We start from the raw sequence: 72,089 nt of genomic DNA, 5'->3' as shown, positions 1-72,089 counted from the left end.
TATTGTAACACCGCTGATGTTACGATCAAAGATAATTTTTGCCGCGATCAGATATCAGAATTATAGTCGGAGCCGTCTGTGTATGATTCAGTATCCAGACACAAAACCGTTTATTTGAACGGGCCGGGGGGTTCTGGTAAGACAACTCGTGAATTTGAATTATTTCGACAGAATTCATATATGACTGTGCTAACACCAACCCATAGACTTGCACGAGAAATGAAACAACGAGGAGTTAATTCTTGTACTTATCACAGCTTTTTCAAATACAGCGGCGGTATATGGACTCCTGACCGAATGGGAGAGAAATATATTCCCAGGATCATCATTTGTGATGAAATGTGCACAGTGCCGTTAGAAACATTAAAAACATTTTTCGATTGGCTGTTAACGAAAAATACTGTGGAGATAATGTGCGGCGATTATGGTCAACCACCTCCGTTTGTTGGGCCATCTCCACACGATTGGTTGAAGAATTTTGTTAAATATTACTCTGAGATAACTGATGATCAGAGATCTCTTGATGCAGAATTAAAGGAATTTAAAAAATTAATCAAGTTACAACCGAATAAAATTCAATGTATAATAATGCGCGAGGTGATTTCAGAAACTTCCTTGAGCGGCTTTTGAGAAACGTGGAAACCAAAGGATTTGATAGTGACAAGTAGAAAGATAGAGACACAGGTCAACAGCAGTTATTTCAGTTGCACAAGAAAATATTTCCAACGTTGCCAGTACCGTTGTGTTATAGACCAGCTGATACGCGACGGCAGAATATCGACGTTGACATACCAGGACAGACAGAGAAACAGAATCTTGTATTGAATGATATTGTCGCAGTTGATGTCAATGTTGTCGAGAATGCGTTATCGTTGGATAAATTTTTGTGGACGCTAGGATACGTGGTGACGATGAACTCATCTCAAGGATTAACTATCACTGATAAAGTCGTTTGGATCGTTGATGATCCTATTGAATGGTCAAACTTAGATTATCTAGCAGTGTCCAGAGTCAGAAAAATAAATCAGCTATGAAGGATTGTTTTGGACCAGTCAGTGATCAATGATGATGATATTGACAACGATATAATAAGAAACAAATTAGCTGGTTATAAACAAAGTGACAAAAAAAAAAATTAAACGCGATTTTGATCTTGACGTTGAATTTATTAACGCGCTGAAACAACAGCAGAATAATTACTGCGCAAGTTGTAATTGTATAATGCTGCGGCAGTATTCGAGTAATAATCCAAAAGAATTTACCGTTGATAGAAAAGATAACAGCAGCTCTCATACACGAGAAAATGTGTTGCTGACTTGTCTCGAATGTAATCGACGTAGAGGTGCTAGTTAAGTGATCTGGGCGATAATTGTGTATCCTCGGGAATTATTTGTCATTGCTTACGTGTAAATCCACGCTGAGGAGCAGTTGAATCCAGTCTGTAAATTGCGGGTCTACCAGTAGATCTTGTTACGTTAGATATCTTGTGTGTCGTGATGCTCCATATAGGACCAGTTTCTCTTTTTTTACCGCCTTCAGGTTCACCGGGTTTATATAAATATCTTACAGTCACATTACCCAGCACTGGCTGTTTTGAAAAATCACGTCGTTGTATTGTTATACGCGCACTTTTGACTGCATTAACGGGTTTCAACGCAGTTGTTCGAGTTATTTCATTATATAACGCAGATATCACACTTGGTAATGTTGCAATCCATTCGCGAGATCTCTTATCTTGAATGAATTCCTTCGCGTATTGATATCCAAATAACCGCTCAGCAAGTGTTCGATTAAATCGTTCAACAATTGCCTTATCACGGTGAATTGTAGTATGTCCTCGTCTGATGGTGACATTGTGTTGCTTCATCAACGATGATACTGCATCCTGAATTTCCTTGCCAGGATCAGCCTGTAACAGCTGTGGCCATCGTAAACCACCTCGTTGATAAATTCGTTTACAGGCAGAAGCAACCACAGCAGCTGTCTTTGTTGACAACGACTCTGCTTTTTTGTATCTACTTGCAACATCAACTACAGTTAACGCGTACTTGTATGTTATTTGACGTCTTTGGATTTTAACTGTATCATGTGGTAAAAATAAACTATCAGCCTGATGAACTTCATTAGGAACGCTGACATCAAAATGTGCAAAGTAAATTCGTTTAGGCGGTGGTAGATAAATTTGCCATATTGCTTGTCGTGTTAACCATTTGTCAGCAGTGGAACGTGTAACTTTTGCTGCTTCGGCGAGTTTACTAATCGCTGCGTTACCTTTCCAATATCCTCTTGGAGAATAATAAATCCATTCCATTATAATTAATTACCACCACTTAACGCTAATTTACCTTTCATTGCGGTTTTTATTAACCAACTAGCTAACCTTTCCTTGAAAGATTTAGAAGTGATGAAATTTAGCACATGAATTAATTTTCCATCCACGATATGTCTCTGCTGCAGATCTTTACTTTTATGACCTACATCATGAGCATGACAAGCTGGATCAATTTCATTTATCGGATATTCACCAGGTCTTGGTTGGTCTTGATTATCAAGTCTGATATCAAGTCGGTGTCCAGGACCGCAGTAATTATATCTTGGAAGATGTTTTTCTCCTGGATATTTAGCCCACGGAATTCCCGGTAACTTTGTAATTTTGCAGCAATATCAACTCCTCGTTTTTTTTTAAACCCGACTGTGCGGGAATAAATTTAATATTTTTTTGTACCGCATCGTTCACACTTACCTGTAACTGTCGACCTGTTATTTTTCATTGTGATAGTTGTTAGATCACCTGTGGGGGTACGTGTCCTGCATTTCACACAATATAGATCTATATTTTGTTTTATATATTTCTATAATATGGAAATCACTGACATTTCTGCAGCAAGGAAACGAGAACCAGTCATGCATCATGCCGCGCTACCAAATTCTGTTCGTATGATTATCATAGGACCACCTGGAAGTGGTAAGACGCAACTGTTACTTAATTTAATAATGAAGTGGATGAGGTGGGATCAGTTGTATTTGGTAGCACCATCAATTGATGATCAACGATGCTACGATGTACTAAAGAATTTTAATGAAAACGCAAAATCGTTAAATGAAAACAACGAGGATGCTATTGAATTTATAACTGATATTGATGAACCACCGATTGTTGATGATATTGATGGATTTGTTAACAATTTAGTAGTGTACGATGATGTAATGCTTGATAAACAATCAAACCCTGCTCGGATATTTTTCAGAGGCAGACATAAAAACACAGATGTGATTTATGTAACCCAGCTGTATACACAAATTCCTAAAGTGATCAGGGATAATTGTAATATTCTTGCTGTGTTTAACGGGGTCGATACACATACACTGAGAAATATTCATGAGACCTGGTAAAGCGGTGATATGGATACAAATAAGTTTAGAAACTTCTTTTCAGGAGTGCAATCTACTCCACACGGAGTTATAACAATAAATCTACATGATCCCAGAACAAGATATCTTGTGGGTCTTGATAAAATTTTTGGATAAATTTATAGCAGCAGTGAGGCTGGGCTCTCAACTTGACACCGACGCGATCGCTGATTTTCCTGAGATTTTTTCGCGATCAACGATAAACAGTAAGTCAAATTTGAGTCTATTAAGTTTGTTGACAGGGTTGTCTCAAGCCGGATACTGAGAAAAATCGCGATTTTGTGCGATTTTCCAGGAGGGCTTATTTTGCGAAACGGAGAGTGAACAATTTAGATGTTGTTCAGCCTCTCTGCTCCTGCTGTCAACGACGTAGCTTTTAAACAAACAATTAATGAAAGAAACTTATATACACGTCAACAAAGACGGATTTTGCGAAACTTCACCAAGGTTTCCAAGCAGATATCTGTTCGACATGCAAACACCCAGAGCTCAGATTGATGTAGATTTGAAAGAGTGAATATGATTATTCTAGCATCTGTTTTATCCTTCTTGATATTATAATTTAACATGAAATCAGTATCGTGAGTTAGTTTTAGAAAGTCAGAAACCGATTACGGTGATTTTGTTTCAGTTATCAATTTAAGGGAATATATTCAGCCTTCACTGAACGAATGGACGATGGACAGCAGTGTCTAATTTACTTAAATGTGCAGACACATTACTTGTTTGCAGTATTTCATCAATAGTTACATATGAAAACTTAACAAGGGACAAGCTGTGCGATGTAGTTTTATTATGGATTGAATCATATAAATTAATCCAAACATATGAAAGACAGCCAATACTACATCACATGTCAAACATCATTCACTTTATTTTACTTTTTGTGTGGAAATAAATGACCAGCTTTATTTCTTGTGACCAGTGTGTGTGTGCAAACAAATAACAACAATCATACCTAGCTTTTGGAATTCAGCAGTTCACTCCCTTTCGGTATATTGATGTACCCAATAAGAGAAATTCTGTAGGGTGGAATCAGATCCCAGGAGATGTCAAATGTTTAGCTTTCTCACAGAAATGGCATTGGCATTAGATATTTAGAGGGAGTTTGAACCTGTGAATATTATAAATGTATTACCTGTACATTTTTCTACATGTGCCACAGATGAATAACGTCAGTGGTAGCAGTCAGATAAACGTTATGAAGTTTTAATATTATTTAAAAAATGACGTTTCAGAAACTAGTAGCGCATGAAATTTTTTTTACAGTATCGGGACCACGAAGAATGTTTGTTTGTTTCTGCCCCTTTTCCTTCGACACCATTTCGCATCCGTGCATTAAACATTTACGCTACTGGTCCACATATATATCGAGCCTTGAGGTAGACCACAAATTATGCATGATTTGAGATGAGAAGAAAAGCAAAGAATGAGACCTGAACAAGACCTGACATTAAAACTGCAAAGCACATTTGAGAGATAGTATACAAAATAAAAGCATTTATAAAAAGTTTATCATCTGGTAAACTGTTAATAATTATGATTTGTATCTATGTTTTCCTTTACGTCTGTCCGATGAAGTATTAGCGTAGTACCAAATTGACATGACCTGTCGATACTGAGCTTTCAGTGATGTAGTTACTAAGCAGTTATCCAACGGAAGACACGTGAAAGAAAATAAAAATAACACCATTATACGCTTCACTTGTGTGTGTGTATGATTTGCATTTTTAACGTAGATTTAAGAATTTTTCAGTCATATCGCAACGATGTCTGCAGTGTGACAGTTTATAGTGATGTCTAGCACTGGGGCATGATGCCGCAGACCTGTAGCACGATGTCTCACCCAGTTATATTATCCTGACACCAGGCCGACCAGTCCTAACACTAACCTCTTAATGCTGATGGTCAAGCGAGGCAGCTGCTAGTACCATTTTTGTAAGTCTTTGGTATAACTCAGCTGGGGACGCTCTAAGCCGCATCACTTGCGTATAATTGCAAAAAAAGAATTACTGCTGAGGCCTCCTTAAATTTTCAATGTAAAAGCTCCCCTTTCCCGCACAATCACTTTGATCCAAACGTTGCATTTGTTTGATGATTTTTCCTAGAGATAACACAATATATTAGTATTTTCTGACACTACTGTTTGCATTAAGTACATTATGAGTGTCGTAATTATAGATGTTCAGACTCATATATATATATATATATATATATATATATATATATATATATATATATATATATATATATATATATATATATATATATAGATATATATATACACATACTCACACACAAGTAGTGTATGGGGGCGACATAGGGACAATGGGACTTTAATGTTAAACTAGGTGGGTTGTACCCTAGCCTAAATGGGAACTTAACATGGGGAGCACAGGAGTTGTACCCTAGCCTCAATAGAAATTTAACATGGGGAGCACATGAGTTGTACCCTAGCCTCAATTGGAATTTAACATGAGAAATTTTAACATGGGACTGTAGAGCCTCAAGGGAAATGGAACATGGGAATAGTGGGTCTGTCTAGGGACAATGAGAATTGAACATGGATGGGACTGTTTAGGGACAATGGGAATTGAACATGGGAGATGGAGATAACACAGACAATAGACAAACACTGATACAACACATTAAAAAGTTGGGGAGGCAAGAAAAGTCAATTATTCTCGAGGCCTATGAATGACCCTTACATTCACGTCACCTATAATTTACTATCCACACACGTGAAGCGACCAAAACATCACCAAAATCTACTATGCACACACACGAAGTAGTCAAATCAAACCCAGTAATCTACTATCCACACACGTGAAGCAGCAAAATCAAACCACAATCTACTATCCACACACGCGATGCAGTCAAATCAAACGCATAATCTACCATCCACACACGCGAAGCAGCAAAAACATAACCAAAATCTACTACTCACACACGCGAAGAAGCAAACTTAAACCCAAACTCTACTATCCACACACGGGAGAAGCAAAAAACATAACCATAATCTACTATCCACACACGCGAAGCATCAAAATCAAACCCATAATCTGCTATTCACACACGCGAAGCAGCAAAATCAAACCCATTTTCTACCATCCACACACGCGAAGCAGCAAAAACATAACCAAAATCTATTATTCACACACGCGAAGAAGCAAATTTAAACCCAAACACTACTATCCACACACGGGAGGAGCTAAAAACGTAACCATTTTCTACTATCCACACACTCGAAGCAGTAAAATCAAACCCAAACTCTACCATCCACACAGAAGGGAAGGTTAAAAAAACCACACACTCCACTATCCACACAAACGTACGTGAGTGCTAACAAAACCCAATAATCTACTATCCACACACGCGAAGCAGCAAAATGAAACCACAATCTACTATCTACACACACGATGAAGCCAAATCAAGTCCAAACTATACTATCCACACAGTCGGAGCAGCAAAATAAACCAAACCATAATCTACTATCCACACACGTGAAGCAGCGAAAAAACCCAAACCATAAAATACTATTCACACACGCGAAGAAGCCAAACAAACTCTTACTTTACTATCCACAAACCCCAATATCTACCATCCACACAGAAGGGAAGGTAAAAAAAACCACACATTCTACTGTCCACACAAACGTACGTGAGTGCTTAAAAAACCCAATAATCGACTATCCACACACGCGAAGCAGCAAAATCAAGCCACAATCTACTATCTACACACGCGATGAAGCCAAATCAAATCCAAACTATACTATCCACACACTCGGAGCAGCGAAATAAACCAAACCATAATCTACTATCCACACACGTGAAGCAGCGAGAAAACCAAACCATAAAATACTATTCACACACGCGAAGAAGCCAAACAAACTCTTACTTTACTATCCACAAACCCAAATATCTACCATCCACACAGAAGGGAAGGTAAAAAAGACCCACACATTCTACGGTCCACACAAACGTACGTGAGTGCTTTCAAAACCCAATAATCGACTATCCACACACGCGAAGCAGCAAAATCAAACCACAATCTACTATCTACACACGCATTGAAGCCAAATCAAACCCAAGCTCTACTATCCACTAACGCAAAGCAGCAAAAAAATAAAATAAAAACCCAAACCATAATCTACTATCCACAAACGTGAAGCAGCAAAAAAAAAAAACCAAACAAAACAAACTATGATGTACTATCCACACACGCGAAGAAGTCAAACAAACTCTTACTTTACTATCCACAAACCCCAAAATCTACACAGAAGTGAAGGTTGAAAAAACCACACACTCTACACAAACGTACGTGAGTGCTTACAAAACCCAATAACCTACTATCCACACACGCGGAGAAACCAAATCAAACCCCAGATCTACTATTACACACGCGAAGAAGCCAAAATTAAACACTCATCTATCATCCACACACTCTAAGAAGCCAAATTAAACCCCAAACTCTACTATCCGCACACGCGAAGCAGTAAAATCAAACCCAAACTCTACCATCCACACAGAAGGGAAGGTTAAAAAACCACACACTCTACTATCCACATAAACGTACCTGAGCGCTTACAAACACACACACACACACACACACATGATCACCTAAGTAAATGAGTAAGTGTTTATAATCACACTACTCCACACTCACCCCAATTCGCAAATGGAATAGTATCTCTTTTCTAGAGCTTTTGTTAGGCATGAAAAGGGCTGCTTTTTTTAACTTAAGAGGCACCTGACTAATGCTGGCATCTCCCAGGTCTGATACCGCATACGCATCGTCTGCTCCAATCCCCTTCCCAATTTACATTTGTGATTGGGAGTGCAGAGGCTTGATGAGTAGCCTCATCACCCAAATCTTCCGTTTCTTTGATAATGAAAACTTCCCTCTGTCTTCTTCTTCTATCCCGTAGTCTAGAATGCTGTCCTTGTCTAGGTCTCATCATAGGGTTAAACCTGATCCCTCTCTTCTTTTCCTCCTCTTTTTTCTTTCTTCTCTTCTCCTCCTCCTATTAAATTCTTCCTTCTTCTACAATGGCCTCCGCTGCCATCTCATTCAGGAGGCGCCTGGTGTATTCCAGGTGTATCTGAAGTTCCAACAGTTTGCTTATTCTGCTACCCATTCTTCACTGATGTCTCGTCGACAATGGATAGTCAGACTGGAGACTGCCTCTGTTTTATGTACAAAACGCGGACGCGAAGGAGAACATCCCTACACGGTTTCGAGTCGGAACGTTTAAACAGTGTCATGTGACGGATAGCGAGAAGACAAAGAGCATGAATAATGATATCTATAGCCTATAGCAAATACAAACGACAATGGTATTTTTTCAAAACACAACATTTTTTATTCCAGTAACTCTTTAGTAATAAGTAACAATTTCTTTTAACAATAACCATTCAATTCAACTCACAAATTTGTAAACACAAACCATTCAATTTAACTAACAAACATTTTTTTTCAACTAACACTTTATTTTGGACAGGGCTAACAAACGTTGTGAATGAAATTGAGATTTCCACTGTTGGAAGTCATTGGGCCATTGATGGACACTACGTTTCCCAGGTAATGACAAAAGATAAACGTAATGGTCGCAAAACCATCGATCAACTGTCTCATCGTTTCTAGAAGAATGACGATCAAAATAAGTCATTAAATGTTCTAAAGAATATCCCAGACTGCCATGATACAGAAAATACACACAATACTGTCCACACACCAAGGAATCTGTTCCTTGTAATTTCACATTATTGAATCGTGTGGTCTGAGCATTTCTTCTCATAAAGTCAATGATATCGTCTTCCAAAGGGGGCAATCCATACGAATCGAAATATTCCACACATCCTTCTTGAGGCAAGTAGACGGCTACTCAGTGGGTTCCTGGGAGATGGCTGTCGTCCGTGTTGATCACATAAGCTTGATGGACTTGAGGTTTGCGATGAGGGAGTTCATCTTTTGCACATACGACAGGATTCCAAGAATCAGTGTACTAACTGTGGTTCAAAAGGTAATAAAGTTCCCAGGTATCCATGTTTGATTTGTTTATTTTTTCTTCACAGGTAATGATAAGTGATCAATTCGATCCTGACTTTTTGCTTGAATTTGTCTGACAAGTAACCGTTTCTTCGACTCGTCTCCTAACTGTGATGTAAGATATCTTCGATGCGATGGATCTCTTGAGTTGTTAATGGAGGACAAGAATGTTTACGCAAGTCTTTATACCACTGATGCAACACGGCTTCTTCCGAGATGTCACTCCAAGCTTGGTCCAGATACTCGTCCAATTTTTCTTCTTGACTCAACATCAGAGATTTATCGTGTTGAATTTGACTGGGATGATCGTTTTGACATCCATAGCAATCTTTCATGATGTCCTTTTCATCTTTGTCTTGGAATTCTCCTTCCACGATCTCGTCACATTCCATGTCCAAAGATTCTCCACTAGGTAAAGAGGGATAACACTCTTCCATGGCTTCTAATAGTCTAGAATGACTTCTCTCAAACTGTTGATTTCTATCGTATTGTCAAATTCGGCATACAGGATGACGTTCACCGTGTTATCTGGGGGTATTGGATTCGCAAACTGAAGTTCCACACGAATCTGGCCGGATTTTATAGGGTGGAAATGTCCCTCGTTGCTGCCTTGGTCGGGAGTGAAAAGCCCACAAAGCATAGCATCTTGCATAATCGTCGTACAAAATACCGTGACCAGTGTTGGTCCCTAACTGTACGGTGGCTTCGTACAGGGACAAGTACGATCTCAAATAATTCCTGTCACCAAAGTTAGGCTCGAAGGGTCTGGTACACAAAGTCTTGCCATCGCGACTGAATTCGATTTTGGCTACGATGTAATGTTGAAACTGGAAAGGGTTTTCGTTGTGAAGTCCATTAAAGGCTGAATTCTAGACGATACCAAGGATCAAACGTCTGGGTAATTTTCCCTGGAAGAGATGATCTTCGATCATGGATCGCTGTTCAGCAGGAATAGAGAACGTTTTCACTTCCACTCTTCGTATCGGATACTTGGCGGTCGTTCTGCTCAAAGTGTGACTGATGTCATTTCCCACTTTAGTGAACACTTCTACACGACGCACGTAGAGTCTGGCTTCTTGAATGATAGTTTTGTACTCGTTAACATGGGCCGTCAAATGGAAAGCAGCACTGCTACGATTCAATCTCAGGCGGATATCTATCCCGTTCAGCAAATACTTTTCTTGCAACCACTCGTCCAAATGCAAACGATCCAATAGTTCTAAACTTCGTCCTTGCAGAATTTTCTTGCGACGGTCATTAAACCCCACATTGTGATCATCTTCATCTGCTGTCAGGGCTGTGTCGTTAAAGGTATTTTAACCCTCTGTGTCAGGTTTCCATACCAAGCAAGCATCCAGATGAATATTCTTGGCTTCTTTTCCATACGTCAAGATATTTTCCAGGTACGCTCGATAAGGGTAAGTATCCATGCTGCTGCTGACTAGTTTGTTATTCAAGTACAAGTCCACTTCGCTGGACAAGGAGTGCATGAAATTGTTGACAGGAGCTACTCTAGCAGTGTCTGCGAGATTGGTGTTTTCCGTTTTGATCACTTTGACTTTTAAGTACAGGTAACCGCTATTCAGATCGATGTAATCTTCGGGCTGACCTTTGATATCAAACTCGATGGGAGCTGAATCCGTCAAAAAAGAGACAGGATGAAATTCCACCCATTGGGATTCTTGCATCATCATCATGATGGGGGAGGGCATGGCAAACAGATCTAGTTCCGACTTGAAACAAGCACAAGACTCTGGGTACATCATTTTTCTGTGTCTCAATAATTTAATAATCAAAAATGTCTAAGTCTCAAACAGTTCTTCTTTTCTTTGTCTTTCGAGCTTTGAAAGTGTGAAGACTGGTGATGGGGTGTTTTCTTCGTTGCCTTTTCTACCGTGTCCTTGCTGTGGAGTCATGGAAGCAGGAATGCCTGACTCGGTAGCGATCAGTTTTTTATCGGTGTTTCTCGTCGACCCAAAATGTCTTTACCCGTTTCAGCAAGACGTTTTTGCCTGCCTTAAGAAGGCTTCTTTCGGGTTTTCTTTGTCGATGCTGACATTTTGGAGAAATTCTTTGCCTTGCGTCAGTGCGACATCTTTCAAGGCGTGCAATCCTCATGTCACCATCGGTTTCAACACCGGAGCCACCGAACGAAAAGCCGATTTTAACATATCTCCTAAACCGTGTCCTCGCTGTCGAGCAACCCCTCGGTGCACTGGATACATGACTTACAACTCGTTAGAGAACCGTTTTCGAAAATGGAGTTTCACCGTGACTTTTCCTTTGGTGAATAAAATATTTTGTCCAAGATCTCCTTTCATAGCAATGTTGACAGTGTCAAAATACGACTTACTGACGGGCAAATAATGAGGATGTACAAATTTGCGGTGAACGTGATAGGTGTTTTCACCTTCCTCGACAGTGGCCGTGCCTGAATCCGCTTTGAAAGGAATGACACGCAGTAACGGTACGGAGTGTCCCACTACATTGTACTCCACCACATCGGAGTACACAAAGATCAAATTCAATACTTGATTCATTTCTACTGGGGAACGAAATAACTTGGTAAAAGAATCGTTGTGAACCTGAGGCAACCGGATACGTGGTCACCGTCGTAGCAGGTCGTAGGTTGCGAATGTAAGGCTGCGTCCTGGCCGAAGTGCCTCTCTTGTGGGTAGAAGCTGTTTTATGTAGGCTTTTCTTTTTCTGGGGTGGTGACCTGGTCTGGACACCGTTGCTTTTCTTCTTCATTGTACTTTGTTTGGCTTTTTTGGGAGTGGCTTGTTTCTTGGGGAGAACTTTGGGGGCATTAGGATCCCATCTTAAGAGGGAGAGAATGATGACACATAGAGTACCGTTCACTCCAGTTTCAAAATGATTTACTTTTTGGCTTGAGTGTCGATGCAAGGATCCGCCAGTTGGATCAAAAAGACTTTGTTTCTATCAAAATAGCGTTTGGTTTGATAAGGAATCTGAATGATGCCTTGCAGTATATGACATGCTGCCACCGTAAACCATCGTAAGACTTCTTTGAGACTGGCTTGTAAGTATTTGTGGATTTTTTTCGCGACTGATGGCATACAAGGCACGAATCAATTTGACGGGAAGATGACACTGAAAATCACTTCATTTAAGGCTGTATGAGACAGACGAAAAGTGTCTGAGGTTTTTAAAGATTTTTGGGGGAGTTAAGTCGAGGACGGAGACGTGTACAGGACAGACCCTCTGTCTTGACACCAGTGGTGAAACAAATGGGCACGAAATCGCAAATCATCGGGGGTAGTGGGTTTCAAATCGACGAGTAAATAGGCGTATGGAGTTTGAGTGGCATCGTCGTATGCCTGAGTGAGCCAAAGCGTTTCTAACTGTTTGGCGAAGACTTGCACTTGCGATTTATCTCGAGGGCTTTTAAACAAGACCACGTAATGAGCATTGAGACTGATGGTACGATGGGCTTTACTTTGCTGAAACAAATTTTGTGTGACGTAAATGACACTGGCATTACGATGATGTCCTTTGCGCGTAAACCAAGGTTTAATTTCTTCTTCGTCTTCTCTTAACATGTCGTCGAAAATGACCAAATGGGTTTGACGGGGGTCAAACACGATTCCATCATCTTCGTTAGGAATGTGTTCCACAAACACGATGGAATCGCCTTGACTTTCTCGCAAGAGACTGTACGCCGATTGCCACTCTTTGTAACACCACACGATACGTGGAGGTGGACGATCGATCAAGTGATGTTTATGTTCGATCAAACGTTTGACAAATTCGGTTTTGCCTGAACTGCTAGGTCCAGCAATGAGCACGTTAAAGGGATGGCGAAGATACAAAGCCTCCCAACTGGCACGATCTAAGTGTTCGTCGATGACTTCGACAGCGGAGGAAGAGGGAGAAGAGACAGTAGAGGTAGCCAGCAATCTACCGAATACGTTCCGATGGTCTTTTCGCCCAATCCGTTGCGAGCATGTTGAACCCATGTGTCTTCCTTGTCGCACAAGTAATGTAACCAGCGTAGGGCTTTGACCGAGTACTGACGTTTGACAAAGTTGGTCGTTTAAGGGCTGATGACAGCCAAGGTGTTTTCAGGCATGAATCGTTGGCGGTACACTAAGGAACACGCTTTGGCAATGGTGCAGGATTCTTTCAAAGAATCGACCCCTCCGTGTTCCATGAACAGTTTTCGAAATTTTCCACAGCAACGCCGTAAAATGTCCGCGTCGGAACGACAATACTTTAACATTTCTTCCTGAAATTCGAAAGGGTCAGAGGCATGAGCCTGATACAAAGCGTAGAAATCTTCTCGTTGTTCGTTACACATGTTGTCGGGGTCGTAATAATGAGCCTCAGGCATATGGAATAGAACTGCATGTTGATTGGCTTCGGTATTGAAAAAGTGTGGAAAGTAACCTTTGACCATTTCTGTCATTCCAAACGTTTTAGGCATTCGACTCAAAGGCATGGCCAAATAGCTCATCGAATCTCTAAACTGTACTTGTCCCACTTGCATGGAAGTGATTTTGGCTCCATTGAAAGTCACTTTAGGTCGTTCGGTGCCTTGCTCCGTATAGTAAATCAAAAGAAACTGTCCATCGTATCCGGAGAAATTGTGAGCCATGACTGTGGCATGGCGATGACAATCTGCGTTACGTTCGATGTCCTCTTGGCTCCACGTGTTGTCGATGGCATCTAAGATCCATTTGGCAAATTCGGCCAACGTGTTCGGTCCTCGAAATATTTGTTCACGTCCTCCAGGAATCTTACTGCAATGAGGGCAATGACTCAAGTTAAGTTCTTGAATGCACTTTTCGCACACTCGATAAGACACACAGAAATTAGGAATTTGAATGCCAGTCTCTTGCATGCATTCGAAATCTAAAAAGATGAAATTGCCTTTCTTCTTGTGGTCATCTTCCTCCTCTTGTTGTGATTGGTATTTTTGCATGTAGCTTTGGTGTTCCAAGTCCACGATTTGGTGACAAATGTGACATTTTTTCTTTTATGAACATACGTGTGCCTTGGCCCTGTTGGTACGTATGCCTTGTCCACACGTAGGACACAATTTCAGCAGTTGACAAGCAAATTTCTGCTGTGAACCTTGTGTCTTCAAATGTTGTTGGTAACAGATAGGTGTGACAAACGTGCGCAGACAAGCAGAGCAATGCACTCGTTCTTGTCCTTTCAGACAGGGTTGAGAGGCTAAACATCCTGAGCATTTCGATCCACAATGCTTGTGTTGCTCTCAATTGTTATAGCCATAGTCACATTTCTCACAGTAATAGATGTATCCCAGGAATCCAGTGATACTGTTAATGGTATCGAAATGTTGATCGTGATGATAGACGTGAATGTATTTTCCATCCTTAAAATCTTGGCCTCGAAACAACAGAGGTCCGCGAACTTCTTGAGGGTGCACTTTCAAGGTGTAGCATGGAGCTATGGCATCTTGCAATTTTGGCATTTCAGGAATGCCACAGGGTGTCTTTGGACAGGTCGGCTTGTTGTAACAGGAGTTCTACTTCACTTCGTTGTTTGGCTTGGTCCGATTTTCGAATGTTCTCCCAGTCTCTTTTCCATTCCGCCGTGTCATTTGTGCCAGCATAGGTTCGTCACACCACGATTGCCTTGGCTAAAAACATCTGGTCTTGAGAGTTGTTAATTTGGACGAGGCTACGCTTAATGCTGCGAAGGTCGTCCACCATTAACACCTTTTTGCGTTGTCCGGTCCCTTGAGGAGGAGAGACGTAGGTCATGGGCAGTGTCGCTTTTCCATCAGTGATGTGAAACTTGTCGTTGGATTGTTGCACGTGTTAAATCTTGTCCATGACTTTGCAAGAGGTCAGTTTTGCAGGGCTGCTAAACTCGATCCAAACAGGGGATTTAAAGCTGTCGTGTTGTATGGATAGTCTCAAGCGATCGTCTTCTTTGGCTTGATATTGTAGCTTTAGTGTGGTTAACAAAGAATCCCACATCTCGGTGATGAACCCTTCTGCTTTCTCCAGTGGTACGTCGGACTTGAACTGTTTAAACTTCATCGTGTAAGTGAAAGCCGTGGTTCTAAATTTTCTAGAGGAGCGCTTTTCCGTCTCTCGAATGTGGTAATACTGTTCAGGGTTTACTGGTGAACTTTGGCTTGGTGTAGACTCTCTGGGTCTGGATTCTGGTTCATTCATGTCATCTTCAAAATCACTGGCATGAGTTTGTGTCAAGACTTCAGCGATTGTACGAGGAGATAGATCACGTTTCTGCATCTTACTTTCTTTTTGTCCTTTATTCACGAATGAATGTGATCGTTTCATCTTGATAACAAAAAGTCAAATGACTAAAGTTTAAACACCATGGAGTCCTTTATAACCATGACAGACCAGCGTATATATATAAAGGGTGTGTGTCTTGTCCTTCAGTATTCATTTCACTCTGGCTTTTGGTTTTGCTTATTCGCGTGTGTGGATGGTAGATTATGGTTATAATTTGGCTTTTCCGCGTGTGTGGATAGTATATGATGGGTTTGATTCTGCTTCTTGGCGTGTGAGGATAGTATAGTTTGGGTTGATTTGGCTTCTTCTTGTGTGTGGATAGTAGATTAGGGGTTTAATTTGGCTTCTCCGCGTGTGTGGATAGTTGATGAGTGTTTAGGTTTTGCTACTTCGCGTGTGTGGATAGTATATAATGGTTATGTTTTAAGCTTCTCCCGTGTGTGGATAGTAGAGTTTGGTTTAAGTTTGCTTCTTCGCGTGTGTGAATAATAGATTTTGGTTATGATTTTGCTGCTTCGCGTGTGTGGATTGTAGATTGAAGTTTGATTTTGCTGCTTCACCTGTGTGTGTAGTAGATTATTGGTTTAATTTGACTACTTCGTGTGTGTGGATAGCAGATTTTGGTGATGTTTTGGCTGCTTCGCGTGTGTGGATAGTAAATTATAGGTGACGTGAATGTAAGGGTCATTCATAGGCCTCGAGAATAATTAACTTTTCTCGCCTCCCAAATTTTTTAATGTGTTGTATCAGTGTTTGTCTATTGTCTGTGTTATCTTCATCTCCCATGTTCAATTCCCATAGTCCCTAGACAGACCCACTATTCCCATGTTCCATTTCCCTTGAGGCTCTACAGTCCCATCCACGTTAAAATTTCCCATGTTAAATTCCCATTGAGGCTAGGGTATAACTCCTGTGCTCCCCATGTTAAATTCCCATTGAGGCTAGGATACAATCCACCTAGTTTAACATTAAAGTCCCATTGTCCCTATATTGCCCCTATACACTACTCACATTTAAAAGTAAAACCTGGCTTCAGTTCTGATTTGGTTAAGAGCTCTGATTTTATATATCTGAAAAGTCACTTTGCTTGTATGTGTGGTATGTGCGAATGTGCGTGCGTGATTTGCTTCATATATGCAAACCATTCCTGAAGGAGACAAAGGCCACTTTCTGTCTTTGTGTTGTACATTCTTGTACATATTGTGTTTATTTAATGAATATTTGACCAGCTGGTGACTAAAAAGTTAATTTAGCGTAGATGACGTTAGTTGCTGCTGTCGCTTCCATTGCTAGACTCAGTGATACTGGCCAGACTAGGTTCATACTGACAAAAGCTCTGGAGATCGTCCTGGTCCAGAAACGTATTGACCGTGGAGCCCGTACTAACGTGGATTTGGCTGGCATTCAACACTTTCCTCCCCATTGACAATGGATGCACGCAGAAGTTATTTGCTACAGCATTCCCTGAAATAAAGGGGATTTTATCAAGGTAAAGTTTCTGTTGAAAATGTGCCTTTCATGATTTTCGTTTGACTGTACTGCACTGCACTAAACTGCAGTAATAAGTTAAAAAACGCAGTAAGTAAATAAAGAAAATATTCTATCAAGTTAGGTTACACTGTTTGCAAAATCTGATACAATAAAGGTGTGCAGGTCTCACGGCATGGCATTGATATATCTAACTGAAAAATAAGATAGCTTTGCGACCTGGACACGATTAATTCAATCTTCTTTGAGATACTGACGTGTTTCATATGTGAGAGAGAGAGAGAGAGAGAGAGAGAGTTATAAATAAACACCAAAAAGAACGGAAAGTGCTCTCCCTGGATTCTGTAGAAGAATACTTGATAATAGCAGGCAAAATTATTTTGATACAAATGATACTATCACATATGTTACAGAATTTTTAATTCGTATTCTACAGAGATTTGAACCCAGGTCCGCGAGTAAACGGCAGCCATCGCCTTGCCTGCATACATAAGCCACTATTCCATCACTACTAAGCAAACATCACCCTAAAATGATGCTTCTTAATCGGTGTTATATGCACTCGTGTGTAGCAGACACACTCGCATGACGACGTAGTAATTAATTCTCATCTATCTACACAGTCATTCCGGATTTCTTTGAAAGAACTCAAGGTATATATAATTAATTATAGATTGTGTAGCATCATTTTTGGTGATGTGTGCTTAGTTGTGAGGAAATATGGGGTCGTGTGTGCAGGCAAGGCGATGGGTGCCGTTTACCCGCGGACCTGGGTTCGAATCTCCGTCGATTACGAATTAAAAATTCTCTAATCTGTGTGATGATATATATATATATATATATATATATATATATATATATATATATATATATATATATATATATATATAATGTTTCATGTTTGTAAGATAAACCGTTCATGAATGTATGTGATATTTTAGGTATAATAAGTTTAAAATTTGTAGGTTATTGCATCGTAATGCTATATATGTGTGTCATTGTATCGTAATGCTATATATGTGTGTCACTGCATCGTAATGCTATATATGTGTACATGATAAACACAATGATAGTTTAACAGTAATAGATCAGCCTGGTCATACGAGACGGCTAACAGCATGCATGACTGTTTACATGGTTACCTATTTTGTAAACGTTTACAGGCAGAAAACTTAACTAAACCTTTCAAACTTGCAAACAATGTAGACGACTGGGATAAACATGTTCCGATCTATATTCTAAATTTACTTTTGTAATCAAAATTAATGAGTAGTTTGACATGGGTCCTTGGGGAGGCAGATTGTGGCTGTATAGAATCTTACTTGGTCTGGATTAGTACGAAATGAGTAATGTGTACATAGGGCAGTGGTGCACAACCTTTTTCGGCCAAGGGCCAGCTTACATTTTATAAGACCACTCGAGGGCCGCAAACTCTTTCTTTAATACAATTACTGTTCACGGGCCAGATTTCTGCGTTGTTTTAATTTGCCATTAGGGCCGGAGAGAACACTTTCACAGGCCGGATCTCGCGGTCCGCGGATTGTGCACCCCTGATATAGGGGCTTGTGATTAATCATAAACCCAACCTTCTGACTGTCAAACTAGTACAGAACAGGTGGTCTGGTTACCTTTGGTAATAAAGGACACTAGCATGTCTAGTTAGTATAGCCTATTGATTTTTGACTCATGATCCCAGGTATTGGAATATCGCTTTTCCAGGATATTTGGCAAGCGATACTTCTGAACAAGTGCAATTGATAACTAAGCTATTGGGTTTTATTATGCAAATAATTCACGTGTGATTGTGTGCTTTTATAGAAATTCATTCCTGATGAATGGATACGAAAGTGATGAAAGAAAATGGAAACAATCTTACTGTATGCAACGGGAGTTCTATTGTAGCAATTTGGTGCAGTGCAACTATGCTCAGCACGCGTTCTGGTGCGACGTCGCTGGAAGGGTGGAATAACTTCAACTGGAATGCACATATTCCCGCAGTCGTAACATGGACTCCGTGTACGATTCATAGCTCCAAACCCACTTTAGATATATGCACAAACTTTATTTGTAGGCTTGTCGCTCTTCAAATGTATATAAACATTGAACAAAAGTGCATGCAAAACATAGTTTTCATGTCTGTCCGTCTGTCTGTCTATCTATCTATCTATCTGACACTATCACGAGCAAGTTTGTGAAATGTTATGGATTTATTAAAACACAACATGTAAAAATTAACAAAGAAAAGAAAAACAACAAAATAAAAAACATGAACCTGAAGAAATAAAAACTAAAATAAAAATAAATAAAACACCAATTGCAAATACAAAGATATTGTCTTATAATTTTAAATTCATGTTCTGTCTTGTGAACGCCAGGCAAATCTACCAAAGATTTTATGCTACCAGGCATGTCTATAGCTATAGTACTTATCAAGTAAGTATGATTCTTTTGCTTTAATTTTCAGTTCCCAAATTGAAGATTTGTTGTCGAGCTGTTTGAATAGATCAAACGGACTGTTCTGATACATCGTCAGTTAAATCCATTGCAAGTAGGGCAGTAAATTAGACAGAAAGGTATCAGCATCTATAGTTGACAAGCTATAAACATCGCAAAAAAAATTGCGTGAATGTAAAACAGCATAATTTTATCTTCGTGTACAAGTCAAAAATGTGTAAGATACCAGTACCAATACTTTCACAGTCACGTGTGACAAACTCTTTCTCTAAATCTTTCACAAATATTGCAGAAGGAAACGATGGTAAATATGCGCCTTGCCGAACACCAAAATACAATAAGATACATCTTTTAACACATCGTCACATTTAACTCTTTACTTTATATTGCTCTACTTCAGATTGATAATATCCAGAATAATTCCCCTTAAACCCAATCTATCAACCTCTACCATCCGTTATTTCAACCACGTAACCAAACACTTAAGGCAATGCACACATTAAATTCTTAACTTTGCTAAACAATATGTGAGATAATCCCATGTAAAAAAATATTGTCAGCTTTCCTCATATTGTTTTTTTTCTAAATCCTGTCTGTGCATCAATATAGATATTACAGTTTTCTGCCTAATAATTATTTTTAATATAAAGTATACATGTTAATAAGATAGCTACGCAACTCAAACGTTATGTCCTTATAACATGGTATACTTTTCCCTTTTTATGCAACGTTCCTTCAGGTCATATTTCTGGAAGGTGACCACATAATAAATACAAGATTAATTAAAGTACAAAACTTATTCAAAAGTATATTTATGTCTTAGTAAAGAAAGTCACTAATAATCGCGCACACGTGCACACACGTGTGTGTATGTGTGAATGTATGTGTGTATCTGTAAGTGTGTGTAAAATGTATTTACTCACTGGAATTCGTTCCCACAATTGTTACATGTATGTTTCGCCAAACCGTATTCATCCTCTCTGGGAATGGCATTATATCTCTGCCGACACAATTTGCATGTTGAGACCTAAATTAAGAGAAATTGAACTATTCCCGATAAGGCAGTCTTCACAACTTTCGGCAGATCCATAAAATTCAAATTGCAGATTTTTTCTTTGTCTTACCAGCCCTCTCAGCCCCCATAAGGATTTTGTGTACCCAGCTTCCAAAAATATGAAATACGCATATTAGATTTGTACCCATACCCTGTCACTCCCAACAGCCCAAACTATTAGAGAACCGCAAACCATCACACAGAAGCAAAGAAAGTATTGTGACGCGGTCTCTGACACAAACGGAACTTGCGAAGTGCCATCCTGTACCAGTCATTCCACCTCATACATTCAAATATTAGCTGACTGCTTGTTAATGTTAGCTAACTGCATTTGTTATATTCCAACACACACACACACACACACACACACACACACACACACATATATATATATATATATATATATATATATATATATATATATATATATATATATATATATAATGTATATAATGAAGATTACGCATACAGGTAGAAGTCACGAAGTCGGTCATGTATTAAGCCAAAAGCCTATTAATGGACTGAAGTAATAGTGGTGCTGATTGATAAAACATCTTTTTGAAAACTTGTATGAAGATGATGAGTAAAATAATGAATATTTTGTCTTACATTAATTTCGTTACTTCTTTTGTCTTACAATAATTACGTCCCTTCTTTTGTCTAACATTAATTGCGTCTCTTCTTTTGTCTTACATTAATTACGTCCCTTCTTTTGTCTTACATTAATTACGTCCCTTCTTTGGGTTTGATTGGCGACACTGCGTATAACAGTGAATCGAAATATATGCTTCCAAGAGACGTTGGAGAGGCGGCCATCACTTTTAACAAATGTGAAAGCGACACATATATAACAGAGCTAAAAGCGTACAGGATTCATTCCTATAGATGTATTGTAACCGCTCTGCCTCTATAACCACTCATAACACTTATTATCATGGGAGCAAGATTTCTGACAGTGAATAAAGATATTGGTTCTAACACTGTACCAAAGGATGGCTATTTCCTGTTCTGCATGATACACTTTCACAAGTGCCAAGGAAACCAAATAATCCCAGGAAGTTGCTGTGATTACCCAAAGTGATAACGTAGCGGATAATTTTTAGTTCTGCTATGCAGCACGATAATGTGGAACAATGCATCAAATGTTGTTGTATAGGGTAGGCTTTATGCTTAGCTCTTCCTCACAAGTGTGGCAAGAAAGTTATTGTTTCAGCTGTTCTGTCATTCCCGTTTTTTCCCCAATGTTTCACATATATGAAGAATCGTTCCTGATTACTTCTCATTCTTCGCCTCTTCTCGGTCTATATGTTGTATATTTTCGTTGTTCAATCTAATTAGTCATGTTTCTTGTGTGCGTACGATCTATCACCTCTTTGTATTAGATCCATTTTCATTATTATTGAATGATTAGTTGTGTCATTATTCTCTGATAATGAGTTGTCCCGAAGAGCCATAGATATATTGTCTGTGTTAAGGGTAGACCTTGCAATCATTATGCCTTTTATCGCTTTATTCGAAATACAATATATCACTACGTTGACGTTATAAACGGATTTTGGCAAATTCCATTCACCGAAAGAGCAAAAGAAATGTCGGCACTTTTAACTCTGGAAGGACGTTATCAATATAAAGTGAAGATGTTTGTTATGAAAGGTTTTCCGGTAACGTTTAAGCCATCGGGTATTTCCGCTGAGCGATTAGCTTTATCTCTTGTCTGTTGTCGCAGACAATCGCTAGCTGTGGTCGTCAATAGGAGAACGTCGGAGGACCTCTCGCACTACAGGTCTGGACAACGCATAGGAAACGCTAGCAAGGGGCCACAATGAAAATTGAGAAAACTGCCCAGATGGTGTGTGTGCTAAACACGTATGTATTTATGGACGCGCATTACAACATCCAAATTGTTCCGGTTGTTTCATCGATTTTACTGGCCCGCAGCGCTTGCCGTCGCCATGGATACCAAAGAAAATTCTTTTGAAACTTACCACCGCACTATCACATGAATGATTCGCCGGGGATGCAAAGGAAAATTCTTTTGAAACTTACCACCGCACTATCACATGAATGATTCGCCGGGGATGCAAAGGAAAATTCTTTTGAAACTTACCACCGCACTATCACATGAATGATTCGCCGGGGATGCAAAGGAAAATTCTTTTGAAACTTACCACCGCACTATTACATGAATGATTTGGAAACAAATACTGATGCTAATACTGATCGGTTTTATAAAAACAGTCAGAAGTTCAACAAAATATTTTCATTTTGCTTTCTTCTCTTGATTATTTTATTCTCAAACTCATACTGTCCTCTTCTATTCTACACACATCACTTTCACATTAGATAAGGACTCAAAGCATGGGAATGATGGTATTGGTTTCAGTCACGGAAGCATGCGAACAAAAGAATTGAGTCACATGCCACCGCCACATGCTAATACCGGACCTTCCTAGCTGGAATTAATTTTTTTTCTGACATAGGAATCCTCGTAACTAAATAACTAAAGACAACACTGAACATAAATGTAATTATAGAGCCAGTCCATAAAAAAAACAACAAAACAAAACAAAAAAAAAAATAAATAACAAAAACAAAACAAAACAAGAAAAAACAAACAAACAAACGGGTAGCATTCGGTACATATAGCATACCCATATAGCATACTCTGGACAACATAGATCCCTGGCAAGGATCACTAAGGTAATTAAAGCTCCGAAACCAGTCAGGGTTAAGGAGCTATATAAACTCTAGAGTAGGACGGTGTACAAAACCCTAATCCAAATTAATAAATCTGTCAAAATTCTGTCTGAATATACACGCACTTCATACACTATGGGAGCAACAAAACAGATAAAATCATTCAAATTTCGGTACTAGGATGTCCCCTTAATGATGGAGTCCAAGAGGAACCACACCAACAAATTTAAGGACTTGCACATCTTCAGCTGTAGTGATATGTGAGTTATTTATTAATTTCTTGTGTATAAGTTTTAACTATTGTACTACCACGTTTTTTGTGTGGATAATTTCCATGTAGCTTCCGCTTACGTAGCATAATGCATATATTTTCTATTCTCATTTGTGACTTAGCAGGAGATTTTTATTAGCCATATAAAGTTGCATTTTTAAGAAATGTTTAGTACCGTATGATTTTTATCGGGCACGGGTTGGTTCACTTCTGAACCTGTGTATTTTGTAATTATTGTGCTGATAAGGTAATACCGATAGCTTACCTTATATGACGTCATTATATTTTATTGTATATGCCCGTGTCTTGCATAGCACTCGGTGTTAGGTGTATTTTCAGCTGATCGGAGTCGACGTGGTACCAGCTGATGAGCTAACCGTTGAAGTTGACCATAGCAGCTGTAAAGCTGAACCATAGCTACCGTAGAGATGAGTTAAAGAGTGTTGCTGATCAAGTAGCAGGTGATCGGGCGGTGCTGAACGATGGTGGGCGCTGATTGCTTGATTGAAAAAGGAATTGAATGGTAGTCGGTGACTACCTGGAATACTGACTGCTTCATTGACCAGTGTGACTGGTAGCCAAGTGTGCGGGTGACAAAGTGTATAACTCCAGACATGTAATCTTTTAGCCGTAGGCTAATTTTGGGGTTTAAAATACCCAGTGTCTTTGGGATTGTAAAGATATTTGGTATGACATCTGTTCCTTTGTTTTCTTCATTTTACTCTTTTGAGTAAAATGTTTCGTATTTCACTATTTGAGTGAATTTATTTTTACTATTTGAGTAAAATATATATTTCTTTTCGTCGTGTGAAATTACTGTAAATCATTCACCTTTGTCCTGGTACTCAGTAAGGTCGTTTATTTGTATTTTCAATTGTTGCATCATTAGGTTCGAGCGGATTATGTTAATTTGTCCAGTATTTGGATCTTTTACACGCACGTATTAATCATAATTCTTTTCCCATTCAAGCCATTTATCATTAAACACTGTATTTATATCACCATCAAAAGTGTTCTGTAGTAAATCCGAAATTCAACCCGGGTATCTTGTTACAATATATATATATATATATATATATATATATATATATATATATATATATATATATATATATATATAATCAAAAACTAATTGTAATGAATACTATAGGTTGAAATACGAACACAGTGTTATTACATTTTGACAACAATGTCGTGTTACAAACAGCATATTCTTTTGATCGGACCTCACCCTCAGCGAAGTCATGGAGGATGACTAAAAAAAAATTTATACTTCAGTGTAAGTACAAATACTGATCTCTAGGTTTGAAAACCGCACCATTTTTCTAGAAGGAACTCTCCGCCACCACATATTGTCACACCGTTCACAACCAAACTGCCGCAGCTGGGATGGGATTTCATCCTTTAAGATCTCTGTGATGTTGCTGTTGAGACGGGCGGTACCTATTCGACTCTGCAAATAGTGCATATAATGCAAATTTAACAGCAAAAGATTAATATCAAGTTATATTGAACGAATTTTGACAATGGACGTGATATAGTCTTATGTATGTTTTAAACTATAACTACAAACTTTTTTCCATTCCCATACAATTACACAAAGTTATTATAGTTATTATTATTATTATTATTATTATTATATAGATTTGTTATTTTTGTTAATAATGATAATAATAATAATAATAATAATAATAATAATAATAATAATATTATTATTAATTTTATAGATTTGTTATCATTATATTTTTAATAGATTTAATATTATTATTATTATTATTATTATTATTGATTTTTATGGATTTGTTTTATTATTATATTTTTAAAATGTAAGATTTTTATTATTAATTTCTATTTTTTTATAGATTTGTTATTATTATTTTTATGATTATTATCATTATTATTATTTTATAGAAATGTTACTATTATTATTATTATTATTATTATTTTATATATTTGTTATTATTATTTTTATTATTATAGATTTGTTATTATTATTTTTATTATATCGTTTTTGTTATTTGTATACACTATTGTTGATTTTTATTGTACATGACTTAATTGTATGTATTTATTTTGTTTGGATAAATATTTGAATAATGATTAATTGAAGCATTCATTTGTTTCCTTGCTTGCTTGTTTGTTTTATTGTGTCATTTACTTACCACTCCTTCGCCAGTAATGTTCCGTATTTGTGTGGGTTCTCCTGTTAAATGCAAAGGGTTTATTTAGTTCTATTTTTCAAGTATCTTATAGCGATTTTTGATGTAAAGTATCCGTGATATGCGATGAAACAGTTTGGTGTAAAGGCACTGGTATTGTGCCCATCAGTTACTGTATCCCGGGCTGTATGTTTGAAAATCTAAAGTGGAATCACGATAAGAAATCCTGATTCTTATCGAGAGTTTTTATTTTTATCTAACCATGCACAGTTTTACTAAAAACTGATCAATGATCAAATGTGCTTAATGAACACTATCCAGGGAAAATAATTCTGCATTGTCTGAAAAAGGCATAGTTAACGTTTCAACTTATGGTTTTAATGCCTTAGTATATGTACTACGTCATGAATTTTAACAGCTTAAGAGTTAATAATTTGTTTACTAAAGATCAAATTGAAATATAAATTTATTAGGCAGCTGTTTTGGAAATCACTGTGAATGAAGTCAGAGTGTTGGTATATTAAGTGACTCACACTTCGGACGTCCAGTGTAAATCAAACTCTTGATTCTTTAAATAAGAATATAGTCCAAGAGAGTAGACCACTTCTATATGATTTTCTTTGGCCCTTGTGAACAGGATATTTGAGACTCGGCTATAGAAAGGTTACTCACCAAAGAGCAATAAAATTGCAAAAACTCATTGATGATATGGCGAAAAGTATACGAAGGTTCCGATCAAAGGTGTATGCAGAATGATGTGTATAAAGGGTAATTATATAATAAAAGATAAATTAGGTTGATTAACAGTACAAAGTTTGGTTAACAGCACCCAAAGGAAATAGGGTTGCATACAAGCTATAATTTAGAAATGTTCACTTCCTTCAAGTAATTGAAAATATAAAACACACGTACCGTACCAGATATATTCTTCATGTACTGAATAAGATAGTAACTATTGCGTGTCAGCTGGGTATAGAACGATTGATAACAAGTAATATAAATGTACATTGCAATAAAATATTAAATGCAAGATGATATAAATATCGAACTATTTGTACACGAAATTAAAAGCATCGATATCAATAGATAATGCATATTTCTTGGTAAATCTGGTGGTGGGTTAGTGTTAGCTGTTCAACAACATAAGGAGGTTATTTCGTGCCACTTAATACACATTATGGTAACCATTGGTTGGAGTAGATACAGATATCTTTCCGCTTACGAGTCCGGTACACCAGTCACAGATACTCAGGAGGAACCGTAGGGAATGTTCCACACTTTAATCAGTTTATGAGTTTGGACATGATAAAGTATAGTCTAGCCTGTGTCAAAGTATGACATTCAAGATAATACATATTCGAATGATTATATATATATATATATATATATATATATATATATATATATATATATATATATATATATATATTGTAATACCTAACTCAACAAACCAAAATACTTGGCACTATTAAAAACTACATTCCTTTTCCAATAGAATACTAATAATGATAATGTAAAAACATGAAACAAAGTCAGAAAAACAAGAGGCAGTTCACTAGGTTGTAGTACCTTAATGGTATTGTGAATGGAGTTTTGCATGCACATTGTTCAATTAATGTGTGAAGATTATTTGATGATTAAACGTTGAGATGTGAGATGATGTTTGATCAACGAGACTTTGGCATATTTGATCATGCCATTTTTATATCACTGGAAACATCTACCACGTGTGAATTATTAAGTACATCGTAGCATCGCTGATCATTTACGGATGGTACCACTAAATATAACTTTTCCCACTTGAGCCATCTAATTATCTAATTAGGCAACAATTGGGTCTTACCAGAACAAGATAGTCCTATGATAATTACTGTAATATAATTTGGTAGCGCTGGATGATGTCTGACTGGCTCTTGTTTTCGTGTCGCGGAAAAATCAATGACATCCATGTTGTACAAATATTAAAAAATATGAATTTATATTGTGTTAGATGCAGAGCATCCACCCCTACAAGTGGATTAACAACATTAACAATAAAAAATAAAAAGCGTGCACTTACTGGCAAGTGTGTGAAATGTGGTACAAAAAAAATATAAATTTGTCTACAATGACAAGTCAAAGAAAACAGGTAGTGATATAGCTGCTTCATTAGGAAAATTACCAGGAGTTCCATGGGCTAAAGACCCAGAAGAAAAACATCTTCCTGGATATAATTATTGTTGTCCTGGAATCCGACTTGATATCCGACTTGACGAGCGAGATCAACCAAGACCGGGAGAGTACCCAATAAATGCGATTGATCAAGCAAGTTCATGATGTAGCGTATAAAAATAAGGATTTACAACAAAGACATATTTCAGATGTCAAGTTGATTCACTCGTTAAAGTTCATAAAAAAAATAAATATCTCGGAGAAAAACTTGCTCGTTTCCTAGTAACATCCGCGATGAAAGGTAAACTAGTATTAGGGACCGGTAATTAATCAACCGATTATTATTATAATTGAATCGATTTGATTTAGCCTAAGAGGATATTGGAGGGATAGAGCAGCGATTAGTAAACTTGTTGATGTAGCAAACGTTACACGATCTGTCGCTGCAAACTGATCAGTACGACAGGCAATATGGCAAATTTACCTATCACCACCTAAACAAATTCAGTACGCACATTTTGATGTCAGCTCTCCCAATGAAGTTATTCGGATATCAGTATGCGCAGGAAATATCCCTTAACAAAGTTCAGAAAGATATGAGATCTCGTGAATTGTTTGCAAGACTACCAATCATAATCGCTACGTTTAAATAATGAAATTACTCGTGCAATTTATAAGAAACCCATTAATGCGATCATAAAAGTCACATACCAATACAACGACATGACTCATTCTCAAAACAAACAGTATTAGGTAATGTGACTGTAAGATATTTATATTAACCTGGTGAACTTGAAGGGGGTAAAAAACGAGCAAATGATCTTATCTACAGTGTGACGACACATACAATTTCCAGCGTAGTAAGATCCATGGGTAGACCAGCAATTTACAGACTGGATTCAACTGCTTCTCAATGTGGATTTGTACGTGAACAAAAATACAAGTGATCTGAAGACACACAGTTACCAACATCTAAACTTTTGTGAACTAGCGCATCGATGTCGGTTACATTCAAGACAGGTCAGCATCACATTTTCACGTGTGTGACCAAAAGTACTATTAATCCTATCTAAGGTAAACTGTCTTGGATTATTATTTGAATACTGCTACAACATTACTGTATTACAGCTCGCACAATGACTATTCTGTCGTTGTTTCAATGTCGTGTTAAATTCAGAGTCCAGATAAAAGTCGCGCTTTTTTCTCACACCGTTTATTACTAATTTTGTTCTTACTACATCATCGTTAATTTCCTGAGTCTGATAATTACTTTCTGTGAAGTCTACGATAACCCTCCACAGCTGAGATATTCTTCTGACTCGAGACACTGCGGGATAAACTAAATTTAACTATTTGATACGATCATCAACAATCTAAATATTAGTATCCGAAATAGTTACTCCATGTGACGAATGAATCGTTATAGCATATCCTAGCGTCCATGGAGTATTGTCCATCGTTATCGCGCACAACCTGGAATTTCAACGTCGATATTTTGCCGTCGAGTATCTGCTGAGAGATAACACAATGATACGAGTATATTTGAAAATTTTACTTTATGTAACATAAATAATTGTTGTTAAAGTGTATCTTTCTGCTTGAAAGTATCAAATCATCTAGCCTCTACAAATTCCAAAAATCATTCATAGGAGTTTCTGAAATGATCTCACGCATTATTTCACAATGAATTTTATTTGGTTGTAGTCTTGTTAATTTCTTAAGCTCTATGATCATAAGTTATTTTTTCATAATAATCAGCGAATATTTTCAATTACTTATGTTGGGATGATCCAAAAAAGTCGGTGGTTGACCATGATCACCACACATGATAACAGCAGTATTTGTTGTCAACAACCAATCAAGAAATATTTGTAATGTCTGCAGCGACACTGTATATATTTCATCCCAGATAATAATCTTTGGAATATATTTTTCACCCATTCGTTCTGGAGTCCATGTATCTCCCTTCCATCGGAAAAGGCTATGATAAATATGTGATTTTACTCCACGCTCTTTCATTTATCTGGAAGGCCTGTGTGAAGAGGCTAACACAATTATATCAAGTCCACGAATTAATTTGATCGCACGTGTTGTTTCACCGAAACCTCTCGGTCCATTGAGATAAACAGTCATATGTCTGGTCACATGATCACATATCGATGGTGCTGATGACAATTTAGATATTCGGTTATTTTTGTAATAATCGTCCTTAATTTTTAACGTCGTCAGATTCAGAATAACTAAATATCTTTTCTTGTTTTATTCTCCATTCGCCCTATGATGCATCAGCACAAATATTTAGTTGTTCTAGAAATCCTGTATTTTTTATTGATATAAAATTAATCTGTGGCGACTCTAACAGCAGCATCAGGAAATCGTTTTATCATCGATAATGCATTTATCGAAACGTACGCAAACATCATAGATCTTAAATGAGTAAACTGCGGTGATTTACCAACAGTGTAACTCACAATTGTACCTAATTTAGTTCCGTGCGATAAATTAATATTGCTTCGACTTATAAATGTGTTTCTCTTCGTTGTATCAGCAATTATAAAATCGAGTTCAACATCATCTATAATTAATCTTCAACAATGTAGTTTATGATCATATGATCATCCTTGGGTAAAATTGCCAATTATTTTTTTCTTCCAAGATCTTTTGCGATGTCATTCTCAACATCAGTTATATCACGATTTTCATCATCATAATTTTTGTGTTTTTGTAGTAACCTAACCTGTTTCAGCGGACAATATGATATAATTGCTTCACTCATAATCAACGATATCAATATTTTTTTACATCAGTCATATATCTTAATAAAACTATTGGAGCCCAACTGCGTTCGCTAAAATATTTCCAAACCAAACAGCGACTTTTTCGGTGCAAATTCGAATGGCTCAATGCACGCAAATCCAGTCAGGTCAAAATATGGTATAGGTCCGTTTATCTCAAATCTGGTCGCCTCGTGTGTTGGATATCCAAATCGCTTAAAATATGCAGAAGACTCTCCTATTCCAAATATATATATATATATATATATATATATATATATATATATTTGAGAGCTTACTTAATAAAAACATGAAATGCAATGCAGCATAAACTGGCATGACACCTGCTCTTGTTTTGTATGCAGTCTGTCAAACCAAGGACTGCACATGTCTTAGATGTATTTTGAGTAGCCAACACATCATGTTCTGCAGCATTTAATAAACATATACCATCATTGCCTCATTTTACATTAATACAGTTGTATCGATTTTCATTGTTGACCGATTCCATATGTGCGCGTAATCCTATTATACACTTACCATACATTTTAGGAAAACACCGTCTGCTCTTCCCAATAAGTATATTGTTAGGTAGATCCATCTCTTAATTTTTTGCACAGCTGACTGTACAAACGGACATGATTCGTCCTCTATCCTTATAGTGTACTGGAAATCTTTTTCACCTTCGGTTTCTTACTTCGCATCATCAATACTGTTCCTGAACTATGATAATTACAAGGTTAGATTTACCCATCGATCATTGAATCCACCTACTTCAAACGGCTAGTAGAACAGTATCTGGACATTTATGATTCACTGCAGTTTCAAAGGATAATTAATTTGATTCTAACTGCCAACATTGACACTTAATCTGATGTTCTATTCAATTTGACCCTAGTAAAACTACACTGCCATGCTTGTCTCAGATTTCGAAGAGAGAGAGAGAGAGAGAGAGGGGGGGGGGGTCACATATTGAAATAACCAAATAGCAAACCTTTCGGTCTATAAGCAGATAACATTGTTAAAAGAACTTACATAAACTTTAATATATCCTGACATTTTGAGATCGCTGCGATCAGATTATAACTAAGCAACTTTACATGTTGTTTTCATAGCCTGGCTTGTCAATTAATGTTAGAACGGTGTATATTTAGTGAGCGTTGGATCTGCAATATATTCATGTATTTTTGCGCGTTGGTTAAACATTGGGAACTGGACTGGGTGCGGTCTCGCTAAAGTTCACCTTGACCTGGAACATACCATGAACTCAATAGCCAATGATGTCAAGTATAGGAACTATTGCATTCATTTAGACAAGCTGTGTAAGTTTCAGCATCTCACTTATTTTCAACTCAGACCAAATGGGGCTTTGTCCGGGAGATATTATAAGAGAAGTTATTCTACTCAAGCTTTCTTACCAATACTGTGCTTGATAAAGTTGTTACCAATACTCTGCTGGATACTTTGTGTGAGGAAATAATTTGGAACTAAATGGGCACAATTTGGCAATAATGTCTGTTTTATACACCCGGAAAATTATTTCTCTTTTATGATAATGGTGGTGCCTTGTTTCTTTTCAGCTTTTATTTCTTTTGTTTTGAATGATTTTTTAAGGTGGTATAGCTTTAGAGAAAAGCTTTGTATGCTAAATTGTAGGGGTGTATCATATGTATAAAAGACATAAATATCGATCAAGCTAAAAAGGACTTAGCCTATTTTCAGAATAGACCCCCTACTCAATAAACTCTATGTTGAGGAGATAAAGCCAATAATCACTCATATAATAAGAAAGCCAAACATGATCTTATGTATGATAGATACATATTTTACTTCTGACCCCAAAAATCGATTACGTCGTTCGTATTTCTTCGATTCTGTCACGCAAATAGCTGAATAAAGCAGCTTAATATTTGAAAAGGGGCACTAGTCAAAGAATACATGCCATAAACTCAAATGCAAAATGTTGGATTTCATTTCTTAAAACAATTTCCGGGGATTAAATAGAAATGTTCAAGAAGTCTCTAATACCAAATAAATAAACAATATTCTTTAGTCTTTGGCTGATAAAATAAAAATTGTGTATGCGTTTCAATAGAAGAACAACACTAGTAAAAATATAATCAACGGATTTTATTGCAGTCAGTTCTAGATATCAAATGTGTGTTAAAATTATGGACGTCCTGCAGACGTGTTTGAGATTGGTCCAAGATAGTGCAATAAGAGCTAAAGACTCCAGCAAACTAAAACAAGTTTGCAAATATTTTGCACGTTTGGATCCAGTTAGATGAATGGCTAACATCATATATTTGGCTTGCCTCTTTTATCATTAACGTAAATTTATACAAGTGTTGTTTGGAATTTAAAGCCTTTATTGATATTCTCTTATGTATATATGGAATTTAAGGATTCTTAGTGATTGTTCTCTTTTAAACTTCTAAACATTATCGTTGGATGACTCGTCTTCAACCTGAAGTTTTAAATTAATATTCGAAAAGTAGGGTTGTATAGTTGCTAAGAAGACATCAGAAAATACAGAGAACGGGTACTAACCTTTAAGGACGAAGTCAACAGCCTCTAGAAGATTTTGGTTGCAATGCTTGTACAAGATCACAGCATCGTTTTCAGAGAAACGACCATGGAACAGTTCCTGAAGTCTCCTGGCCTGATAATAAAAGCATAGCATTGGACATTGATGCTAAAATCACAAAGGAAACAGTGGTTGTTGTTTTTGTTGCAGAAACATGAAATGTATAGACGAAACCAATTTGTATTAAGTTCGTTAACGCGTGGCTGTACTTTGGAATAGTAGCCCTGGGGATTAGGGATAATACAGGGAATCAGAAGCAACGAAACCAGTACTGGATATTTGAGCCAAACCGTTGAGAATGATATCAATGCTCGGTTATCATAATCATGCTGGCTTGCCTGCTTTATTATCAACGTAAATTTATGCAAGTGTAGTTTGAAATTTAAAGCCTTTATTGATATTCTGTTATGTATATATGGTATCATATCCGAGAGAGAGAGAGAGAGAGAGAGAGAGAGAGAGAGAGACAGACAGACATAGGGAGTGATGAGGGGAGAGAGTCAATTTAATGTATTGCAAACACTAAAGCTATAAAGTAGGTTTAAACAGTGATAAGTTATATATACCTTGAACCATTAGAAAGATAATATGGCTTAGTTATATGTCTTTATATCATCTTGTTAATTGCCAAGGTAAAGTTGATAACTCTGATCTTGTCTGCTTACAATCAATGCAAGAAAATACAAAACATAGTTAATATTTTTATACACTAGTGTCTGATGGCGAGTACAAAAGATGTACATGTCAACCACTTGCCTGAACGACGCGGATAATCTTCATGAGATGTTAATAGTGTGTTACAATTACATATGCATAATACATATAATTAAATTTACCCCAACCTTTATTCGTAATAATTATGAACAAAGTATGACGATTAAGTGCCAAAAATATCAAAACAGTGACAGTAATATATTTTCTTATATATTAAGTTGGATTTTTAAATGGCAGATGGGATACAAAACTTTTGATTTATTATATATACTCCTTGACATCCATTATGTTTGCACTGTCTACGTATATTTGTCTTCGTCTTAAAGTTTCCGAGGATGTTTCAGTTTAGTGAAAGTTAATTTTTGAATGAGTTTTAGTATTGTATTTCTTTTTAGTTTCTTTACTTACCATGCTAAGATATATCCTTCACAAAATATGTCTTATGTCTTGTGACATTTTATGTGGTGCATAGAAATTCAATTTGTTAGTAATGTATCTCACTTTAAATACCGCAAGATACTCTGGTTAGGCTACCACCCAAAACCAAATATCTTTATCATTTGTGTCTTAAAATCTCATATTTCACCAATCCTTGAACAAAAAGAAAATGACGATTCCTTCGGTTCACATATTTGCACTCCTTCAGCCATTTTATTTAGTTCGCTGTCAATCCCACATATTCATATGACTGGACCATAAACCACAAAATCCATTCATAAGTGTGCCATTTGCGTCATACCCGAAAACTCCAGGTGCAGGTTTCCTGCTTTAGAATTTTTGAACTCGTGGCACTCTACGCAATCGCCAGCGCCATAATATTTAACTTTTTGTGCAGTTTAGTTGTACAACATGTTGTACATTTTATCATAACTATACAGGGAAATTTCATAGTGTAATGCTGTTTTCATGCTGTTTTCAAACACGTTCTAGCAACATGCAATTATTATCCAGTTCAGTTGCTGTGACCTACAAATATACCATGTTGATTTGGCTCGGAGAAGTCATTTGAAGGTGACGAGAAGATATACTGATGCCCCATGAATGAGAACTACAACTGCCATCCACTTTGTCCGTAGTTTGGTCAAGTTCATGTGAATAGTGAGGAGTAGCATGTTGTTTAACAAAACAAAACTATCGAGTTATTTGATATCCCCACGGACATAGAGCTATTATTGTGCTGATCTGCCATTAAATATAATATATGCATACCTCTATGTAAAATGTATATTTAAACAATATCTAGTCCCACTTTTGGCTCCATAACTGCGTATGATATAATAAACTGTTGCATTAGTGCCCATGCATCTTTTCTTGTGCTGCATCAACGATATTAATTTTACCATTTATACTTGAAGTTGCAAAAAATCCATAGTGTAATGTACTATAGTTATGGATTGTGAAACAATGAATCAAAATGCAGAAGCAACAAGAACAAATATAAATTAACGGAATTTGCAAAAGATATGTAATGACAAAAATCTTCAGTGTATCAATTTTATTAGTTCTGTTAAACTTAATATAGCTTTTTACTGAGTGTAACACACAAACATCAATGTTGATTCACGTGGATGTTTTTGCCAGTCAGAATGGTACTGAAGTATGTTAAAGGCTACTAAAATAAAAATCGTGATAATACAAGTGGTGAATGCTAGAATAAAGATGACCTGCAATAAAAAAGTTGCCGATTAGCAGATTGCATCGAATAAGCAAACCATCGAGATAGTGATATCATCTATACAAAACCAAATTGCATTCAAGAAGCCATGCATCGAGATAGTGGCACCAGCTGTACAAAGTAGGTTTCATACAAGACGCGGTGTATCGAGATAGTGGGATCAGTAGTACAAAATAGGTTTCATTCAAAATATCGAGATACGACGATCGAAGTGATGAACAATAATTTACGTATTTTTCGGATATCCGTGTTCATTTAAATTTACAATGCCTTTCGAAAACTTCGTCAAATTTAGTAAATAAATCTTAAAGATATCGTCAATAACAAATTGAATTTTTAGAAAACAAGGTTGTATTTGAAAAATTTGTATGTCAAATCAATGCGGATGATGATTTTGAATCAGTGATGAAAAAATATCAACGTTTTACATAGATGTTAAATCGCTTAAATTTGATAAAGGAGTCCGAAAAGGTTACAACTTGCGTGAAATAAAATTAAGATGTTATTGTTTTACTTCGTGATATAATCAATTGGAAAGAAAATGCTACAAGCATAACGTTTTTGTTTTTTTCTGGATCTTTCATAACGTTTAAATGACTACCAGTGAACATTAACTGAGCTATCATTTTCTATTAATGTTAACGACTCTTACACATATATGAATTCTGTGAACATTATTGGAATAAACCTCACTAAATACACATTACTGAAGCTACCTAAGAAAGGAAGTCCAAATCAAAGGGCAAGTATCTCCCATGTATAAGTAGACAAGGTAATACATAAAATGCCATTCAAGGGCATAAAATTACAAAGTATGTACACACATATAACTATACATTGATATAATTCTTTCCTAGGCTGAAAAACTAAAAAATTAAAATACAAGCGAAGAAGGGTTGACCAATGTTTTTAGATCGGTGTGCAGCAAGAGAAAGCCTAAAAAGATACAAATTCATGATGAGAGTGAGCTTCAAAATTCGAAAGTGAGAGATATGCTGGAAATATTCTCAACGTACAATTATGATCAGGAAGTGGTTTCACTCAACTATTAAGGATAAAATATGGACGCATGTTCTCGGTATGAAAATGCAGAACTTTACTTATATATATATATATATATATATATATATATATATATATATATATATATATATATATATATATATATATATAAAAATCTTTAGAATTCATTTAGAACTCATACATTTCAAACACATATATTCAAATTTGGAACCACTTAGAATTATGTAATAAAAGAGAGTATTTACAGAGAAATTTCTAAGTTTATTGAGGAAATATTCAAAATCAGGCATATTGTTTTTTCGCCAACCAGGAATTGTACGCTCATGGATTCTGAAAAGAAGAGAAAGCAGACGACATGTTTTACAAACAAGAGTTATATGTATAGGTCAGACAAGAAAACATATGCAAATGTGAAGAGATAGCCAAGACTAGAGAACTGAAAGGTAGAACATGCGTAATGGTGAAAGGAAGAAATATATGATCGATCTTGTATTAGACAAGTAATCGAACCACATCATATATATATATATATATATATATATATATATATATATATATATATATATATATATATATATATATATATATATAGTTTCTAGAATCTGGCACAGAAACATAGTAATAATCATAATAAAACCATTATAATTGACTTATTTAGAACACGAAAAGCATTAATTTGCATTTGCCTAGAGACCAGATGGAAAAAATAAAATATGTCCGACCACCTCACTGTTTAATGATAAAATGTTAGATACTACATCATGTGATAGGGTAGCTGCTAAGGTTGCTGATATCTTGGCTATATAATACATTATATCACATATCTATTTATATGATACGGCATTCACGAATATTAAGTATGTTTTAAAAAAGCTGAAAAGCAAATAAGATGCTAAAAATTGCAAGGTGGTATGTCAGAGCTTGGAGAACATTAAAGATAACGAAACATCAAGTAAACGTTCATGCAGTCATTGGTAGATGTATAAATGTGTCTAAAATGGCATTCGTAGAATGTACAGTAGCCGCAAACACACGTTCGCACTTAGCTATTCCTTTTTGTTTGCACTAAACGGTTACCGTACTAAATTTTAATGGAGTCATATAACCTTAAATCACCAAGCTCGACTGATATTCAAAAACGTTGACGCCGTCATGATGAAGTATTGGCCAGGAAACCTTTCGCGCTTCATTGAAACAAACGTAAATACGTATCTTGACTTTCATCTCATTTTATTACATTAACCAAAGTTTGGGATTTCAAATTAATTTAATGAGATGATAGCAGTGAAGTGGGGCACTACAGCGACAATGGGACTTACCATTAAAAACACGGTCCCGGCACTATGGCGACAAGGTGTATTTAACATGGGGAAATTTAACATGGATTTCCTATAGAGCAACAAAAAGGAATGGGCCTGACTAGCGACAAGAGTATGGGCCTGTTTAGCGACAAGGGAAAGTGAAGTCTATATAGCGTCTGACGGAGAGATTGGTAACAATGTAGCAACTAGGGAAAGGTGACGTCACAGTACTGAGCAAAGAGCGGGGTGTACAGAGAGAACACGGACAAGAAAAAACAATGATACAACATTTTAAAAAATGTGGGGAGGCAAGAAAATCATTTCTTTTCGAGGCAAATGAGTAGCCCTGTAAAGGGCCTTTGGGTTTATGTTAACATTATTCCATTAACATAGAGGGCATCGCATAGGTCTTCCTCTTTTCCTCAAACTTTGTCTGACTTCTGGTCCGTAAATCAGAATCCTCTTCAAACAGCCTTGTCTCTCCAGATAAATTCTTCTTTTCCAAATGCTTGTATCCGTCCTCCTGACAATGGTCCACGATGATCTGACATACATGTGTAATAGGGAACAGCATTGACGATACGAGAGTAGAGGGTTCTACGTCAATCCACATCTTTGTGACGAGTATAGGTGAAGGAATGCAGCGAACTGCGGTTATTTATAGAGGAAGGGAGGATGGAAACGGATTGAGTTCATTCACCAATCCAAACACGCGTTACAAAATTCAGTCACCACACAGTCAGTCGTCCAATCCGAAGAGAGCAGTCTGTGACGTCACATTCCCTATATAGAGGCGCTAGCATCTGTGCGCAATCAATCCATGCGACACAGTTTTCAAATATGAATGAAACTAAGAAGACGATGAATTGGGGTGCACCAGCTGTGGAGAGGAAGAACGATGTAGTAGCATCGACTACCCAAGTCAACACAGGCCTACTTAGAGAAGAGGTTAATTTTAACTGGGATTTTGTCGATTTTCTTTCGCAAGAATTTGTTCCGGAACCAGTACTTTCGCTTCCTTCTCCTTCTTTATCACACGTGGAAAATTTTAAACAGAGACAGAAAGAAGAATTGGAGAAATTTTAACAGCAGCAAAAGGAAGCAGAACAAGCTTTTGTCCTTCAGCAACAACAGCAAGAAGAAGAGGCAAGAAGGAAACGACAATAAAAAGAAGCTAACAAACAAAGTAGTGAAAATCAAACGGTCACGGTACCTTTAGACATTTTAGCAGAGTTAAGAAGTCGGAAACAAATGTATCAGACTTCTTTATTACGACCGAAGAGAAAAAGACCTTCCCGAGCAAAACAACCCAACCATGTGACTACGTCTCCGTATCACCCATAGTGATTTCTACCAAATCATCATCGACAGTACGCAGTTCAGAAGTAGGCCTTAGCCGTGGCAAAGGCTTAAGGCAGTTAAGGTTGATTGGTTCCCATTCCTAAGTTTGTTGTTTAAACTAACAAATACCCAAAGGCTCTTTTCAGGGCCACCCATTTCTCTCAAAAGGAGATAGTATTTCAATTACCAACGTCAATTAAAACTCAAAAAGCCGTTTTTACCCTATTGTATGTGTGTGGTTGAGTGAGTGCGTGAATGCAGGTTCTTATTCTAAATATCAAAACCAAGAGACACTTACGTTTTATGCCTGATCTATTCTGGTACCAATTTTACAATCCAATTCACAGCACACCATAACACTTTAGAATGTTCTTAGGGTTCGTCTATGTCTGTCTTCACTCTCTGTGTTTTTTAAATTTCTTCACTTTCACAGTTTTTTCCTCCACTTCTTCACTTTCTCCCCTTCTTTTCTTCTCATGTTTCTCTTTTTGCACGTGTCTGGTTTCTTCCTTGGAGGAGGGTACCTCTTCTTCCTCTCCAGAATCCCTCCCTTCTTCTTGCTCCTGTTGTTTCTTAGGGCATTTTGAAGACTAATGTCCTTTTTCTTGACAATGATAACAGGTATCTTGACTTTTGTCTCTTCTGGCACCTGTTTTGCTTTTTTGACGGTTTGGACACCCTGCAGACTAATGCCCTTTCTTCTTACAGATATAGCTCGTTTTTTGACTTTTATCTCGAAATGAGGGTGAGTAGTCCGTCGGTTAGTCTGAAGAAAATTTTCTGATGACACCTCTCAGAGCTCTGATCAAACGTTCAATCTGTGTAGGCTCTTCCATCGTTCTGCTCGGTTTGAGAGTGAAATGAATATGGGAAGGCAAGACACACACTCTTTATATACGCTGGTCTGCCATGGATATAAAGTGACCTGTGGTGTTTAACATGTAGTCATTTGACCTTTTGCAGTCAAGATGAAACGATCGCTTCGATTTTGGATGAAAGAAGAAGAAAGCAAGAGGCAAAAACGCTATTTATCGCCTAGTACAATAGCTGAAGTCTTGGCACAAATTCATGCCAGTGATTTTGAAGATGACATGAGTGAACCAGAATCCAGACCAAGAGAGTCTTCACCGAACTTAAATTCACCAGTAAACCCCGAAAAGTACTATCATATTCGAGAGACGGAAAAGCGCTCCTCTAGAAAATTTAGAACCACAGCTTACACCTTCACGGTGAAGTTTAAAGATTTGAAGTCCGACGTACCGCTGGAGAAAGCAGAAGGGTTCATCACCGAGATGTGGGATTCTTTGTTAACCACACTGAAACATCAATGTCAAGCCAAAGAAGACGATCGCTTGAGACTTTCCATACATCACGACCCTGTTTGGATCGAGCTTAGCAGCCCTGCAGAACTGACACCTTCCAAAGTCATGGACAAGATTCAACACGTGCAACAATCCAATGAACAGTTTCACATCACCGATGGAAAAGCGACACTGTTCATGACCCACGTGTCTCTTCCTCAAGGGACAGGACCCAAAAAGGTGTTATTGATGGACGACCTTCGCAGCATTAAGCGTAGCCTCGTCCAAATTAACAACTCCCAAGACCAGATGTGTTTAGCCAGGGCTATTGTGGTGGGACGAGTCTATGCCGACAAGAACGACACGGTAAAATGGAAAAGAGCCTGGAAAACTATTAAACAACGAAGATAAACAGAATTCCTGTTACAACAAGCCGTTCTGTCCAAAGTCACACCCTGTGGCATTCCTGAAATGCACAAATTGGCACCACGCTACACCTTGAATGTGCACCTTCAAAAAGTGCGCGGACCTCTATTGTTTCGAGGCAAAGATTTTAAGGATGGAAAATACATTCACGTCTATCACGACGAGCATTTCGATGCCATTACCGGTATCACCGTATTCCTGGGGTACAGTTATTACTGTGAGAAATGTGACTATGGCTGTAACAATCGAGAGTAACACAAGCATTGTGGAAAGAAACACTCAGGATGTTTGGCCTCTCAACCCTGTCTGGACGAAGTGCATTGTTCAGCTTGTCAGCGCACTTTTGTCAGCCTTGCCTGTTACCAACTACATCTAAAGACGCAAGGTTCGCAACAGAAATGTGCTTGTCAACTATTGAGATTGTGTCCTACGTGTGGACAAGGCATACATACCAATAATGCCAAGTCACACGTATGTTCAAGAAAGAAACGATGTCACACTTGTCACCAAATCGTGGAGTTGGAACATCAATGCTACATTCAAAAATACCAACCCCAAGAGGAAGATGACAAGAAAAAAGTGATTTTCATCTTTTTCGATTTCGAATGCATGCAAGAGACTGGCATTCACATTCCTAATTTCTACGTGGCTCATCGAGCGTGCACAAAGTGCATCCAAGAACCTATCTTTTGTCATTGCCCTCACTGCACCAAGATTCCTGGAGAATGTGAAAAAATATATCTTGGGCCGAACACGTTAGCCAGATTCGCTCAATGGATCTTAGACCCCATCGACGAGACGTGGAGCCAAGAGCACATCGAACGTAACGCAGATTGTCATCGCCATGTCACAGTCATGGCTCACAATTTCTCGGGATACGATGGACAGTTTCTTTTGAGATACTATACGGAACAAGGCACCGCACGTCCTAAAATGACTTTGAACGGAGCCAAAATCATTTTCATGCAAGTGGGACAAGTACAGTTTAAAGATTCGATGAGCTATTTGGCCATGCCTTTGAGTCGAATGCCTAAAACGTTTGGAATGACAGAAATGGCTAAAGGGTACTTTCCACACTTTTTCAATACGTAAGCCAATCAACATGCCGTTCTACCCCATTTGCCTGATGCTCACTATTACGACCCCGACAACATGCGTACCGAACAACGAGAAGATTTCTACGCTTTGTACCAGGCTCATGCCTCTGACCCCTTCGACTTTCAGGAAGAAATGTTAAAGTATTGTCGTTCCGACGTGGACATTTTACGACGTTGCTGTGGAAATGCTCAGGATGTTTGGCCTCTCCACCCTGTCTGAGCGAAGGACAAGAAAGAGTACATTGTCCTGCTTGTCTGCGCACGTTTGTCAGCCCTGCCTGTTACCAACAACATCTGAAGACGCAAGGTTCACAGCAGAAGAGTGCTTGTCAACTCCTGAGATTGTGCCCTACGTGTGGACAAGGCCTACGTACCAATAATACCAAGGCACACGTATGTTCGGGAAAAAAAAATGTCACATTTGTCACCACATCGTGGACTTGGAACACGAATGCTACGTGCAAAAATACCAAATCCCACCAGAGAAAGAGGACGGTCACAAGAAGAAAGGCAATTTCATCTTTTTCGATTTCGAATGCATGCAAGAGACCGGCATTAACATTCCTAATTTCTGAGTGGCTCATCGAGCGTGCGAGAAGTGCATTCAAGAACCTATCTTCAGTCATTGCCCTCACTGCAGTAAGATTCCCGGAGGGCGTGAAAAAATCTTTCGAGGACCGAACACGTTAGCCGATTTTGCCCAACGGGTCTTAGACCCCATCGACAAGACGTGGAGCCAAGAGGACATCGAACGTTACGGAGATTGTCATCGTCATGCCACAGTGATGGCTCACAATTTCTCCGGATACGATGGACAGTTTCTTTTGAGATACTATACGGAACAAGGCACCGAATGTCCTAAAGTCACTTTGAACGGAGCCAAAATCATTTTCATGCAAGTGGAACAAGTGAAATTTAAAGATTCGATAAGCTATTTGGCCATGCCTTTGAGCTGAATGCCAAAAAAGTTTGGAATGACAGAAATGGCTAAAGGCTACTTTCCACACTTTTTTAATACCCAAACCAATCAACATGCCGTTCTATCCGATTTGCCTGAGGTTGATAAATAAGACCCCGACAACATGCGTACCGAACAACGAGAAGCTTTCTACGCTAGGTACCAGACCCACGGCTCAGACCCTTTCGGCTTTCAGGAAGAAATGTTAAAGTCTTGTCGTTCCGACGGTGACATTGTACGGCGTTGCTGTGGAAAATTTAGAGAACTGTTCATGGAACACGGAAGGGTCGATCCTTTGAAAGAAGTCTGCACCATTGCCAAAGCGAGTTCCTTCGTGTACCGCCAACGGTTCATACCCGAAAACACCCTGGCTGTCATTAACCCTCAAACGACCAACTTTGTCTAACGTCAACACTCGGTCAAAGCCCTGCGTTACTTGTGCGACAAGAAAGACAAATGGATTCAGCAAGCCTGCAAACGGAGGGGGCGAAAAGACCATTGGAACGTATTCGGTAGATGGCTGGGACTTAGAAAACCCCAGGATCGTATACGATTTTAACGGTTGCTTATGTCCCGTCTGCTACCCTGAACGTGGTACTAAAAATCAGTTTTTACAACGACACTTGTCAGCGACGCTTGAAGTTAGAAAAGCAAGGATACCAAGTAGTGGAAATGTGGGAACACGAATACGATCATCGTTTGAAAATCGATCCCGACTTGAAACGTATTGTAGAAAGTTACAAGTTGATGGACCCCCTGAACCCGAAGGACAGTTTGTACGGAGGACAGAGAAATTCCACCTGTTTGCTGTACCACGCTGATGAAGAGAAAGGAGAGGAAATCAAATACTTGGACGTGTGCTCGCTGTATCCCAACGTGTGCAAATATTGTCGCTTTCCTGCAGGGAACCCGCAATTGTTGACGGAGCACATCGACTTGGACCACATTCGAAAATACGAAGGCTTGATCAAGTGCAAAGTTTTGCCTCCCACAGACTTGTACCATCCCGTGTTACCTCACCATTGCCAAGGCAAACTGATGATTCCCCTGTGCCGTACTTGTGTTGAAACGTGCAACCAAAACCAGCTTTGTCAGCACACCCAGGAAGAACGCGCCTTGACGTGGACGTGGGTCAGCGTAGAATTGTTCAAAGCTCTAGACCTGGGATACAAACTGTTAGAAGTGTACGAAATTTACCACTTTCCCAAGACACAACAATACCACAAGGGTGACCCAACTCAGAAAGGCATTTTCGCAGACCATGTGGATGCCATTTTGAAACTGAAACAAGAAGCCAGTGGCTATCCTTGCTTGTGTCACACTCCCGAAGATCAAAAGACATTCAAAGAGAAATACTGGGAGCAGGAAAGCATCACTTTAGACCACATCGTAAAACGTAAAGAACAATTGCATCCGTTACGTCACCGATGTTTAAATCACTGGTACCTGAATGCTATAAGAGGACTGATTCATGAGAAAGTGTTCCAGTGGCCAGATCTTGTTCAACACTTCGAGGACGAAAAGGATCAACATGTTCATGATTTTCGTTACCTCGAGATACACCTACCGCAACGAATTGAGGAAGAAGAGTTGAAGAGTTACCGAAATCTTTTACACAACATCTGATTAGTGGAAGAGGAAGATTCTGAACGAACTCTGAACTGTAGGTTAGTGCTTGGAATATTTAGATTCCCTACTGGAGAACGATTACCTTTGGGCAGAAAGTACATTTATTGCTTCCGAAAAAAGAGGGTATAAAAACAGGCTGCCATGCCATGGCTTTTATCAAAAGTGATTCAACAGATTCCGTGGAAGGAACTCAATGACATTATTCAAACCGTGGAAGATTACCAACACTTAGTACGACAACTGTATCCATTGAATATGAGTCCACGTGTGGTGTGTGTCTTAGTGACTTGTTTTCTGGGATTTCGTTTACCAGCCGATTCCTTGTGGACTCTTTACGAACAGTATATACCAACCAATCAAACATGAAAGTGGTGCCTTAAAATGGTCGAAAGAGAGGATAAGTTTGCTCCAAGCCTTGCGTTTTCATCTGGATACTTCTCGACCACTACGGGAAAAAAGATTGGTCAACTTTTAGGTACCGAAGAGGTGTATGACGATGTGTGTGTAGCTTGTGACTTACACCCCCATTGGACAGATGTACGTGACTGGAAAAATTGGGGTTTTGAGGATTGGACCCAAGAAGTGGCCCATTATTCTCGAGAGTTCTGATCCTTCCTTCCAACGTCCAATAAAAAATGTCACTTTTTAACCTGTGTTAGTGACATAACCAGAAGCAACCGTCACCGAGGACAGGACTGTCATGGACATTCCTGAAAGACCATTTCGGGAAGCCACTTGTGTGACATTACCCCCTGTAGAACCTGTCAGAACATTACACGCTGTCCCTAAGACATCTTGGTTACCGAAAACATGTTGTATAGAGACTTGTTTCTATTCCACTTTGATCGTTTTGATGTGCACTTTATCGTTGTACTTAAGCCTTTGGTTTTTATGTATTTTAGTCTTTCGTGTTTATTTTTAAAACATCAATAAACGTGTCCTGAAAAAGTATAAAAACTAATGTCTTGTCTGTATTCGTGCAACAAGTGACATTCCTGACACTATGGCTACCTCTGCTGTCTCTGCTTCCTCTTCCTCCTTTTTTAAAGTCATCGACGAACACTTAGATCGTGCCAGTTTGTAGGATTTGTATCTTCGCCATCCCTTTAACATGCTCATTGCTGGACCTAGCGGTTCAGGCAAAACCAAATTTGTCAAACGTTTGACCGAGCATAAACATCATTTGATCGATCGTCCACCTAACGAATCGTGTGGTGTTACAAACAGTGGTAATCGGCATACAGCCTCTTGCGAGAAAAAGTCAAGGTGATCCCATTGTATTTGTGGAAGGCATCCTTAACGAAGACGACGGAATCGTGTCTGACCCACGTCAAACCCATCTGGTCATTTTCGACGACATGTTAGGAGAAGACGAAGAAGAAATTAAACTGTGGTTTACGCGCAAAGGGCATCAATGTAATACCATTGTCATTTACATTACTCAAAATTTGTTGCAACAAAATAAAGCTCATCGCACCATCAGTCTCAATGCTCATTACTTTGTCTTGTTTGAAAGCCCTCGAGATAAATTGCAAGTGCAAGTCTTAGCCAAACCGTTAGGAACGCCTTGGCTAACTCAGGCGTACGACGATGCCACTCAAACTGCACACGCCTATTTACTCGTCAATTTGAAACCCACTACCCTCGATTATTTGGGATTGCGTACACATTTATTTCACCACTGGTGTCAAGACGGAGGGCCTGTCCTGTATATGTCTCCGTCCTCGACTTAACCCCCAAAAATCTATAAAAACTTTGGACACTTTTCGTCTGTCACAGACGTCGACAACATGACGTCGATTCAGTCTCATCTTACCATCAAATTGATTCGTGCTTTGTAAGGCATCAGTCGCGAGAAAAATCAACAAACACGTGCTCGTGTCTTAGAAGCCAGTCTCAGAGAAGTCTTACGATGGTTTACGGTGACAGCACGTCTATTACTGCTAGGCGTCATTTAGATTCCTCGTCAAACCAAACGCTTTTTGAATAAAAACAAAGTAGGTTTGACCCAACTGGCCGATCCCAGCATCGACACGCAAACCAAAAAGCAAATCATTTTGAAACCTGGAGGGAGCGGTACTCTAGGAGGTGTCATCATTCGCACCCTCTTAAAATGGGATCCTAATGCTCCAAAAGATCTCCCCAAGAAGAAAGTCACTCCCAAAAAAGCCAAACGAAGCCCCAAGAAGAAAAAGAGCAACGGTGCGAAGACCAGGTCACAACCCCAGATAAAGTAAAGCCCCAGAAAAAGAAAAAGAAAAGTCTCCAGAGAAAGAAAAGCCCACAGAAAACAGCTTCTACTTGCAAGAGAGGCACTTCAGCCAGGATGCAATCTTACGTTCGCAAACCACGACCTGCAACGACGGTGACCGCGTCTCCGGTAGCCTCAGGTTCATCCACTTCTCCGTTGATGACAACATGGAAGCCCGTGTCTCCAAGAACTTCTCTTCCAGTGGTGGCGCCCTCTTCCTCTTTAGCTGCAGTGGCAGCTTCTCACAAAGTACCTGCTCCCAAATCAATGTCCAAGACAGATCAGGCATGTTACAGAGTTTACTGGATTTGTCCAAGGAAGAACTGACTCAATTTAGTCCGTTGCGAACCCCTCCACGAAGCGTGATACCTCTCATAAAGTTGATATGAAGTAAAGACAATCAGTGGCAACGCGTTCCAGTATAAAAAGGTCTGAGACAAAGCATGGGTATCAGTGTTTTTGTGCTCCTGAAGACAAAAAGATGTCACCCCCCCAAGAAAACATTCCTAATCTAAACCTCAAGGAAAGAAAAGAAAAGGACTGCCTCCTCGTTTAGTCAAACATGGGGATATGTTGTCTGTCCTGTCCAAAGCTTCTCTATCCATGCGAAAAAAACTCATTCAAACGGCCTCCAAAGATGTCATCGATACTGTGTGCGAATGTTGCTTGAACGTCTTGAAAGGCACGATCCCTCTTTCCAAACACCAGAAACAATGCTTTGGCAAACATCGTCACGTTCTTCGCCAACTGGTTCAAAAGAAAATCCCCATTCGTCAAAAGAAGAAGATGTTGGTCCAACGTTGAGGAATTTTGCAAATATTGTTAGGCCCATTGCTGAAAGTAGTATTGAAAACCATGTTGGGAGGACTCGTGGGAGCAAGATAAAAAGGACCTCTGGAGTCCCAAGATCTTAGACGTGACCCTTGACATCGAATGGAAGGACGAAAACTAGCTTTAATGCCTTACAAACAGTGGATGGAATACCATCGTCGGCAAGAGCAACGAACCCCGCATTTGTCTCCCAATTCCAATTTGACCGAAATGTCCCAGTTACAACACGAACTGCAGTCGTTGATGGATCGCCACGATTTGTCTGAAACAGAAAAATCGCAAAAGTACGGTCAACTCATGCAAAGACTGCAGCTCTTTCACCAAAAAGCTTTAGACGAAACAGCTCTACACACTCTGAAAGATTTTAAGACCATGATGAAAAGTCCACCACCATCACCACAACTACCACAACCAGTGACCAAGACAGAAAAAGGAGAAGAAGAAGAACGGTTTCAAACTCCGCCAGAAAAAATACACAAGTTAAAACACCACCAGAGAAAGTAGGCAAGTTAACAACACCACCTACATCCAGAATTGGATGGATTAAAAAGATGACGACCACCCCTTCTTCATCAGAAAAGATAAAGAAGGTGAAGATAGAAGTGAAAAAGGAACCGATTACCCCTGTTTAGACATCCTCTTCCTCGACACCGATCGCTCGTCGGACACGCAAAGCATCACACACCAAGAAAATACCACACGAATAAAAGGAGAGGCATTATGCAAGAGTGGGTGACGTATTAATAAATAAAAAGTGGAGAAGGTGTTAGCCAGAATTTACCTCGATCCATCCCATCTTGCAGGTTACGGAAGAGTTCAGAAAATGTATCGTGCTGCCAAAACTCGACTGAAAAGTGTTCGTTTATCTCAAGTACAACGATGGTTACCAGAGCAAGCAACCTACACTTTACACAAACCCATTCAACGAATGTTTTCCAGAAGTCGCACCCAAGTGGAAGGTATCGATCATCAATGTCAAGCCGATTTAGCCGATATCTCTCATTTGTCCAGCTACAATCTTGGCTACAAATATTTGTTTTGTGTCATCAACGTTTTTCCAAATTCGCCTTGGTAGTGCCATTGACTTTCAAATCGAGTAGTGAGTTAGTGCGAGCCCTCCAACTGGTGTTGAAACAAAGTGGTCGTCACCCTGTTTGATGGGAAACGAAATAAAGCACCAAATTTCTGAACCAAGCTTTCCAAAAACAATTAAAGAAACGTGACATTCATTTTCTCACCACCGAGAATCCCGAAACCAAGGCCGTCATCGTGGAACGTTTTCAACGCACTTTGAAAGAACGCATATGGAAATATTTTACGCATCTCCACACTCTCAAGTACATCGACATCTTACCGCACCTGGTTCAAGCGTTCAACCAATCTTACCATCGAAGCCCCCCAAGACTCCCGCCAACGAAGTGCTGCTTTCTTATTGACTGTTTGGTACGTTCCCTACGGTGTCTGTTCCCAAGAAAGGCGAAGTGTTGGCCGAAGGAGATTAGGTACGCATTGGCAAAACCAAACGCACTTTAAACAAAGGTTACTTACCTAACTGGACGAGTGCATGGCCGTCATCCTTCCGTCTATAAATTGGAAGACATGAACGGAGAAGTGTTAAAAGGAGCGTTTTATTTGCCTGAGTTACAACGTGTCACCAAAAAAGACGACATGTACGACATCGAAAGCATTCTCGAACGCAGAACCCGTAAAGTGGGAAAACGCCGTGTCAAAGAAGTCAAAGTGCGTTGGAAAGGATATCCACCCAGTTTTGATTATTGGACAGACGCTTTGCAAGTCATTGACTAAAAAAGAAGTGACCATCATGCCCTTTCACACAGACTCAGCTACCGCTACCACTGCAGCGACCACTTCTTCATCCAGTTATTCTCTGCAAGATTTACAGAAACAACCCTTGTGGGTGTGGTGTGGAGAACGTGTCCCTAAAACGCAAATCGTCATTTTCTGCCAAATCTTTGTGGTGTATTGTGTCATCGGCCCGACCATTGCCAATCTGAGTTTGGAACAAGGAGACAAACACTTGTGGACCATTTGTTGAGCAGTTGCATCGGTTACCTTCTTCCCAATCCATCCCTGATATTCTCCTTGAACGGAAACAACGGGAATCTTGCGTCCAGGGCCAGTCACCACTCCAACAACAGCAGCCCCATTTTGGGCGGAGACACTCCTCTGACTTCCAGTAACCCCTCCGACAGTCACAGAACTCTGGAATTATGAGTCACCATTACCAATTTTACTTAACCTTACCCAGTGACAGTTCCATGGAGGTGTTTGCCAATAACACTTTGTGCTGTTACACGCTCAAATTACCCCAGGCTATCCAATTAATCACAAAGCCTATTGGGAAGTGGCTTTAGTGGAAATCATTCACCCGACCCAAGTCCTCAATGTCCTTACAAATCAAAATTTTTTACGGTCGAAGTTCATCATGAGAAAATGCAAAAGTACTTGAATAATTTAAAATATGAGAATAAAACATATAATGGACAAACTCAAATGTAGACCTACCACTTGATCATTCCCCCAGGCTATTATTTAAGTGGTCAACATTTGGTGAGCACCATTGCATCCAGGTTTAATGTCGAGTTTCTTAAAGCCCTGGAGAGTATCAGAAAAAGTGTCACCCTTGAGTACCACAAAGTACCTTGTCGCTTCCTGATGAAATTTGGAGGGGAGGGGCAAAATGATGTCTATTTTATTTTGTCCTGAATTGTTTGGCATCTTGGGCAGGGACATTGTGATTAGAAGGAAAGTAGAGGAAAAAGGCGAATTAGAGTCATTTCCGACAATGATCTTTTACCGAGTTATTTCGTTCCCAAGTAGAAATGAACCAAAGACTGAATTTGAACTTTGTGTACTCCGATGTGGTGGAGTACAACGTTGTGGGACACAACAAAGTACCGTTACTGCGTGTCATTCCTTTCAAAGTGGATTCTGTCTCGGTCCCTGACGAGGAAGGTGGAAACACCTATCACGTTCACCGCGAAGTTTGTACATCCTTATTCTTTGCCCGTTAGTAAGTCGTATTTTGACACTGTCAACATTGCTATAAAAGGAGATCTTGGACAAAATATTCCATTCACCAAAGGAAAAGTCACGGTGAAGCTCCATTTTCGGAAACGATTCTTTAACGAATTATAAATCATGTATCCAGTGTACCGAGGTGTCGCTCGTCACCGAGGACATGGTTTAGGAGATATGTTAAAATCGGCCTTTCGTTCGGTGGCTCCAGTGTTGAAATCGATGGTGACACGAGGATTGCACGCTCTGAAAGATGCGGCATTGACGCAAGGCAAATAATTTCTCCAAAATGTCATCATCACAAACAAAACCTAAAGAGGCATTCTTGAGAGCAGACAAAAATTTCTTACTGCAAACGAGCAAAGACAGTTTGGGACGAAGAGAAACGCCTATAAATGCTACTGAGCCAGGAATTTCCGCTTCCCTGTCTCCACAGCAAGGACACGGCAGAAACAGACGACAAAGAAGGGGTTTCAGAAGACTACAAACACCTAAAGCTAGAAAGACTAAGAAAAGAAGAACTGCTCGAGACTTAGACGTTTTTGATTATTAAATTATCGAGAAAACAGAAAAAAAATGATGCATCGAGACTCTTGCGCCTGTTCCAAGTCAGTACTGGATCGTTTTGCCATGCCCATAACCATGATGATGATGGAAGGATCCCTATGGGTGGAATTTCATCCCGTCTCCTCTTTGTCGGATTCAGCTCCCATTGAGTTTGATATCAAAGGTCAGTTCGAAGATTACATTGATTTGAATAGAGTTACTTGTACTTGAAAGTTAAAGTGATCACAACGGACAACACTAATCCATGAGCCGATGATAGAGTAGCTCCTGTCAACTATTTCATGCATTCCTTGTTCAGCGAAGTGAACTTATACTTGTATAACAAATTGGTCAACAGCAGCATGGGTACTTACCCGTATCAAGCGTACTTGGAAAATCTCATGACGTACGGAAAAGAAGCCAAGAATACTCATCTGGATACTTGCGTGGTATGGAAACCTGACACACCGGATGAGAACACCTTTAACGACACAGTCCTGACAGCAGATGACGATCATCACAATGTGGGGTTTAATGACCGTCGTAAGAAAATTCTGCAAGGACGTAGTTTAGAACTGTTGGATTGTTTGCATTTAGAAATGTGGTTACAAGAAAAGTATTTGCTGAACGGAGTGGATATCCGACTGAGACTGAATCGTAGCAGTGCTGTTTTCCATTTGATGGACAATTCCAAGGAATACAAAATTATCATCCAAGAAGCCAGGCTCTGCGTGTGTCGTGTACAAGTGTTATCTAAAGTGGGAAATGACATCAGCCACACTTTGAGCAGAACGACCGCCAAGTATCCGATACGAAGAGTGGAAGTAAAAACTTTCACTATTCCTGCTAGACAGCGCTCCATGATCGAGGATCATCTATTCCAATGACAATTATCCAAACGTTTGATTATTGGCATCGTCAAGAATTCAGCCTTCAATGGACTTCACAACGAAAACTCTTTCCAGTTTCAACATTACAACGTAGCCAAAGTCGAAGTCAGTCGCGATAGCAAGACATTTTGTGCCAGACCCTTCGAGCCTAAGTTTGGTGACAGGAATTATTTGAGATCGTACTTATCCCTTTACGAAGCCACCGGACAGTTAGGGACCAACACCAGTCACGGTATTTCGTACAAGGATTATGCAGGAGGCTATGATTTGTGGGGTTTTGATTTAACTCCAGACCAAGGCAGCGACGAGGGACATTTTCACCCCATAAAATCCGGTCAGATTCGTATGGAACTGCAGTTTTCGAATCGACTAACCCCAGATAACACAGTGAACATCATCCTGTATGCAGAATTCGATAATACCATAGAAATAAACAGTTTGCGAGAAGTCATTCTAGACTGTTAGAAGCCACGGAAGACTGTTATCCCTCTTGACATAGTGGAGAAACTTTGGACATGGAATGTGAGGAGACCATGGAAGGAGAACCCCAAGACAAAGACGAAGAAGTCATAATGATGAAGTCCAGATGGCCAGAACAAGAAGAACATTTAGTCTCCTGTTTTGCTACATACCTGTCAGAAAAAATTAAGGATTTGATCAAGAAAGATTGCTATGGATGTGAAAACAATCATCCCAGCCAAATTCAACACGATAAATATCTGATGTTGAGTAAAGAAGAAAAATTTTACGAATATCTGGCCGAAGCTTAGAGTTTCATCTCGAAAGTAGATGCCTTGCAACAGTGGTATAAGGGCTTGCGTGAACATTCTTGTCCTTCATTAACAACTCTAGAGATCCACCGCATCGAAGCTCTCTTGGCTCAGAGTTGTGAGTCAAGGCGAAGAAACGGTTAATTGTCAGAAAATTTCAACGAGAAAGCCAGAATTAAACTGATCACTTATCATTACCTGTGAAGAAAAAAAAAACACAACCCAAAAATGGATACCTGGGAACTTTATTACCTCGTGAACCACAGTTCGTATACTGCTTCTTGGAAGCCTGTCGTATGTGCAAAAGATGAACTACCTCATCGCAAACCTCAAGACCATCAAGCTTATGTGATCAACACGGGTGAAAGTCATCTCCCAGGAACCCACTGGTAGCCGTCTACTTTCCACATGAAGGATGTGTGGAATATTTTGATTTGTATGGATTGACCCCTTTGGAAGACGATATCATTGACTTTATGAAAAGAAATGTTCATACTACACGATTCAATAATGTAAAATTACAAGGCACAGATTCATTGGTGTGTATACAAATATAGTGTGCATTTTCTACATCAACGCAGTCTGGGATATTCTTTAGAACATTTATTGACTTATTTTCATCGTCATTCTCCTAGAAACGAGACAAAATAGATCGTTGGTTTTGGACCATTATGGTTTACTTTTGTCTTTATCTAGGAAACGTGGTGTTCATCAATGGCCCAATGACTTCCAACAGTGGAAATCACAATTCAATTCACAACATTGTGAACCTTGTCCAAAATAGATAGCTAGTTTTAAAAAAAATTGTTAGTTGATTGAATTGTTAATTTTAAAAAAATATGTTCATTGTTGTTAGTGAGTTATTTGAATAAAAAATGTTGTGTTTTGTACAAAAGTGCATTTGTCGTATGTTTTTTGCCATGTGTATCACGAACCATGAACCATGCTCTTTGAATTCTCTCTATCCCTCACATCAAACTATTTTAGCGTTCCGACTCGAAACCGTGCAAGGATGTTTTCCTTCGCGCCTGCGCTTTAACCATAAAAGCGGGGGAGTCTCCAGTCGGTTCATCTATTGTTGATTCATCTCCTACGAAGAGGGGCTCAATATTAGCCAAGCTGAACGATGCCTACGTGAATTTGCATCGTGACTGGCAAAGCCTGATACCAAAGCCTGAAGATGTCGAGAATGTCAGAATGTTAAAAGTCACTGAAACCCTAATAGAAGAGCTCTTCAGAGAGGAAATAAACAGGGAAAAAAGAAGGATAGACAGAGAAGTACAGACTTCAGAAACAGCAGAGAGAACAGAGAGAGCAACATCAGCAGCAACAGCAGCGGGAACCTGACAGGTTTTGTCGACTTCCGTGTCGACACCAAAGAGTTCTCCTTCTCTTTCCAAAGAAGCAGACCTTATCCTATGGGAAAGCCTGTGGCCTCAGGAGGTCGCAATCTTAGATCCTAAAAGATTGCTATCACTCTTCGTTCACAAAAGCAGCCATTTTCAGAGCTACCCCCTAATCTAGAAAAAAAATAATCATTCAATTGCCAATGGTAGTTTAGTCAGTTAGAAACAAATAGAAGTGCGTCTATAAGCACATTATTTCTTTAACAGTATTTATTTATCTTGGTTAGAAAGTGTAACTCTAAGTCCTTCGTTTCCATCGCTTGTCAAAAATTTTAAAATAGTAATTGTCAGTACAAGAATAGTGAATGGCGTTTCTATTAGGTCCGCGCGTTTGTTTGGTGATAATATGGATAATGTAAGCTTGGGTATTAGGGGTGTTTTCCTTCACACCTGTGCTTAACGTATTTATAGGAAAACGCTCGGCAGTCTGGCTACCCCTGTTGATTTGTGAAGAAGGATTAAATAAGCAGCAGAATCAGTAAACAATTGGAACTTCAGCTGCACCTTGAGTATGCACGAAGACTGTTGGATGAACTGGCTCTTGAGACCATAGCAGAGCAAGCTAGAATAGATGAGGAAGAGTAAGAAAAGAAGAGGAAACAGGAAGAGGAAAAGAAAAGAACAATCTTGCCTCACGTAATGACGAGACAAAAGGGTGAGGTGAAGCCTATGGTGAATACACTGCCCCAGCAACAAGCACCACAGCCACTTGCACTACCAAGACCCGTGGTTCCCGAGAGAGAAAATTGGGATTCGGAATTTGAGAGGCAAATAATACAGCCTCAGTGACAACATCCATGAGTGCAGAATAGACGGAGGCAAGAACAAGTCTTCACTATCCCAGAGACAGAAGATTGGGGTGCTGAGACTAATCATCAAGCTACAGTCTACTACAGCTACTCTGCTACAGTCAACTGGGATAATGATTGGAGCAGAAGATGTGCTTGTGGGGCAAGACCTGGAAGGTGTCATTACTGACAAGTGAATCTGGATTCCACCCCCCACCCCCAAACAAAACAGCCTTTCTGTGGATTGTATGTTATGGTTCATTTTGCTTCTCCCCGTGTGTGGATGGTAGATTATTGGGTTTTGTAAGCACTCACGTTTGTGTAGATAGCAGAGTGTGTGATTAGTTTAAACTTCCCTTCTGTGTGGATGGTATATTATGGTTTTAATTTGTTTTTGTTTTTTTGCATGTGTGGATAGTAGATAATATGAGAAGAGAAAAACAGGGATGTTTTCCTTCACGTCCGTGCTTTACATATAAAAACTAACCGAAATAAGATGGCTTCAAACGACCTTAACAAAATGAAGACATTACAATTCATTCTGGACAATTTGGGAATAATAGAGCAGATGCTAGTAAAACTGGACCAGGATCACTATTTTTATAGCCCACATAGAATAAAGAGAGAGATAAACAATTTAAGAAAGTTAAAGGGAATAATAAGTGATCTGAGTAACGAAGAAAAGGGTTAGAACGAGGATGAAGAGGAAAGACTAAGGATGAGGGCATGGAATGAAAAGATTGAAAAGGAATAAGAAAAGGAAAAGAGGAAGAAACAGGAGGAGGAGAATAAGAAAATGAAGAAAAGGGCTAAAAAGGAGGAAGAAAAAGTGAAGAAGAGAAAAAGTGTATGAGAGAAAATAAGAAGTTGGTGGAAAAATAGTAGGAGAGAAAATAAGAAGTTGGTGGAAAAATAGAAGAAATTAGAATAATCAGAAGAAGCCAAAAGGCCCTTTTCAGGGCCACTCATTTGCCTCGAAAAGAAATGACTTTCTTGCCTCCCCACAATTTTTTTTTTAAAAGTTGTGTCAGTGTTTCTTTTTGGTCTGTGTTCTCTCTGTACACCCCGCTCTTTACTCAGTCCTATGACGTCACATTCTCCTAGTTGCTATATTGTTACCAATCTCCCCTACCGTGACCTCAGACGCTATACAGATTCCACTTTCCCTTGTCGCTAAACAAGCCCATACTCTTGTCGCTAGTCAGGCCCATTCTTTTTTGTTGCTCTATAGGCCCGTCCATGTTAAATTTCCCCAAGTTAAATTCCCCCTGTCGCCATAGTGCTGGGACCCTGTTTCTAATGGTATGTCCCATAGTCGCTATAGTGCCCCACTTCACTACTGATGATAATTTATTATATTGCAACAAAATTTGTTCTCATACAAAGCATTGAACAATTTTATTACAAAACTTTAAATAGTGACATTAATGTTTCTATAAAAGCAAAGACACAGGTCGGTGTGCTATGAATTATTAGAAACATGAATAAAGTGGACCTTATGGTTATGGAATGTCATATATATGTTGTTGTTGTAGGATTTAACGCCATGTTTCAGCACAAGATAGGCTATACATGGCGGCCAGTATAACTGGTGGAGGAAGAACCCTGGAAAACCCCGGGAAGAAGCTACTGGCATGCTTTCTCACGGTCATATATATGTATTCGATCGACAAATACAGAAGTTAAATAGCAGGATCAGCATACAAATTACATGCCTATCTCCCAATTTATGAACTTCTCCCATAATAAATGATACGTTTAATTAATATCCAAGTAGCTAAATCATATATAAGTCGATATAAGGACGTATTCCTTATATTGACCCCAAAACACGCATATGGTCGCTTTGTCACTTTATTGCACTACATTTATTCTGAGAAGATAAGCAATGTCATACATGCATATTTATTCAGGATTGGGAAGATTGTCAAAAAAGATATTCATCTGTCAAATAATGTGATACATAACAAGGAAACAAAATTAAAAATGTATCAATGCCTGAATAATAACATGCAACAGTTCTGTATTTAGGGGTAAATATCTTAACTAAATTTAAACAATTGTATTTAAAATGACAACTAAATCATATCTTTTGAATGAAAAGATTGAATTATGTATGGTCTTGATGTCATTCCTTAGTGAGTGGAAGACATGTGCAAACACGTACCTCTTTCATATATTCGTATGGGCCACACAATAAATGTGACAAACAACAGTTGCTTGTTTATTAGATTGTAATGGCTGCTCGTTTCCTATGTTAAACCGTAATAACAACGTGACCGACTCAGTGATTTCATCTGGTCCCGAGTCGAGAGTGTGTACACACATAATATTTGCTCTATACTTATCTGTATTTTTCCCCCTCGAAACAATATTCTTATATTGTGATATCCTCGTCTCATCACACAAGAGAAATCAACCGCATCTTAGTTAAGAAATGTGTTTATTAAACTTTAACTGACAGTTCACTATGTAGATGTGTCCTATATTTCTCACAAAGCCTTAGGCAGACCCTGATGCCTGTGTGCATATCATAACATCTTACCATCACAAATAATGGGTCTATCATAGCATACACAGCACGACCTGACACGTTACAATTATAGAAGGAAGCGTGTGCATGTAACTTTGCGACATATGGCGTCTTGATCAATATTTAAAAAGCAAAACAAATATCAAACCAATTCATTTAAAATGTCCAGGTTAAATCTAGAAGCTCCATTTTCCTATTTCAGAAAAGACTCCCATAAATCTTCCACAGCATTGCTTTGGTAATACGTACCTCTTTCCGATCCCTCCAACTGATTATGTCACCGTCACCACTTTCCGCCATATCAACTATTATTATTGTGGCTATTAGATATCATTAATAAGTACATGATTATTCGCGTTCAGTCTGAGCACCGTCAATCTAATCACAACAGGAATTGGGTCATTTATGCATTGGAATGTGGCAATCCAAACAGCAGTTCAGTATTAATGCTGCTTATATAAAGACTATTGCACAGTATGACACAAGCACACACTCTTACCAAGGATTTAGTCTTAATTTAAGATGATACCTTCATGCCATTGACTTAAAGCAGTTGATATTTCATAGCAGTCATTCTTTTAAAAATGAGTTGCACATTCAATAACTACATTACCGTCCCTCATATAAAACAGAAGCATATGTTAGATAATCCTTTTGCTCATTTCTAGCTCTGAGCACATTGTACACGGCTAAGATATTACTTTTATTTACCAACACTACTCTAATCAATTGAAAATGCTTTTTTGAGAAATTTATAAAGATTGTTATTGATACAAATCAACATTAGTGCAGGCCTTATTAATTTTTTTGGATTATAGAATGTTGTATAATCTAACTTGGTCATACAGTAGTGCAAAAGAAAGAAATCAATCACTTCCAAACATAAACTGTAATTATCAACAGCCTTGAAAATATCATCAGCTAGGTGTTTGTGCCGAATTTCTTGTAATTTTGAATTTGAGATTGTTTTCAGACTTTGCTGCATTGTTATTACATGGGATACTTTTGACTTGATCGTCATTATTACATTTGATACTTTCGTCGTGATCATTGTTATTGCATGTGATACTTTTGACTTGATCACTGTCTTAAACGGTTATTAACAAATAAGTGTAGGAGATGCGGATCGCATTTTGGGAGGAAGTTTGATAATTATATATTTTGTTTTCAAAATTAGTATACTTGTGTACAGAGTATCCACTAATGATCTGGGGTGTACAATATACTTGTGTACAGAATTTCCTCTAATGATCTGAGGTGTACAATATACTTGTGTACAGATTATCCACTAATGATCTGGGGTGTACAATATACTTGTGTACAGAGTATCCACTAATGATCAGAGGTGTACACTTAGTTATGATGTGGGTATGAGGACGACAATTCTGGATCATCGAAATGGAGTTTGATGTCTAGCAGGTGATGTATGTCTGTAAGACCATTCTCATATGACAGGCGACTCTTTAAAACCACATTTTCTCCATTGAATATCTGTTCACCTCTACACTTGTTCACGAGACAGATCAGATGTTGTAACATACTCTATCTTGATAATTTGAACGCATGCAGAGAAGTCACTCTTTTGGCTCCTTCAAGAAGTGTAATGGCCCTACTGACTCCATGTTCAAATGAAGTCAAGTACGATGCTACACCATGCGACATTAACTATGCAGTACGATTCTTTGTGTGTGCAAATATATGGATCTCATCCATGCATTCACCAACCACTTTTGTGAACCTGCCAGTCGATTCTTTCATTGTGAAATGTAAATTGCCTAACTACCTGGATGAAACATTGACACGAACATCTTTTGGGGAAAAGTACAGTGAAGATTTACAAATTTGAAGATAAAGATTCATCCTTTCTTGAACATGTCACAACGTCCCCTTGGTTGGTCATGTTTATTATCCTCACTGAAACTGAAATAACAATGCGAATACTTTGAAATTTTTCAAATGGTCAGAATGCTGTCGCCTAAGACTTTGGATGCCAAAAGGGCTACGTGCAAAGCTGAAGTGATCCACATAATTCCATGAAAAGAAATCTAGGAAGACGTTGATGACTGACATATATGAAACAATGAGTTGCATTCAGAACATTTGGAGTATGAGATAACAACTGAATTTATGTACTATGATTTACAGGTCGATTCAGTTAGGCAAACGTATAATTAACTTGTCTAAAATGTTTTCCTGCTTAGTATGGAAGAAAGCATTCGGTTTCTGCATTAGGAGCTCCACGTGATGTTACTATTCCTTTGAATTTAGGATAATATTGCATGTTTTAGGACGTGTACTTGTGAGTATATGTGTTAGTGACAAATGTTCTAGAATTTTATTTACTGGCAGATTCTCTGTGGCACATTTATCTTCACCTATACAAAATACACAACATCCAAAAATGATTGTACACAAAACACTCACTGAATTAAAAGTGTTGCGAATAGTGACGACCAAGAATCATGAAGAAGACAACCGTCGTTGTTCGTCTGCTTTTCATATTCTTCAGGAAGTATGCACGGACAATTGGGATATCATCCAAAATACAACTGCAAGGATATACGTAACTGGAGAGATCATCTTTGATTCGACAATTGGAACCAAGAGGACGCTAGGTAAATGATGTAAGAATGGAAACACGAACCTTGTTTTAAATGTGAATAATTTTTTTACCATTCACAAACACTACCCATACATATAATAGTTTTACGTTCTTGGAGGTAGTACCAGCTTTTTTCAAAATACTGGAGACTCATGGCTGCTTCCTACCTGTGTACCTGACTAAGGACAATGAGTTTTTAAACAGCACAATACATAACCATACTGTTCTCTATGATTGTAGATTAACTATTTAGATCATTATTAATGTAAACTTTTTAATCTTAATTTGATTCTAGGACATTGGTATTCCCTCATGGAAAAAGCACGATGTATCTGTTGTTTGCCATGTTCTTTATTGTAATTGTAGTAACGGACCGTATCTTGTAGACCAATTAGAATGTTCTAAAAACTGATTTTTGAACCTCATCCATGTTCCACTTTGCGTCTTACCTTATTAAATAAAGTTGTTTGCTTGAGAAATTAATCATTATTGCATTATCATCTTCATCCGTATCAGTATGATTGTTGTTTTCATTATTGTCATTTGGGTGGAATTATTTACTCAAAATAGTATTCACTGGAAATACAAAGTGCTAATCAAATGATATTCTTAGACTAGAACATTATTTTTGAATCAAGGTAACTTCACATAAGAACAGTTTGGGATTATATTAATGTGATACATTAAAAGACTGTTAGCACATCATCACAATTCAGGGAATTGGTACATTACCACGTTCGAGACTACAGGCACATAAACACATTCTATGTTGGAACTTATTTGAAATACCATCGGTGCTCAGCTGGAACTTCATACATTTGGTCTTGCGATGAAACTATTAGAACTATTTGGGACTTATTTCACAATACTGTATGTTCTTTTCAAATTTACACTGTGTATTCTAGGGAAATATATTATTTGTTGAATTTTACAAAACTTGTTGATCTATGCTCTTTTATGTTACTTAGTTTAAGACAATGATGTCGTAGTAGTATGCATGTATGTTCGTACGCACGTACACAAACTTTATTTCCATATATGTGTCCATTCATTGTTAGTAATGTAGTTGGGCGATCTCGCAACAATATGAATTAGCATTAAACAAACCCTGTGTCTGTATGGCGACAACATGTTTAGCCACACCATGGGCCTGTATAGCGACAAGATGTATAGGGACAAAAGTTTGGAACTGTATACGGACAATAGGAATGGAACAGGTGGGTGACGTCACAATACAGGACATTGGCAACAATGTTGCAAGAGTCTGACCTGAATGCGCGCCACTCTAGGTAGAGACAAATCCAGTAGAGACATAGGCATATATCACACATACATAGATTGATGAACATCAATCAATCACACCTAAAATATAAAATCGACTTAAACATTGTTTAGGCAAGGGAGTACATGTTTTCGAAGCAAACATAAAATATAAAACTGACTAAAAACATTTTTAGGCAAGAGAACATATCTATTCACGACATATAAGTTTCCCCGTAAAGGGTCTGTGGCTGTTCGTTAACATCATTCTGTGAACATAGAAGGAATTGTATATGTCTTCTTCTTTTTCTCAAATTTCTTCTGACTTTTGGACCGTAGAAGAGGATTATCCTTGGACATCCTTGTCTCTCTACGATAGATGTGTCGTTTTCTAACGCTCGTATCAGCAATCCGGATGATTGTCCACGATGATTTGACATACATGGGTAAGTCCTTACAGAAGAGCATCGACAATACGAGGATAGATGGTTCAACGTTAGTCCACATCTTGTGACGAAAACAGGTGAAGGGAATGAAGTGAACCGGGGTTATTTATAGTGGAAGAACGGATCGAAACGGATTGAAGTTTCTCACCAGCCTGTGCACAGTGAATCCATGCGACATTGTTTTCAAAATATGACGGAAACTAAGAAGACGACGAATTGGATGCACCGGCCGTAGAAACAAAATATTATGGTATAGCAGCGGCTACCAGAAAAAAAAATTAGAACAAGCTTTTGTCCTTCAACAGCAACAGCGAGAAGAAGAAAAGGCAAGAAGGAAACGACAGGAAGAAGAAGCAGCAGATAAGAAACAAGGTCTAGGGGAGAAAGATGACAGTGAAAGTCAAAGGGTGACCGTACTCTTAGATACTTTGTCAGAGTTAAGGCGTCTGATACAAATGTATGATACAAATGTATCAGACTTCTTTACCATGACTAAAGAGAAAAAGATCTTCCCAAGCCAAACAGCCCAATCCTCTTACTACGCCTGAGATGCGCATCCTAGTGATTCATACCAGATCATCGACAGGAGCAAGTCCAGAAGTAGGCCTTGGCCGTGACAAAGGCTTAAGGAAGTTAAAGTTGATTGCTTCCCGTTCCTAAGTTTTTGTTAAAAAAACAAACACCCAACGGTCTTTTTCAGAGTTACCCACTTCTCTCGTATTCATTTTCCCAAAATCAATTAAAACTCAAAATCCATTGTTTTGGACCCACTATGTGTGCGAGTGCGTGACCCTACGTCTTATTATAAACATGAAAACCAAGAGACACTTACGTTTTCTGTCTGTTACATTCTGGTAATATCCAATCACAACACAACACTTTAAAAGTTCACAGACTTCTTCTGTGTCTTGTTCATTCTCTAAGTTGTTTCGATTTCTTCACTTTCACAGGTTTTTCTCTTCTTCCTCACTTCCTCTATGTCTTCTTTTCTTCTCTTGTGTTCTCTTTCTGGACATGTCTGGGGTCTTCATTTTGAGAGGGTTCCTCTTCTTCTTCCTGTTAGGAACTCCTCTCTTCCTCTTGCTTTTGTTGTTTCTTAGGGCAGTCTGAAGACCAGTGTCCTTTCTCTTGACAATGATAACATGTATCTTGACTTTTGTCCCTTCTGGCACCTCTCTTGCATTGTTGACGGTCTGGACATTCTGTAGCCCAATGCCCTTTCTTCTGACAGATATAGCAAGTATCCTGACTTTTATCTCCAGAAGAGGGGAAGTAGTGCGTCAGCTTGTCGGAATAAAACTTTCGCATGATGCCTTTCAAAGCTCTGATCAAAAGTACGATCTGTGTTGGCTCTTCCATTGTTCTAATCGGATTGAGAGTGAAATGAATACTGGGAGGAAAGACTTACCCATTATATAGGGAAGACACTGGCCTGACATTGATATAGGGACCCATGGCGTTTACAATGTAGTCATTTGACTTTTTGCAGTCAAGATGAAAGATTGCATCGTGACTTATCTCGTCGCACAGTAGCGGAAGTCTTGGCTCAGATTCATGATAGCGATTTTGAAGATGACATGAGTGAGTCAGGATCCAGACCCAGAGAGTCTACACCCAACTAAAGTTCACCACCAGTAAACCCTGAAAAGTACTGCCACGTTCGAGAGAGGAAAAAGCGCTCCTTTAGAACATCTAGAACCACAACATACACGTACAAGGTGAAATGTAAAGATTTCTAGTGCAATGTACCGTTGGAGAAAGCAGAGGGGTTCATGTACGATGCATGGGATTCTTTGTTAACCACACTGAAACGACAATGTCAAGCCAAAAAAAAGACGATTGCTTGAGACTTTTCATTCATCACGACAGTGTGAAGTCGCCTGTTTGGATCGAGTTTAGCAGCCCATCGGAATTAGCACCTTCCAAAGTCTTCGACAAAATTGAACACTTGCAACAATCCAACGCCACATTTTACATCACCGACGGAAAAGCGACACTGTTCATGACCCACGTGTCTTTCCCCCAAGGGATCGGGCAACGCAGAAAAGTGTTATTGGTAGACGACACTCGTATTATCAAGCATAACCTCGTTCAAATTAATAATACTCGAGACCAGATGTATGCCGATAAGATCGACACGGTAGAATGGAAAAGAGCCTGGAAAACTATTCAACGATCGGACGAAGCCAAACAACGAAGAGAAACAGAACTGTTACAGCAAGCGGAGCTATCCATAGAAACACCCTTTGGCATTCCTCAAATGCAAAAACTTCAAGGCATCTTGGCTTCACGCCACATCTTGAAATTGCACCCTCGAGAAGTGCAAGGACCTCTGTTGTTTCGAGGCAAAATTTCAAAGACGGAATATATTCACGTCTATTATCACGATGAACATTTTGATGCCATTACCAGTTTCACTGTATTCCTGGGACACAGTTATTACTTTGAGAAATGTGACTATTGCTATAACAATGGAGGGCAACACAAGCATTGTGGATCGAAATATGAGGGATGTTTGAGCTCTAAACCCTATCTGGACGAAGGATGAGGACGAGTGCATTGCCTTGCTTGTCAGCGCTCTTTTTCAGCTCTTACTGTTACCAACAACATCTGAAGACGCAAAGTTCACAGAAGAAAAGTGCTTGTCATCTGTTGAAATTGTGCCCTTCTTGTGGACAAGGCATACGTACCAATGATTCCAAGGCTCACTTATGTTCAGGAAAGAAACGTTGTCACATTTGTAATCAAATCGTGGACTTGGAACATGAATGCTACATTCAAAAATACCATTACAAACACCAAAAGGAAGATGACCAGAAGAAAGGCAATTTTATCTTTTTCGATTACGCATGCATGCAAGAGACTGGTATTCACATTCCTAATTTCTGCGTTGAGCACCAATAATGAGAGAAGTGTATCCAAGACATATCATTAGCCATTGCCCTGAATGTAGCAAGATTCATGGAGGACGTGAAAAAATCTTTCGGGGACCAAATACGCTGACCGATTTCGACCAATGGATCTTAAACATTATCGACGAGACGTGTAGTCAAAAGGACATCGAACGTTAAGGAGATTGTCATCTCTATGACACGGTGATGGCTCTCAATTTATCGGGATACAATGGACAATTTCTTTTGAGATGCTATACGGAGTAAGGCACCGAACGTCCTAAAGTCACTTTGAACGGAGCCAAACTAATCTTCATGCAAGTGGGATAAGTAATACTTATAGATTCGATGAGTTACTTGGCCATGTCATTGCGTCGAATGTTTAAAACGTTTGGGATGACCGCAATTGAAAAAGAATATTTTCCGCACTTTTTTAATACCAAAGCCGATCAGCACGCCGTTCTACCCCATTTGCTTGAGGATCACTATTACGACCCCGACAACATGCGCACCGAACAACGTACGTGGACATTTTATGGCGTTGGCATGGAAACTTTCGAGACCTGGTCGGGGAACACGAAGATATATCGATCCTTTGAAAGAAGCCTGTACCATTGCCAATGCGCGTTCCCTAGTGTACCGCCAACGATGCATGCCCGAAAACACCCTCTCTGTCATAAGTCCTCAAATGACGAACTTTGTCAAACGTCAATGCTAGGTCAAAAAACCTTACTCTGGTTACATTACTTGTGCGACAAGGAAGTCAAATGGATCCAACATACCCGCAACGGAGGAAGTGAAAAGACCATCGGAACGTATTCGGTGGAAAGGCATTTTTGCAGACTACGTGGGTGCCTTTTTGAAACTCAAACAAGAAGTCAGCGTCTATCCTTCTAGGTGCTACACTCCCGAATACCAAAATAAATTCATCAAAGAGAAATACTTGGAGCGGTAAGGCACCCATTTAGACCTCGTGGAGAAAAACAAAGGAAGGTGATCGTTTGCCAAGATGATGTTAAATTGTTTGTAAGGCAAAATGGTACAACGACCGTATTTACCCAAGGCGGAGTATTTGACAGAACCTCCCTATTTTTTCAGATGATTCACGACAAAATCAAATACACGAAACACGTGGAAGTCCTTAATCGTAGTCAATTACAAAGAAAAATTGGACTTTGTAGAGCTTGACGAATTTGGAAATGTCATCATTGCAGGTTACGTGACAGCCCATGCTCGCTTAAAATTGTATGAATTGTTAGAACTTTAAGGAGATCGTGTGTGTATTTTGACTGGACAGTTGCATCTACATCGATCGCCTGGGTCACTGTTACCCTAACGTTAAAAGAGACCGTTTAGGAGCCTGGACGGACGAGCACCCCAACGACAAGATTCTATAGAGAATGTAGTAAAGTTGTCCAGGAAGTATAAAAGGAAAACTTCCGAAACCAGGCATAAAAATGAACTATGGACATGCTCGAGATTTCATTACGACTAGTGTAAGAACGGAAAAACGTCCAAGATCTATAGCTCATTTTAACTACCAACATCAAGCGAGAAAGACTAATCCTTTTTAACAGCAAGTATCAAGCGAGAGAAAACTCGAGTGCAATGCTGTACCTTGCGATTGCAGTGATGTTGTGCGTTGTGACCTCAATGATTCAGTACCACATCGTGGGAACTTCGCTATGACTACTTCAGCAGGACGTCATAGGAACTTTGCTATGACTACTACTACCACTACACCTATCATGGAAAGTTATGACGTGTATGTCAAACCTGACGGATGCAAATACGATGCCACTCATTAAATTGGAGTCTTTACTGGTTTTCATGATGGATATCAAACTCCACGTGAAACCATGCAGTACCACCCTACGGATGTCATCCATCCCCAAGTAAACTCCTGTCTCTCTAACCTCATCGAAATGAACCTTTGAAAGACGAATATTTGTTCCCTGTGCGTTTGCCTGAATAGTGCAACTTTGAAAGTCGATTCCAAACTTTCTGAGGAAAATGGCCTAAATATCTGGGAGGTCCTACTCCCGAAAAGTTAGCCAGAGCCGGATTTATCTACGTGAGAAAAGGGGATGGAGTCAAGTGTTTCAGTTGTTTTGTGTCACTTCTCGAATGGGAGCAGAAAGATTCGGATTACCTGGAACATATGCTCCATGGTCTCCGGATTGTCATTACCTACCTTTAGTGGGACGACCTCAGTAATCTCTGGATGGATACTTTACAAGAGAACATTTGTGGTTTGCCTGTGGGGTTGAGAGAACGCATTTACCGAGAGTTGGTCAAGATACAAGTGAAACGCAAGAAACAGTTGCATCCGTTACGTCATCAATGTTTAAACCACTGGTACATAAATACTATACGACAACTGACTCTTTTGAAAACTCATTTACCGAGAGTTGGTCAAAATACAAGTCTAACGCAAAGAACAATTGCATCTTTTACTTCACCGGTGTTGGAATCACTGGTGCCTGAATGTTATAAGAGGACTAATTCATTTGAAAACATTTCATCAGTCAGACATTTTTTAACTGAACGAGGACCAGAATAATTTGTTGGCTACTCATCCTACTACTTACAAGGTGGTCATACTACATCAATTTTAACGGATGAGTTAAAGGATTACCAAAATGCTTTACGCTATCAAATTTTGTGTGTAAAGGAAAATTATGTGCGAACTAGTGATAAAGCGATCTGGATACGACCACGGAGTAAGATCAAGTTTTGTGCAAAATGTACACTTATTACCTCCGACAAAAAGAGGTATAAAAGCGGACTACCATGCAACAATCTTTATCACTCGTGTTACAACGATTGCCGTGGAAGGAAATCAATGACAGTATTCAGACAGTGGAGGATTACCAATACTTATTACGAGCACTGTATCCCATACATTTGGATCGTGTGTGTCTTAGTGACTTCTTTTCTGGGATTTCGTTTAGCAGCTGATTCCTTGTGGGCTCTGTACATTATACACTGTCATCAGGATACCTTTGTTACCAACAATATTGTTGATCAGAGACTTGTTTATATTCCACTTTGATCGTTTGGTTGTGTATTCTATCGCTGTACTTTTTGATATGGCTTTTATGTATTTTTGTCTTTCGTGTTGCTCCATTTTAAAAATTAAAAAACGTGTCATGAAAAAAGTATAAAATCTCTTGTATTGTCTGTCTTCGTGTCAAAGGGACATTCCCTACACTATGGCTTCCTCTGATGTATCTGCTACCTCTTCTGCCACTTTCAAAGTCATCAACGAACCCTTAGATCGTGCTGGTTGGGAAGCATATTATCTTTGCCATCCCTTTAACATGTTAATTACCAGACCCAGCTTACCGCTCCGGTGGCATAGTGGTTAGAGCTTCCACCTCGGATGCGGAAGGTTGTGGGTTCGATCCCCGGCCGAGTCTACCAAAAACTTATAAAAATGATACTAACTGCTGCCTCGCTTAGCGCTTAGCATTAAGAGGTTAGTGTTAGGACTGGTCGGCCTGGTGTCAGGATAATGTGACTGGGTGGGACATCATGCTACATGTCTGCGGCATGATGCCCCACTGCTAGACATCACTATAAACTGTCACACTGCAGATATCGTAGCGATATGACTGAATCATTATTAACGCTACGTTAAAAATCCAAATCATACGCACACGCACACACACACACACACACACATACACACACACACACACACACACACACACACACACACACGCACACCAGACTCAGCGGTTCAGGTGAAACCGAATTAGTCAAACGTTTCAACGAACATAAACATCAATTGACCGATCGTCCATCTCAACGGATCGTGTGGTATTACGAAGAGTGGCAATCGGCGTACAGTTTCTTGCCAAACTTAAAGACAATTCCATCGTGTTTGTGGAAGGCATTCCTGGCGAAGACGACGGGATTGTGTCTGACCCAAGTCAAACCCATCTGGTCATCTTCGACGATATGTTAGGAGAAAATCAAGAAGAAATTAAGCTGTGGTTTACGCGTAAAGCCAGTGTCATTTAAATCACTCAAAATTTCTTTGAACAAAGTAACGCTTATCGCGCCATCAGTCTCAATGCTCATTATCTGGTCCTGTTTTAAAGCCCTTGAGATAAATCGCAAGTGGAAGTCTTAGGAAAGCCTTGGCTGACTCATACGTACGATGATGCCACTGAAACCCCTCGCGCCTATTTACTCATGGATTTAAAACCTACTAACCCCGATTATTTGCGATTTCGTACACATTTGTTTCACTACTGGTGCCAATACGGAGAGCCTGTCTTGTACACGTCCCTGTCGACTTAACGAAAATGTCTCTTAAAACGTCTGACACGTCGGGTCTGTCTAACACAGAGTGAACATAACGTCCCTTCAGTCTTATCTTCCCGTCAAATTTGTTCGTGGCTTCTACGGCATCAGACGCAAAAAAAATCCACAATTACGTGCTCGTGTCTTAGAAGCCAGTCTCAAAGAAGTCTTAAGATGGTTTACGGCGACGACACGTCAAGTACGGCAAGGCATCATTCAAATTCCACATCAACCCAAAAGCATTTTTGGCAGAAACAATGCAGTCTTCACTCAACTAGCCGATTTTCGCATCGACACTTAAACCAAAAAGCAAATCATTTTGAAACCTGGAGGTAGCGGTTCTCTAGTAGGTGTCATGATGCCCCCAAAGTCCTCCCCAAGAAAAAGAATCACTCCCCAACGTACCTAGAAGAAGAAAAATATGAAAAACTGTGTCGAGACCAGGTCAGAGCTTCAGAAAAAGAAATGTCCCCAGAAAAGTCCCCAAAAACAGCTTCTACGGCAAGAGAGGAACTTCGTTCAAGAATTTACCTCACACTCGCAAAGCACGACCTGCAGCGACGATGACCGCGTCTCCATCAGCCTCAGATGTTTACACTTCTCCGTTGCTGGTGATGCCAGCCTAACCCAATTCGACACCCGTTCTTCCCCATTTGATGAAACACTAGAAGCCCGCCTCTCCAAGAACTTCTCCTTCAGTGGGGACACCCTCTTCCTCTTTAGCTACAGTGGTAGATGCTCACAACGTTCCTGCCCCCAAAATCAAAGTCCAAGAGAGATCGGGCATATTACAGAGTTTACTGGATTTATCCAAGTAAGAACTGTCCCGATTTAATCCTTTGCGAACCCCTTCACGAAAAGTGATGCATGTCATTAAGTCGATACGACGAAAGGACAATCAATGGCGACGCATTCCAGTATAAAAACGACATGAGGCAAACGATGGGAATCATTGTTTTGTGCTCCTGAACGCCCAAAGATGCCCCTCAAAATAGTGAACACCGTCACCATCGTTGTTCTTCTGTCCAAAAGTAAAATGAAAAATGACAAGGACAGTCTCGTCATCCGAATAAACGCTAAGCCAGACATCTACATCAGCCCCAGAAAAGAACCTATGATCCGAATAAAAGGAGAAGCCAACAAAGGGGAGGACTTCTAGGCATAGAAGTTATAATTAGTCAGTTTAAACAACACTGTGAACAAAAATGTTTATAAAAAGTCATGGACTTCAGTGCATTTTGTATGTGCTCCTTAACGCTCAAAGATTTCCTTTTAAAAAAGTGCACACCGTCAACATCGTCATTCTTTTGTCAAAAAAAAAAAGGAAAAGGGAAAAGAAAAATACAGTCTCGTCATCCGAGAAAACGCTTAGCCAAACATGGACGTCACCTCCAGAAAAGATACAGTCTTCCAAAGAAAAGAAGAGCAACCAAACGGGAGGACTCTTTGGCTATTATGGAAACACATCGTCACGTTTTTGACGAAGCGATAGTAAAAGGGTGTGTGTCAAGTCATCGAAGTCAGTGGATATTTGGTGTGTGTCCCGTAACCAACAAACAAAGATGGCACCCCAGAAATACATTATTCTTCACTCACCAGGGGAAAGAAAAGACATGTTGTCCGTCGTGTCCAAAGCTTCTCCGCCCATGCGAAAAAATAACTAATTCAAACAGCCAGAATTTTGTCGGAATGTCTTGAAAAGCACGATATATTTGTCTCTACAGCAGCAAAAATGCTTAGCCAAAGATCAACACTTTCTTTGCCAAATGGTCCACAAGAAAATCCCCATCCGCCAAAGGAAAAAGATGTTGGTCCAACGCTGAGGATTTTCACCCCATGTTAGGACCTCTTGCCAAACAAATAGTAGGGCTGCGTTGAGACTCCTGGGAGGCATTTTACCCGTGCTTCTAGGAAGATAAATGGGACATTTGGAGTTAAAAGGTCTCAGACATGACTTGAAATCCGATAAAAGGACGAAAACTGACTTGAGTGCCTCAGAAACCATGCATGGAAAACCATCGATGACAACAACAACGGACCCCACATTTGCGTCCCAATACACTTTGACCAAGATGTCCCAGTAACAACATGAATTGAAATCGTTCATGGATCTCATAGATTTGACAGAAACGTAAAAATTGCAACTCTTTCACCAGAAAGCTTTAGACGAAACAGCTTTACCAACTCAGAAAGATCCTACGGCCCTGTTGAAAAGATCATCACCATCACCACCACCACCACTCCAGCAGTCAAGACAGACGCTGCACCACTGATGCAAGAAGAAGAGGAGACATGAGAAGTGTTTCAGACACAACCAGCAGCTCCCATCATTAGCAAGATTTCAGCATCTTTGTTGACTCCTTCCCTTCACCCCTCAATGACAAGAACTCAAAACTTGGCTTAAAAAGATGATGTCCACCCCTTGTTCGACAGAAGTGAAAAAGAAAGAAGGGAAACCAGAAATGAAAAAAGAAAAGAAGACCAAAGCCATCCCAATACCATTACCACCGCCACCACTACCCTCGACTTCTACGTCCGTGGCAACGTCGGCCACGTAAAGCCGTTTACAAACCACCATTTTACCTGATCCAAAGTAGCATCAGCGAAGAGTGGGTGACGTATGAAAAAAATGGAGAAGGTGTTAGCCAACATTTACTACAACCCATTCAATCGTGCAGGTTACGGAGGAGTTCAGAAATTGTATCC

General features: G+C 39.0%; 1 protein-coding gene across 2 annotated transcripts; it reads right to left on the bottom strand.

Moving 5' to 3' along the window:
- Positions 1 to 16,891: 16,891 nt before the first annotated feature.
- LOC149787027 (shiftless antiviral inhibitor of ribosomal frameshifting protein homolog) lies at positions 16,892 to 58,227 on the bottom strand. 2 transcript variants are annotated; one of them, XM_089978326.1, is made up of 7 exons: positions 58,120 to 58,227; positions 33,315 to 33,426; positions 25,843 to 25,883; positions 24,999 to 25,133; positions 20,582 to 20,685; positions 19,081 to 19,244; positions 16,892 to 17,180 (listed from the first exon to the last, which is right to left on the bottom strand). In XM_089978326.1, the coding sequence occupies exons 1-7, from the start codon at positions 58,168 to 58,170 to the stop codon at positions 16,981 to 16,983; spliced, it is 807 nt and encodes a 268-aa protein (XP_089834452.1). In that variant the 5' UTR covers positions 58,171 to 58,227; the 3' UTR covers positions 16,892 to 16,980. The 2 variants fall into 2 exon arrangements, with proteins under 2 accessions (XP_089834452.1, XP_089834453.1); XM_089978327.1 differs by lacking the exon at positions 58,120 to 58,227 and adding an exon at positions 37,009 to 37,089.
- Positions 58,228 to 72,089: the final 13,862 nt, after the last annotated feature.

This window comes from Sinohyriopsis cumingii, chromosome 12 (genome assembly GCF_028554795.1).
Source record: "Sinohyriopsis cumingii isolate HCF-2022 chromosome 12, ASM2855479v2, whole genome shotgun sequence".
Lineage (NCBI taxonomy): Eukaryota > Metazoa > Mollusca > Bivalvia > Unionida > Unionidae > Sinohyriopsis > Sinohyriopsis cumingii.
This window is presented reverse-complemented; position numbering and strand designations above follow the sequence as displayed.

Excerpts from the sequence above, each read along its gene's own strand:
- LOC149787027 (XM_089978326.1), bottom strand. The coding sequence starts at position 58,170 with ATGGCGGAAAGTGGTGACGGTGACATAATCAGTTGGAGGGATCGGAAA. Across the intron at positions 25,134-25,842 it reads ACATTACTGGCGAAGGAGTG|AGTCGAATAGGTACCGCCCG; the intron begins GTAAGTAAATGA and ends CACTATTTGCAG. Across the intron at positions 17,181-19,080 it reads TAGAACTCCCGTTGCATACA|GGAATGCTGTAGCAAATAAC; the intron begins GTAAGATTGTTT and ends CCTTTATTTCAG.